Consider the following 71,355-nt stretch of genomic DNA (forward strand, 5'->3'; position numbering starts at 1 on the left):
TACCTGTGGTCTACACTCCCAGACCTATTTTATATTTTATTTGGAAACAGGGTCTCACTACGTTGCTGAGAGCCTCACTCAGTAGCTGAGACCGGCTTCAAACCTGCGCGATCCTCCTGTCTCAGCCTCCGAGTACTAGGATTGCAAACTTGCGCCACCATGCCCAGCTTATCCCTTTCTAACTAAGGTTTCTCCTAGGAAAATAAAGAAGGCAAAACATACGCTCTTTTAGTACATGACAAGAATAAGAAAGGATGGCACAAATCAAAAATGGGGGCTTAATCTTTAAAACATGTCTGGTCCTTTGCAATCGGCATTCCAGAATGTTCAGTTCCCCCAAAGCATGCCGGAGCATTATGGGCTTGGGCATTTTCTGTGCTTTAAGGTCTAGACTTGGTCACAAAGAGTCACAGGGCATTCAGAACTGGCCACGTACCACATTTGTTTCCTGTTTGCATACCACCATGCACGGCCGAGTGCAATCGAGCACTCACAGGCTCTGCCTTACTCCAGACGTTCCCCGGGGGAGGACATGCTGTCGCACAAAACATCCCCAAGGAGTCGGGGACAGGAAGCCTGGACCCCAGGGACCTGGAGCACATTCCTTACCATCTGGAAGCCACCACTTCTTCCTGTTGGAAGTGGACACCACAGGAAGGTGTGAAGAACTTGCGTAGGCGTGGGAACTCAAGTGGGCGGTCAGCGTCAGATGCATTTAGAAGCGCTATAAGCCACCGCAGGAAAGCGCCTACGTTCCTGATCAAAAGCCGGAGGGTGGGAAGAGACGGGAGCGCGGGAGGTAGCCAAGAAGAAGTTCCCCTCAGTGGTCTGAGCTAGCTCCAATCCTCACAGCGCAGCACGAAACTTCTACCTCTGCTGGGTTGTGATGACCTGCTCTCCGCTCCCTCCTGCTCCCAGACAGGAAGCCACCCCCAGCCTCCATGTCTATTTGTAGAGCCCGCCCAGGGAAAGGTCCCACCAGCCTCTTCAGGCTCCTGTTCCCTGGCACCACAGCTCTCCTTTTCAGAAAGTGTTGTAAAAACTAAAGTTACCCTCCATATTTATGCAAAGAGTTAGGTTGCCCATAGAAATAAGGTTCTGATGATGTTGACAAGTGGCGGGGCAGCGGGATACCTGAACGTGCCCACACCCAGCCTTGCCGGTGGCTCCTTGTTCTAATCAGGTTGTTTTCAAAACAGAAAACCAACTCAAACGACTGTAAGAAAAAAGCAACAGAAGCGTGTTGGCTTATGTAATGGGAAGTCCAGAAGTCAGGGTATGTTCAAGCACAACAGGGACAGGCACTCAAAACGATCCTAGAACCCTCACCTCAGAAGGGCAGAGCCACTCCACATGAACAGGTCCTCCTCACTCACTCCCTCGCCACACAATCCCCAGCGAAGACAGACACACACAGCAAACAATAGTGACATTGAAAGCAAAATACCAGTGTCCTCTTTTCTTTCGATAAAAGGAGCTAAGGTCCGGCTGTTCCGTGGTTAGCGCCTGCCTAGCACGCCTGAGGCCTGGGGTTGCCTCCCCAGCATGACAAAAATACAAAAATAAATAAAGACACCACTGGGTAAAGCCCTCTGGTCAGACCTCAGTGTGAGGCCACAGCATAGTCCTTGATCTTTAGCATAGTTTTCTGCTTTTTTCTCCAGTGTTGGATGGTGGGTTCAGAAGAATTAACCCTGACTGTCGACCCAGAAGAGAGACAAGAGAAACTTGGGCATCGTCTGTCTAAGGAGGCAGTGTGTGGCTGCTGTGAAGCTGCCACTCATAAATATGGCCCCGGATGGAGCACAGTAGCAGTGTGAGGAGGGAGAGAAACAAAGCCCCCAGAGACCGTTGTATACCTCCTCCAGGGCTCAGGATTGTTTTGACAGAGAAATAAGATACCTGTCGCTTGGGGCAGCACAGGGAAGGAGACCCGGAGGGGTCCCCTCCTGCCGGACAGAGTTGTAACCTTCTTCAGAGGCTCCCTCCAGGAGAAGCCCGTCGGTCCCTGGTCCACGACCTTGTCTTCTCCAGCCCCACTTCCCCGCTCATTAAAACCAGCTTCAAAAGAGGTAATTTGCCCCTTGGAGCCAGCGCTCTGTGGTCGCTGCCCGAGGCCCGACCCACGCCCGGTCTTTTGACTCCCTTCCTTAGCTGCAGGAATGGCTTCTCTGTGTCAGCAGGCAGATCCGCATTTCACAGTGAATCCAGAATGAGATCGTTTCAAGTCTGTCTCTGAAGTGAGCATTTCTGGCATGCTTCTGGCTGATTAGCCCCTCTTTTAAAAAAACTAAAATAAATTTTAAAAACCTTTTAAGCTCTCATTTCTGTGACTGGCAGTGCCTACTTGACCCGCATCACACTCGGGCCTCTCCCGCTTCCTGCCGTTCCGTGACCATCGCCAGAGATGCCGGCCAAGGCTGTGGTCTGAAGCTCACTGCTTCCCCTTGAGCCCAAGTCCCACTCACTCTGCTCTCCACTCAATGAGCGCCCTCTCAGCCTCTCACCCCGTCTCAGGCGGTTCTGTTCTCCCCGTGTCCCCGGCCCTTCCTGCCTGGGAAGAACCCTCTGTGGAAGGCTAGAGCTCTCAGCCTTCCTGGCTCCTCCTCCCCATTTTCTATCTCTCTTCTGCAACTGACCACAGATTTCCCTTCGGCCTGGAAATATGCTCAAATCTCTCCCTCCAAAAACAAACAATTCAGTCTGTACAGAGCAAACTCTTTCCTTAGATACTAGTATTTCTCCATGTGACCATTTTCTCTCTTGGCCATAACTGCCAGGCCACTTGGTGTCCCTGTGATCTCACCCCAGGACCCGGTCCTCCTTTGACCAGCCTCTGTGACAGCTCAACCCTTTTATTTCAGAGAAGCCTCAGTCTCAATAGTTTCAGTTTAACAATTCTTTTCTTGGCTTCTTCTCCTCATCCATGTTCTCTAACTACAGAATCTCATGCTCAAGATTTTGAGTCTCACATGTATCGAGACGTCTGTCACAGGCAGCCTCTCTTCCTAATTTCCAGCGCTGGAGTCCTATGGTGAGCATCTCACCGAACCCCGCAGTGATGCTTGCCTCTCCTGACCGCATCACCTGCGCCCAGGCCTCCTGGTCCCCTCCCGCCTTTGCTTTGCTCCTGGACCACCATCCCCTAGGATGTGACAGATGGGATGCCTTTCTCCCTGTCTGTCACACGGCATGAACCTGGTGCTGGGATAGGCTCGTTGGGATCCAGAATAGAGTAACGCAGAATGCACTTCTCTAGCATATCCCAAGCACAGGAGTAACTCTGAAGAGCTGTTCTTTTGTAAAAGAAATTTACAAATCTAAAGGAAATGGACATTAGTAAAATATCTATAAGGGTGGCAGACTGCCCCAAGATAGCAGCCTGCGCTCACCACCGCTGGCCCTTCTCTGAGCCTCATACGCTGTGAGATGCCCGAGCAGAACGTGATTTTCCTCTTGTTATTCTCGGTGCCATCCTTTTATTCCATAGACCCCATTATCTAGCCCTGCAGGACAGCAAGGAAGTTTTTCTCTCCACTACAGGTACCAGAGACAGCACAGTACTTGCCTGTCTTCGAAGGTAATCACAGCCTCTTCAGGCAGACTGGACGCCGACGCCCACTGCGAGGCAAGATGAGGATGGACGCTCGGGGCCCCAGCATGATGGGAACCCAGGGGAAGCCATCGTTAGCACAGTGGGGGCCAAGATAGGGAAGCGGCCCTGAGTGGGACAGTTGCAGGGGCCCCAGGAACCTAACTCTGGTCCAAGTCTCCAAGGAGGGGTACAGTTGGCAGCCAGATGGGGGTGTGCAGAAGGGAGCATGCATGAGGAGGACTCTCGGCAGAATAGGGGAGACTTGTAGGAACTCTGCCCAGAGGCTGGAACCCAGAAGGACCCCTCCCAGCCCGCAGCGCCCCGCCTGCTGTGCTCTGTTGGAAACTATTTGTTCTCACATTGTGGCGTAAGAATGGCATTTACCCTCAGTTTACAGTTGAGGAGACCGAGTCCCAGAGAGGCTCAGCGACTCATCTGGGACACAGCGGGCACACAGCGGGGCTGAGGAACGAGCTTGTGCCCTCTAGTCTAGGGTCCATGAGCCCAGGCACCCTTTAGTGTCCTGGCTGCCTTTTTGACTTAAGATATTTGACCTTCATTTCTATCCTTGTAGGATTCGTGTAATTTAATGTCTGTTCATTAGAGGACACAAATATGTAAAAAGAGCTGGAAGATGGCCTTTGTACCAAGATATAAATAAAAACTCCAGGGCCCTAATTGGAAATTTTAGGAGTTCACAAAAGTTCTGTATATAACATATGCTGATTACCTAAATAAAGATGATCTTCATTAAAAAATAATAAATAAAATGTATGTGAAACTGGCAGGCTTGCTCCTCCTGTCTTTCCTGATAATGATCTGATATTTGTCATGGATTGTGGGTTGTTATGGTTATAAAATGAGATTGAATTTTGAAGGCTCTGCAAAGTGGCAGAATGTAGAAAGAGCTCTTTTAAAAAACATTAAATGTGTATCCAAACGAGCCTCTTCAATGGCACCACCAAATGTCTTTACATTTTTCAGAAACTCTTAAAAATCTCTATACAAAGCAATTTCTCTTCATAACCGAAAGAATGCAAGTGGCCAGAGATAATATAAAGGAATCATTTTGCAGGAGCTATTTAGAAACTAGATGGAGCGTCAAGCACAAAATCCGTGGCCTGGGACATGAAGAGGGAAGTTTTACCCTTAAGCACAGGAGGCAGCTCAGGTTCGAACTTAAAAAGCAAACGCCTGCTCGTGGCTCCTCCATGACCAGGGTAGTTAGTGACAGAGCAGGGTGACAGTCAGTCTTCTCCATCACGTCCCTGTTGTGTTATGATCAGTCCTATTTCAGAATACAGAATCTAAGATCCAGAAGTAATTGGGGGGGGGGGGTACTGGTGATTGAACTCTGAGCAGTACCCTCAGCCCTTTGTTTATTTTTTAATTTGAAACAGTGTCTAAGTTGCTGAGACTGTTTTTGGGGTTTTTTGTTTTTTTGTTTTGTTTTTTTTTTTTGGTATACTGGGGTTCCTGGAAGCCCTTCTACCTCCGGGCTACACTCCCAGACCGATTTTTACATTTTTATTTGGAAACAGGGTCTCCTAAGCCAGCGCAAGGGGCTGGCTTCGAACCTGCGCGATCCTCCTGTCTCTGCCTCCCAAGCGCGGGGATTACAAGCGTGCGCCACCACGCCCGGCCTGAGACTGCTTTTGAACCTGCAATCCTCCTTTCTCAGCCTCCAAAATACTGAGATTATAGGCATGTGCCACCATGCCCAGGCAAAAGTGATTTTAGAAATATTAAGTCCAACCCTTTTTACTCCATCATTAAAAGCAAATAAAGCAGCCGGGCATGGTGGCACATGCTTGTAATCCCAGCATTTGGGAGGCTGAGACAGAAGGATCGTGGTTCATGGACAGCCTCAGCTACTTAATGAGGCCCTTTGCAACTCAGTGAGACTCTGTTTCAAAATAAAGAATAAAATAGGGCTGGGAGTGTCGCTCAGAGGTATCATGGCCCTGGGTTCCATCCCCAGACCTGCAAAAATAAATAATAAATAAATAAAGCAAAACCTAGAAGTCAGTATGGCACTAACGGTGAAATGACTCACCCTGACCTCATTATTGACAGGTGACAATCTGATTCCTCCAGCCTCTGGTTCCCACGTGAACCTTTCTTTCTGCGGTGGATTAAGTGCTTCCCGCAGGTGTTGGTTTGGTAAAACACTGCTGTATGGAAAGTTATGGTTGTTGCCATCTTCTTCGTGTTCTCAGAAACTTATGTTATTTCTTCAAACACTAAAAAGGTCCTAGTGCTATTCAGTGGCAGGGTGGGAAGGAGTAGGCCAGAGAGACCAGCCCCGGGCACCACGCCACATCGGGGACTGTCAGCTTTCACACTAGTAAAAGCCCAACCATATTTTGGTCTGTTTTATTGTTTTTCAGCTCCAGGTTAACACCCTCCCTTCTCACCTGCATGCCGTGACAGTTCAAAACAGCAGCCCTGAAGATTCTGTCCTGGCTGAGTGCTGGAGAGCTCAAATACAATCAGAGAGGCTGAAGTAGCTGGTGTCTCATGGGAAACGACGGATGAGAAGGTGCCCCAGTTAACCGCGCTGTGCTACTCGGCTTATGTAATCTTTCAGGGCGCCAGGCGAAATAAACAACCCCACAAGTATGGGATGTGTTCGCATGATAGAGATGCGTTTAAAATCACATCTCATTAAAATTATGTAAAACAAAAATTAGCCTGGCAATTTCGAAACTTTGCTTTTACAGCTGCCTTCAGTTGGTGAAACGCGGCGCCCAGCCCCTCGTTCGCAGTCTGCGCTGCTGTCTCCATCCTCAGCAGAGCTATTTTCAAGCCGGCGGACAGTTTCCAAAGCTTTCGTTTCTTCTAAATGACCTGAGATACTGCATTTCTTTGCTTTTACATAGGTTGCTCTCCCCAGAAATTTTGTACAAAACAAAATTGGTCATTCATTCCTTTAAACTTTTGTGTAGTGGCTTTGCTTTGCTTTTTTTCTTCTTTTAATTTATACTGTAGCTGAGTATTTTCAGTGGAAAATTCACTGTGTTGCTTTTTCTTTAAGTGATAATTGAAAGCTTTAAGATCATATCCAACCTTGAAATTGTAATATTGTGCCCTCAGGAGTAATTGTCAGGTCATAAATGCCGTCACTCCCTTATTAAACCAATCCATAGGCGATGACACCTCACACCGTCCGGGCACAGGCGCCGGCTCATCTCCCACTGAGCGTGGGCAGAAGGCTCACACCAGGGCTACATGGCGCCGAGGCTCAGGTGAGCAGCCGTCAGCTCCTGCGTGAGCCCTGAGTCTAAGCTCCGTTGATGAGCAACCAATGAACAGAAGGAAACTCCACCTGCCGTGGGAGGAGATGGCTTTGCAAGAGCGATGGGCCCATACGAGCAAAGCCACCAGCCGGCACAGTCACCGCCCACAACACGTGGGCTCCTACCATCCATCCACTCGCCGGGGCCTTGAGATTATGCCCCAGGTGGAGGGACAGCTGGGGCCGTAGACCTGCACTGGCATGCCTGCAGGAGTGGTCAGATTCCTGCCCGGACTTAGCCCCCTGGACATGCTGTGCCCAGGCCAAGAAAAAGAAGCCTCACACCTGCTGGGCAAGTGGTCTGCCACTGGGCTCCACCCCAGTTTGGTTTTGTTTTTAAATGGACACAAGTCTTGAAAGGGCATTTTTAAGAACAGAACGTCTAAATAGTCAGCAAGCATAGAAAAACATGGTCAGCTCCTTTGGCCACAAGCAGTATGGACTGAAAATAAAATGTGATAACATTACAACCCACCAGGATGATTGCTTTTTATTTTTATTTATTTATTTATTTATTTATTTATTTATTGCTGTGCTAGGGATTAAACCCAGAGGCATTTTACCTCCAAGCTACACCTCCAGCCCTATTTTTTATTCTGTATTTTGAAGCAGGGTCTCACTGAGTTGCGGAGGGCCTCACTAAGTAGCTGAGGCTGTACGCAAACCGTGATCCTCCTGCCTCAGCCTCCCGATGCTGGGATTACAGTGTGCTCCCCATGCCTGGCTCTGTCTTATTTTTATTACTAAGTGTTGGCAAAGGTGTGGAGTAATTGGAATGAGAATGTGCGATGTGCCGCTCTTTTGTATAAAACTGCTTGGCAGTATCTGCTGAAGCTGAGCAGGAGCCACACTCCGAGAAAGTGCCTCCGTGCACCGCGCAACACACGCAGGCTTCTCGAGAGGCCAGACCTGGGGAGAACTCAGCGTCCATCCAAAGTGCGATGCTCACATTATATGTTACACAAATGAATGTGTACAGTAACGGAAAAGGTCGCGTTATTCTACACGTTACAACATGGATGAACCTGAGAAATGTTAACAGCACGCAAAAGGAGACCAGAACAAGAGTACGCACTGTGTAATCTTATTTAAATGAGATACAAAAACCAGGCGTGGTGGCGCACGCTTGTCATCCCAGCATTCGGGAGGCTGACACAGGAGGATCACGGTTCGCGGACAGCCTCAGCTACTTAGTGAGGCCCTCTGCAACTCAGTGAGACCCGGTTTCAAAATAAAGAGTAAAAAATAGGGCAGAGGGTGTAGCTCGGAGGTCAAATGCCCCTGGGTTCCATCCCCAAACCCACAAAAATAAATATAAAGATACGAAAGTAAGCAAAACTAATCTTGGTTGAAAGATTAGGAGAGAAATACTGACTACGAGGCTGAAGATGTTCTCGACTGTGATCTGGAGTTTTATGGGTGTGTTTATAAAAGGCATCAAACTTTGTAATAATATGCACATCCAGTAAAATATATTTATTCATAAACATTTACTAAGCATTACTGTGTTACCTATGTCAGTTTAAAATTTTACTTCCATTATTTTATGATGGAAGATATGCCTGAAGTCCAATCATTCTTATAGATATTACTTCTTGGGTTTTGTTCAAGCAAGTAATGTATTTTTTATTTTTAAATCACCTATGTGGGAGGATCCAATTTCTTGAAATCGTACATATGCAGCTATTGTTTTGGCAATATATATATATAAATGTATAAAGAGACATACATGTAGTGCTCAGAAAATATTCCCCAAATGTTAATAAGTTTCTTCCAGAGTATGAAATCAACATTACAGCTCACTTTTATTATGAATTTTCTTATTGTTTGAATTCTTTAGAGTGGCATAAATCATTTTTATAAAAGAGTATATATAGCCAAAGGAAAAAATAAATGACGCTGTATGGATGTCGTGCCTGACCTCTGACCCACAAAGGGCAATTGGGGGGGTGTGATTCCAGGTCGGCAGAAGCCAGAGCCGCCCTGACATCCCTGCATCCTCTTTGCCCCTTTGGCTGGTGTTTGTCGGCGGCACTGCTGTTGGTGATTCCTGGCCCGGGGACACCTGCAGCACTGGCTGCTTCCCCACAACACCTGCCTCTGCCCCTGCTCCCAGTCTCCTTCCAACAGCTGTGATTGCACCTGACCCATCCGGGCCCATGGCCACTCACAATGGCCCTGGCCAGGATGCCTCTCCCCAGGAGGCAGGCCATGGCATAGATGTCCTTCCTCCCCCCAGGCCAAGAGGAGCCCAGGAAAACCACAGGCAGCCTAAAATGACATTTTTCTTCCAGTGAATGACTGTTGATCTAAGTGGTGGCTATTTGCCAAGGCCAATGCAATCACTTTAATTACATGGTATCAAATCATCCTTCCTACCTGGTGGAAGGAATCCCTCTTTGCAGATCTTGGTAGGAAACAGGGCCTCTTATAAAAGCCAAAATGGTCCATAACCATTGGCAGCACCTATGACCTTAAGACTGCTTGTAGGAGCGCCCACACACGACATGGCAGGCTGGGAGGAGGTGTGAGGTGCGGGGGCGTCGCAGAGCTGAGTGTCCATGAACATGGGCACCAGTGACTCCCAGTGGCTCCAGAGGTGGCGCCAGAGACCTCCTTCCAGACGTTCCCGAGCTATAAGTGCGGCCATGTTCTCAGCCACTCAGACTTCCTCAGCTCTTGACTATTTCCCAAACCTGGTTCTTCTATAAGCACCCAACAATTCTCCAACAAACATCTTTGCTTCCCAAACTCCCCAAGTTTGGTTTCTGTTGTTTATAACTAGAAACCCTGATTACCCACCCACACCACTTTAATTTTGTCTCTTCCAGGTGAATCCTGAAGAAAACTAATACTTTTCTTTGAACCTACTAAACTCCAGCCATCTCCATCTGGCCACATGCTTCTCGGCGTCACCGACTTCCATCGTCCCAGAGAGATCTGCTCAGCTCACCCTCCCCTCAGTCCCCCTGCTCCCTTTACAAACTCCAGTTAGAAGTCAGTCTACTTTTCCCAGACTGCTCTGTAAAAGGTGAAGAAGCATACCAACAGTATCTGGAAATAGCTTTCTTAAGATCATTCTCTCACACCCCACTGTTTTGCCAACTATTTTAGATCTTGACTATTTCGTAGCTGGCACATCCATTCTCAACGTGCACGTTCATGAGCGTGAAGGCAAAGTCAGTGGATGTCACAACACCGAGGCTGCCGCCGCCGTGGGTGGCCTTATTAATAACTCACTGCGGAGTTGCTTTAAAAATGGTTTAGATCTGAGACCAAATGGGACGGACTGGAGAGGCAGAGGAAATTGTGTTCCCTTTGTTATCGATTGCGTCCTTCATCTGAGAATAGAGTATAGTGAATGTTTGTCATGCTCTGAGGTTGTATTGACAACCATGAACACCCATGGGAACTTTCTGCCATTAAAGCCCCCCCGGTCCCCAAGAAGGGAGGCCAGGCCTGCCCAGCAGACACTCAGGACAAGACCAACAGGAAGAGGGCGGAGCTGGGTAAAATCTCGCATCAAGGAGAATATGATGTGAGGTGTTCAGGTTATTTGGAGAGATCCCCTGGGCGCTGACTCGGGCATGGGGAGCTGCCGTTCCCTTGCCACCAGCAGTAGAGTGGGCAGTCTGCTCCTCAGGTGAGCCCAACCTTCACATCCGCCAGACGTTTGCATGCAGCATAGCTCCTGCTAATACATTTATATTCTGTTTAAACTAGCTAAAGCAGTTCCTTTTCAACACTAATAACCCTGAAAAAGAGATGGCAGGAAAACCATGTACATAATCAGTTGCTTTTATTTTCTTTCTATAAACCAAAATAAAAAACTACCATGATATGAAATAAATGCCATTTCATATCCTTGTGTATGAAGTATGCCCATTATAAATAGTTCTTCCTAGATAAAATATCTCCCCAAAAAGTATTACTCATCACGATGATAAATAACCACCTCTCAGACACTAAGGAGTTTTAAAAACCTCAATCTCATTAAATGCTTTCCACATTCATCAAATAGGGTGCCAGTACCATTGTTCAGCCTGAACTGAATCATGCAAACATTATTAAGTGTTCAGTGTGACGTCACGTGCCAGCAACTGAAGTGCAGGAACTCTTATCCAATGACTCTGGCTGCCATGAGTCTTATAGGAGATGAGGTGTTTTGTTTTGTTTTGTTGGTACTGGAATTCCTGGAAGCTCTTCTACCTCCAGGCTACACTCCCAGACCTATTTTATACTTTTATTTGGAAACAGGGTCTTTTAAGCCAGCACAGCTGGCTTGAACCTGCGTGATCCTCCTGTCTCTACCTCCCAAGCGCGGGGATTACAAGCGTGCGACACCACGCCCGGCAGAGATGAGTTTTTACGAGGCCTACCATAACATGTTTGTCTACTGGTATAAACGACTTAGCACTAAAGCTTTTATACTGTTAACAATCTGTGAATCTTTTTGTATACTACCAAAGGGCTAAGAGACATTTTAGTTTTTCTTTTGAGTTTGTTGACATCTTTGACCTACACGTTTTCAATATTTGTGTAGTATCTGAAACTCATTATGTTTGCGCAGAAGGAGTAAAATCTAAATAGATCTGTCTTTGCCACATAGTCCATATTTCTATCGTGTATTTTTTTAAATCTGACTTAGTCTAAAAAGGATTCATCCCAGTATTGTTCCTATATATGTAATTCTGCATAAATGATGGGAAATAATCCCATATTGAGGTTGGTGCCATTATCTACCCATCAAATGTGGTCACTGCTCCCTTAATTGACATTCTCGCCAGTTGGTCAAGGTTCCTGGCTGTGGACAACGGTCTTCACCTGATTGACACAGGGAGGAATCGCTAAGTGACCAAGTAACCTGACTAGCTTGCAGAACTTGTGGAGCTGAGGACACAGGATGCTCTCAGGGAGCCTCGGCCTCCTCCCCACAGGCTCACGGCTGCAGCATGAGGCTGGACTTTGCTGTCCCCAGGACCTTGGTTCTAGCTCCAGCTACAACACCCTGCTGCTGGTGGGAAAGAAGCAGAAACTGCCCTGCACGGCCCCTACCTCTCTCAGACGTGTCTGATTACTCACAGTAAGATCTCTTGATACTGTCTGCTTTGTGCTTTCTATACATTGAAGGAGTCGCTAAGGGGTTACGCGAATAAACATCTCCTCTGCAGACGACGTAAGCAGGTCATCGCCGCAGTACCATGCCGCCAAGGCTAAGGATCTCGTCTCCCTGCCTTGCCTTGTATGAGATCAGCCTGGAAATAATCTTATATTGTATTGTCTCTTTGATCTTTTCTACCATTTTTGCAGATCAATAAAACAGGAGGCCGATGAGTCACAATTCTCTTGCCAGAGTTTGTATCAGGGGAGCTGTCGAGCATGACTCCCTGTCTAGTCAGCCAGCCTCCACCTCTGTGCTGCGCCTGCGGTTCATGCTTGTCCATTTAATCATCCACTCAGCGGGAAAGAGCTGCGCGCTGGCCATGTGTGACGCCCTAGGCTGGGGCACGTCCCTGTCCCTCTTCCTACAACGTGAGAGACAGGCCTCGCCTGGTGCTTGTTAAGCGCACCTTAGAAGAAAACAGTGCCACCGTAGTTCTCTGTTCTTGTGGCCTAAACTAAAATTAATAAGTGAATTCTGTGATTCTGTGACACCATCCCCTTTCCCAATTCTATTTTTTAAGAAAGCCTCTCTACTGATGTTTCTTCTATCACAAAGAAAAATAAAAGTTGTTTTACCAGGATCTTTTGTTGTATAAGTGCTTATGTGCCACCCAGGAGTTTTTTACCTGCCCCAGTAGCCATAGCTAAAGTCTCATTTTGAACTAAGCTGAACTAGAGAAACGTTAGATAGTAGCTCATCCAAACAAATGAACAAGGAGCAGTGTACCTGTGTGACCATACAGACCTCCTGGGTTCCATCCCCAGTATCACACAAAAAAAGAAAAGAGTAAAGGTGAATTCAAATACTAGCTGTCAGATCCAGTTACAGCAATCAGCCTGCATCTTTCCCAGACTCTGGTGGGACACTGGTCAGGACAAAAAAAAAAAAAAAAAAAAAAAAAAAGCAGTGAGCACAGCAGCGCACATCCGTCATCCCAGGACCTGGAAGACTGAGACAGGAGGATCACAGGTCCCAGGCCAGCCTCAGCAACTTAGCAAGATCCTGTTACAAAACTTAAGGGAGAAAAAAGAGCTGGGTGTTGCTCAGTGGTAGAATGCCCCTGGATTCAACTCCCCACCACCAAAAGAAGAAAAACCAGTGGTGGGTTGTTAACTATATTACAAGAATAGATATTATAGATACCGAAGATGTGAAATCATGCAAATGGCAAACCCGCTGCCTCTTTCTACCCCGATCTCATTCCCAAATACTCAGTGGGCATGAGTAATAGAATAACACAAATTGCTTCTCCTTTTCTTTCCCCAGATACCTCTGGGAGAAAGATGAAATATGATAAAAGACCAAAAGGGAGACAACAATAAAAAAAAATAGATGAAATAAGGGTGAAAAATACGGTCCTGAAAGATCGGCTAACTATACCTGCCTTCCCAGCAGCCCTTGCTGTTCTTCACAAACTCACCCTGCCACAATTCAACAGTCAGAGCCGAGGGAAATATGGATTTCATATACATCTGCATATATATGTACAGATACTATTTGTGTGTGTGTGTGTGCGTGCGTGTGTGCGTGCGTGTGCGTGTGTGTGTGTGTGTGTGTGTGTGTGTGTGTGTGTGTAACTTTGGGTTTGCAGATGAATCGCTCGGCTAGTAGCACATACACGGGTGTCTGGTGCCACGCGACGCTGGGCTCATTCCTACATCAAGCCACTCTGACAGCACCTGTCAGAAGACAGGGAAGACAGCTCTTAGAAGTCCCTGGTAAACAGGTTCCTTCAGGCCAGGACGGTTCCGCTCAGTAAAAGCCGAGTGGTCCTGGCCTGTGGGCCCCATCCATCCTCGGAGCCGCCGCTGAGACTTATTCCAGGCCTCGCATCGCTCGCTTCTGTGAAGATGGAGTCACGAGGGTGCGGGAGCCCGGCCAAGCAGGGGCCTGGGCTCCGTCCTAGACTCCAGAGTCAACCCTCAAGCTCCGCCTGAGCAGCCGCATCTGTGGCCTCGCAGTGAGACCTCACCCACCAGAAGGACCCGTTCATTCTCAGCCTCCCGTAGGACGTGTCGCGGGAAGCGGCGAGCCGTAGCATATTTTCTACGCGGCCCAGGCCTGGTGTGAATCTGAGTGTCTACACATCGCTGCTGGTCCAAGCCCACCTCTTGACGTGCAGCCGCACTCTTGCAAGGAAGAGAAACGAGCGGGATTGTTGCTGCAGCTGCTTCCCGCTCCGTCCCTCTGCCCGGGGCCCACTGTGAGCAGCATCTCCACAGCATCACAGACCAGACAGAGGGCATTCGGCCCCGCCTGTCAGTCCCAGGAGTTGGTGTGTGAAGCCAAGGGTGGACCCCACGGTCTGCCTTGCTTCTAGACACATGCGAGCAGCCTGGCTCCTGCAACCATCGCCCGCCCTGGCCTGAGCCAGCAGCCTCTCCCACACAGCTCGCCAGCCTGCACATCTCTCCTCATCTCCTTCTACGCGATTCCAGGGTCCCTTCTCTGAAGTCACGCTGGCTTGATCATCTGAAAACCCCCAGCCATGCTCGTGCAGGGATGAGCACTCTTGGGGAGCCCTGCCGGCGGGGAGCTCGGCGCGAGGTAGACCCGGGGGCGGTCACTGCTCTGGGCTCCGGCCGCCTACACTGCTTCCTGGCAGAATGAGGGGACACCCACTCACTTGCTCTGTGGACCCTGTATCTGCACTGTGCCAACCAGTTCTGTGCCAAGGCCCCACCATTCCAACTCTAGCCTTTGCAAGTGCCCACACTGAATGCACTTGGGCAGCCAGCACCCACCAACTGATGCCGGCAGAAGGCCTGGCTTCCACTCAGCCCACCGAGGGGTTCAGTATCTATTACTGTACACCAGGCCTTGCCCCAGGCAGAGGGTGGGCCCACAGACAAAACAGACAGGTCTTCCTTTTGACTGCTGGTTCCAGAATCTTCCCTGCATCTGAACTCTTGTTCCCAGCTATAATCTCCCCTGAAGACTCCCTATGAGAAGGAGAGATTCATTTTAAATTTTTGTGTGTGTGTGTGGTACTGGGGATGGAACGCAGGGGCCTTCTACTTCTGGGCTACACTCTCAGACCTATTTTATATTTTATTTGGAAACAGGGTCTCTTAAACCAGCTTAGGCTGGCTTCGAACCTGCGTTATCCTCCTGTCTCAGCTTCCCAACACAGGGATTACAAGTGTGCCCCACCACGCCCAGCTAATTCTTTTTTTTTTTTTTAAGGAAATTGGAGATTTGTAATCTGTGCTGAAAATAATGTCACTCACTAGGCCAACTCCTGTGCCCCAGCACTTTGGAATCTCAGGATCTCATGCCTCTACTCCCCCAGCTCCCACCCAACTCAGAAAGTTCTACTTAGCATGGTGAGCAAGTACCCGGGGCCCCCTCGCCATTCTGAGGAGCTCTCGTCCTGCCCGGGTTCCCGTAGATGACCAAGTATCACACAGCATTAGACCGTCAGTCCCCTCTCTGACCCACACGGTAGAAGGAACGCCTACAATGTGGCCGTCTCTGTCTGTTTGTGTGGCTTCAGTTGGAAATGCTTGAATTAGGATATAAACTTGGCTCAGAGGAAGGGAGGTGTTGGCCCCAAGGACTCCAGGTGCCGGAAAGACACCGCTCCTCTGGGTTGGTCATGGGGACACAGACCTGAGGATGCTCCCAACCACAGCAGAGAGCACAGCCGGAGGTGGGCTCAGAGCTGTGAAAATCACAGGACCACGGCTTACTCTGTGTGTGTGTGTGTGTGTGTGTGTGTGTGTGTGTGTGTGTGTTACTGCCGATCGAACCCAGGGACATTCTACCTCCAAGCCTCACCCGCAGCCCTATTTGTATTCTTTATTTTGAAACAGGGTCTCACTGAGTTGGAGGGCCTCACTAAGTAGCTGAGGCTGTCCAAGAACCATGATCGTCCTGTCTCCGCCTTCCAAATGCTGGGATTACAAGCTTGTGCCTTTTTTTCCCCCCCAGAACTGGGGATGGAACCCACAGGCATTCTGCCTCTGAGCCACACCCCCAGCCCTGTGTTTATTGTTTATTTTGAAACAGGGTCTCACTAAGTTACAGAGGGCCTAAATAGCTGAGGCTGTACACAAACCATGATCCTCCTGTCTCGGCCTCCCAAGCACTGGGATCACAAGCATGTACCACCATGCCCAGCTTGCTTGGTGCCATTTTTAATGGATACAAAACAGGAGAAACCTAACTATATGTCCAGCCACAGCAGAATGTGGAAACCAAGTGTGGATTTATATGCTGAGAAACTATGCCGCCCTGATCATGAGTGGACCACGCTGTAATGACATGAGGTGAGCAGATCCCACCCATAAATAGGAGCAAGAGACACCACACTCCCCAGTGCGACGAGCCCGCCATAAGAAGCTGAGGTCGAGAGGGGCGGAGAGCGCAGCACCAGAAGTCAGCTAGTGAGCCTGGGAGGGCGGTCCCTGGAGGACGCAGTGGGTGCTGGGGTGGTCCAGATCTACGGGCTGGTTCTACAGATGAGATGCAATCAACTGTGGACATCAAGTTTGGGGACGTTTCTGCATGCATTCCGTACTTCAATAAAATGTACGCCCAAGAAAGTGAAAGCCACCTTTAGATAAGGTAGATAATTTTAAGACCTGAGAGAATAATCACACAGAGATGATAAACAATAAACACTATTTTTAAAGATTCCTCATGCAGCTCCCCAGAGATAAATTCGAACATCTGCCCCCATGAATTTAAAACTTGGCTGATGACTAAAAATTAGTCATTGTAAAATTGCTCATCCACCAAAAAGCCTTTATAATAAAGTCTAGGAAAAAAAAGAAAAATTGGATGATATGAAAATTAGTGTAAAAGAAGAAGCAATTTTCAGTGCATACCACATTTGACAATTAATTCTAATTTTCATAATTTAACATTTTAGGTGCTGTACGTGTTATAATGGCACTGAGAGTTTGAGACGCGTATTTTCTAGCCTGCGTTACCCATCAACCGTAACATCAGGACGGAATTGGAAGAGTGGCATTTTGGGTACGCAATTACACGGGAGTATCTTTGGAGTATATGCAATATTATAAAAGTTCAAGAACTTGCCCAGCTAAGATTTTTAAAAGGCTTTCATAATCGTGTTAAGAACCAGAAGGACTATAGAAACAGAACGTCCCCCGGGCCCTGGCAATGCCTGTTTTGCTACTTCACCGGCAACGCTTGCAACACCCAGCACCATTTGCACTTAACGGAACGCAATGCTACAAACACCTGTAAGCAAACAGGTTGATGTATGCACACTTAGCCTCAATCAAACAACCTTTATTGAAGTGTACACGTTTTTAAAACACATATCCCCGTGCATTCACCAAGATAGCAAGACAGCAGACGCGCCCGCCACTCCTGCAAGGACCCCGGGACGTCTCCTTGCCTTCGTGTTTTCCACTTCAGCGGTTACTGCTCTGATCTTTACTGTCTCTCATGGTTCTTTAGATTTCATTCACTCCTCTTACAATTTTTTAGCTCAGGAGCTGAGCTCTGGGCTCTGAGATGTTCTTTTTCTCTAAGATGGGCATTTACAGTATCCCTTTTCTTCTAGGTACTGTATAAGATACAACCTAAATCTTACACACTGTGTTTTCACTATGAAAAGGCCCTTGTCTAGAACACCCTCAGGTTTTCTGGGAAAAAAAGATATCTTTCTGCATTTGGCCACTAACTTAATTCCACTGTGATTAGAGAACGTTGTTTTGCATGACTTTATAAGTTCACTAAGATTTGTATTATAGCGTGGTTTTTACCGCCTTCTGAAGCCCGTCAATATCATTTAGATCAAGTTGTCGAGGGTGCAGGGAGGCCCCCCATTTACTCTCTGCGTATTTATTGGTTCTATCCCTTATCAAGAGTGTTGGAATCCGCTTCTCTGATCTCTACCTTGTCCACACATTCTGTGCATATGTGGGCTTACTGTATTTTGCAGCTCTGTTATTAGATGCCTATACATTTAGGATTATTATATCTTCTCAATTATTCAACACCTTTACTCATAAAAGAGGCCCTCGTCCTTGGCTGAAGCTCTGAAATCTACTCCATCCGATATTTAGATGGAAAGTAAAACTTTTTTGTATTACTCTTGCCATGACTTCTGTTTCAGCCTTTGAAATCTAACCTATTTGAGTCTGTTTGTTTAAAGTGAGTTTCAGAAAACATAGAGCCAGGTCCTGCTAAATCCCCCCTCCCGCCAGGCATGGTGGCGCACGCTTGTAATCCCAGCCTCTGGGAGGCTGAGCAGGAGGATCATGGGAGTGCGGCTCATTATAAAAGCAGGACCACGGCACGCCGCGTTCCATCGGGGACACGTTAAAGGCGCCGCAGCTCCTCCAGCTTCACCAGCATCCCTGCGTCACCGCCGATCCTGACGGCCTTCATTAAAGGCTAAGCATTCGTTTCTTAATGGCTAATGGTGGTGAACACACTTCCTCTTGTGCATCTGACATCTGTAGATCGCCTCCGGTGAAATTACTGTTTGTCTCTTCATCCACTTTCTGATTGGTTTGTCTGCTTTTGTAATGTTGGGTTATAGGAACTGCATACATTCTAGATAGAAGTCCTTGTCAGCTCTCTGGCTTGGAAACGTCTCCTCCCTGTCCGGAATGCGCCTTTTTATCCTTTAACAGGGCTGTTCACAGAGCACAGCTCTTGATGTTGAGAAGTACAGTTTATCAATTCTCCCCTGAGCATCATGCTTTTAGGGAGAAGTGTAAAGTCTCTTTGCCTGTGCTGTAGTTTGGATGTCAACTGTCTCCCGAGGCCTGTGTGTTAAAGGCTTGCTCCCCAAGGTGCTGCTTCTGGGCCATGATGGGCCCTTTAGGACATGGGCCCAGGGGAGGCCACAGGCCACCAGGGCTCTGGCCTTGGGGGGACAGCTGGACCCTGGCCCTTCTCTTCTCCCCACCTCCTGGCCGTGAGGTGGGGGATCATGCTCTGCCCTGAGCCCAGAAGAGTCTCCATCAGGTGCTCGAACTCCTGAGCTGCAGGCCGAGGGAAACAAGGATTCTTTGCTCTCCCTGTTTCTTTCTTTCTGTGTTGTTGTTGGTGGTGGTGTTGTTGTTGTTGTTGGTGGTGGTGGTGGTGTGTGTGTGTGTGTTTGTGTGTGTGTGTGTGTGTGTGTGTGTGTGTTACTGGGGAATGAAACTTAGAAGAATTCTACCTCTAAGCTATAGATTTTTTTTTTTTTCAGTACTGAGGATGGAACCCAGGGGTATTCTACCTCCAAGCTACACCCCCCCCAGCCCAAATTTTTATTTTTATTTTGAAACAGGTTCTCACTGAGTGGCAAAGGGCTTAAGTAGTAACCGAGGCCATTCATGAACCACTATCCTCCTGTCTCAGCCTCCCGAATGCTGGGATGACAAGTGTAAACTCATACTTGTAATCCACCCACACCCGACTATGGAGTTTTGTTTGGAATTTTTATTTTGAAATAGTCTTGGTAAGCTGCCCAGGCTGGTTTTGAACTTGCAACCTTCCCGCCTCGGTTTCCCAGTCCCTGGGACGCTGGTGAGTACCACCATGCCCACTATCCTTATTTCTATGTAAGTTGATTGTCTCAGGTGTGTCGTTATAGTGATAGAAGGCTGACTAACATAGTCTTGTCCTAGGTCCTAAAGATGTTCTCCTACATTCTTTTCTTAAAAATTTGTAGATTGTTTACACCTTAAGTCTATGATATATTTTGATTAATTTTGTATAAGGTATGAGGTTTAAGTCAAAGGTGTTTTGTTTTGTTTTGTTTTGTTCTCCCAATAGAGATTTGACTGTCTTCTGGTTTTTTAAGTTGACCTTATATCTAACAAACTTGTGAAACTCTGGTACTATTATTGTTGATTCTGGTACATTTTCTACATAGCATTTATTATCCATAAATAATATTGTTATCTCTTCCAATGTTTATATATATCTCAGTTCTTTTTATTTGTTTCTTCTTGCATTAGCCAGGATCTGCCACTCTATGTTAACTATAACAAGGTGTCAGGCAACTTTGTCTGGTCCCACAGATAAGATGCTTAAAGGAAATGCATGTGCGTGTCTCTAGCAAGTATGAGATTTTCTGTAGGGTCGTATCCACTATACATGATGGAGATTCCCATATCACAGTAAGGGAGGCCCCCTCAATTCCTAACTTCCTATAAAGTTTTACTTTAAATAACTATTATACGTCATGAAGTTTGTTTTCTGTCTCAGCTGAGATAAGAAGGAGACATATGATACAAGAGCCAGGTGTGGTGGTGCATACTTACAATCCCAGCTACTCAGGAGGCTGGGGCAGGAGGGTCACACGTCCAAGGCCAGCCTGAGCAGCTTAGCAAGATGCTGTACTAAAATAAAAAATGAAAAGGGCTGGGATGTAGCTCGCTTGCTTAGCATGTGTGAGGCCCTGGATCCGATCTCCAGGATGGCAAAAAAAAAAAAAAAAAAAATATATATATATATATATATATATATATATATATGTATGTATGTATACATATATATGCATATACATACACGTGTATACACGTGCACATATATGTATATATGACCCTTCTATCATACATCTTCATGCATACATATATGTGCAATAGAAGGCTCAGTAGAGAAGGGTATAGAGTCCTTGTAAATTTTTTCTTCTTCTTTTGGCCTCCGTAAGAGTTTCCTCAAATTGAGAAAGAAAAATGATTTGGAATAAATAATGTTATTCATATATTCAAAGGTTTAAATAATGTTTATTCTCAGCCAGTAACATATACTATAAAATATCCAACCTTGCTGATAATCACTCAAACATTTCATTAAGTATTTAGTGCTGGCAGGCATGGGGTGTGATGCTAGGAATTCAGAGAGAGGTCGCCGTCCCTACCACCAAGAAACTTACAAGCCATTTAGGGAGAGAGATTAAGGGCTAGACCTAATGGCAGACCACGGTGGCCATGCCTTGACTTCTTTTGAGTTGCTCTAGCACCTGTGAGAGTGAAGAAAAGCTCAATGTCATTATTTCTTTCTACTAAAGAAGATCAGGGTGGCGGAGTGTCTGTGGGATTACTTGCAAGTTTACTTGCCCATAGAGAACACTGATCTGGCGGCTGTGACAGGACTCTCTCTGTAGCAGGGGTTAAAGTGGCCGCTGCTCCCAGGATCGGGGTGCTGGAGTTGAGATCCCAGTGTGTATTAGAGGTGCAGGCACACTGGGAAACCGCCTATCTGTTTTGTACGAACTTAAATACATTCTACCGATGGCCTCCTAATAGCCAAGAGGTACTAGAAAGGGAAGTGGAAACCCAAGGGAAATGAAGGCATATTTCTACAAACAAAAAAGTAGATGAGACACCCATTGTAGCTCTATTCAATTTCCCAAAGCTGGAAAAAATGTCATTATGTGGTGAATAAATAAACAAATCGTGACTCCAACCTAGAGATGGATCAGAGAAAGAATATCTTGATATGAATGTGCAAAATTTAAAACACACAGCAACACCAGGTGCACATAATTCATATAAGGGTCAGAGTCCAGGGTTATTTAGTTGCAGAGGAGTTTGGGAGAAACCCACTATCTCAGAGGGTAAGAAGTGAGTTCAATTATTGCAAAGACCAAAGTTCAGATCTGACTAAAAAAAAAAAAAAGAAATAGTAACTCAGAGTATAAGACAAAGAAATAACTGCCCAAGAACTTTTTCAAGGCGTCTGGTAAACAGAGCATTAGTTCAAGATCCAAGGCAGAGCCACAGAGCACTGTGAAGAGGGGCTCGACCCTGAGGTCAAGACCTACCGAGTGGGGTCCTCGTGTACTTCTTGCCTGGGACCAGAATTTTTCTCTTGTAGGTGAAATCGTCTAATTAAGGCAAACAAGAAGTCACAGTAAACCAGAGGAAGCAGGACATGGAAATCAAGAGCTTTTAAAAGCCAGCATCCAGATTTCTGCAAAAACATGAAAGGATTAAAAAAAAAGAAAGTTATGCTTCTGGAACCTTAATGGATATTTCACAAACAAGAGGTACTTCTGCCCTCGAAATCCATTTCTTTGTGCACTAAGATATTCTTATCAACCTAACTTTGGTTATGCTTTGCTGGTACTAATGGCATGCCATCAACCTGAATTAGGATCGCGATGGTTCAGGAACAGTCAGAGAAAGAAAAGGCAGCTGCCTTTGTAGCCACATATCATTTCAGTTTTAAAAAAGAGAAGAAAATTGATTTAAAAGCAATGTACACGCGTGGGTGATAGTACAAACTGTAGAAATCTACTGTAGACAAATGGATGGTAAGAAGAGACAAAGCGGGGCGAGGTGTCGCACATTTGTCATCCCAGCATTCGGGAGGCCGAGACAGGAGGATCGTGGTTCGAGGGCAGCCTCAGCTACTTAGTGAGGCCCTCCACAACTCAGTGAGATCTTGTTTCAAAATAAAGAATAAAAAATGGGGCTGAGGGTATGGCTCAGAGATAGAATGCCCCTGGGTTCCATCCCCAGTACTGCAAAGAGGAGGAGGAGGAGGAGGAAGAAGAGGAGGAAGAGGAGGAGGAGGGGGAGGAGGAGGATGAGGAAGAGGAGGAGGGGGAGGAGGAGGAGGAGGAGGAGAAGGATGAGGAAGAGGAGGAAAAGGAGAAGGGGGAGGAGGAGGAGGAGGAGGAGAGAGAAGGGAGGTACAGTCTTTGCAATGTAGCTGGAGAAAACTTAATCAAACACCCGGAAGTCTTGGGATGACATTACTTTCTATTCAAAAGGAAGTCAAAAGATTTCTATCTGCCCAATCACTGCCTTTCTTTTCCTGCAGCAGAGCACCCTGGATGCTGGGGTTGGGCAGTAGAAAACAGTACACTCTTATTTTCAGATGGAAATGCTATTTATTTGTTTATTTATTTATTTTGGTGGTACTGAGGTTCCTGGAAACCCTTCTACCTCTGGGCTACACTCCCAGACGTATTTTTATACTTTTTTATTTGGAAAAGGGTCTCTTTTTGTATTTCGAACCTGCACGATCCTCCTGTCTCAGCCTCCCAAGCGCGGGGGATTACAAGCGTGCGCCACCACGCCCGGCAGGAAATGCTACTTAAATCTTGTCAATAATGCTTGGAAGAAATGACTTTCTTTAATGAGAAAATTCCAAAACACTGTTGAATGCATCCCCCTTCATTTAAAAAAGAAAAAGAACTGAATGGGACGGTCCACTTCAAAGCAGCCATTCGGAAAGCCCAGGTTTTTCACATGCACCTGAACATTTCCCCGCCAGCAGCAGTGAGCCCGGCTGTACTCAGGAATGAAGGGCTGCATTCCTGCAGAACAGTAACAGAAGTCCGCAGGGGCTGGCGGAGGGCTCTGGACAGGGTGACTCAACTAGACCCTTAGCACTGCCCTACCCACCCGCCCCAGTGTCCTCCTCAAACAAGACCTGAGAGCCAGCACCCTCCGCCATTACAGGAGGACCGTGAGGAGAAGGCTCTTGTTGGGAAGGGGGTCTCCCGACAGCCTGGGGGCAAAGAGAGAGACAGAGACAGAGATGAGGGACAGCCCTGTCCCCAAGGGCACACCCCCAGTGAGCTGCCTCCTCCAGCCAAGACCCGCCTGCCTACAGTCACCACCCTGGAAGTCCGTCCAACTGACTAACTCATCACAGGATTTATCCACTGATAAGGCTAGGATTCTCACGATTCAGTTATTTCATCTCCGAACATTTTTGCATTGCCAATACATAAGTTTTTCTGGGGACATTCTACGTTCAAACATAACAGAGATTTAGCATAAGCCAACCTGTCTTCAAAATCCACCTATAGATATCAGAAGTGCAGGCAACAAAAGAAAAACTAGAGCCTTAGCCAGTTCGTGCGTTATAACAAAATGCCTGAGCCCGGGAGCTTTATAAAGAAAAGAAATTCTAAAGCTTATGTTTCTGGAGGCTGAAAGTCCAAGATGGGGCAGCCCCATCGATTCTGGCTCTGGCACATCATGGCAAGATCACCGTGGGACAGGAGGCCAGGGGCAGCTCCAGGTCAGGCTCCCTCCTGTGGACCATCGGCTCACTCTCACAGGAGCAAACGGATCTATGAGAATGCTGCTAACCTACCAGAGGCAGTGCTGCTGATGATCCAGCTACCTGGCCCTAAGGTGTGGCAGCACCCCAACACCACCCCGCTGAGGACAAGCTCCCCGCATCTGGATCCCGGGCTGCACTAAAACCATCTCCAGACCAGAGCCACCAGAGACACTGATCTCATCAAAATGAAAAACCTTTGTGCATCAAAGGACACTACCAAGAGAGTGAAAAGACCCGGGCGTGGTGCGCAGGCTTGTAATCCCCGCACTTGGGAGGCTGAGGCAGGAGGATCGCAAGTTCAAGGCCAGCCTCAGCTACTGAGTGAGGCTCTCAGAAAATTATGCTGGAGGTAGAAGGTCCTGGGTTCCATCCCCAGTACCACACAAAAAAAATAAAAAAGTAAAAAGAGAGAGCGTGAAAAGCAGCCCTTTTCTCTTCCTCATTAGTCATTAGGGAATCAAGACCATGGAGAGCGGCCACTTCACAGCAATTAGGATGGCTGTCAGCCAAAGAAGAAAAACCCCAGAGGCCTAAGAGGACACGCGGGGGCTGAAAGGCTCGGGCGTCGCTGGGAGCATGGAGAATGGTGCGTCTTGGTGCAGAAGGTATAGGAGGGTCTCGGGGAGTCCACCAGCCTACGTAGCCGCAGCTCTTCCCGCAGGGCCTGGCCATCCTAATGTGAGCTACTGGCTGACCCTGGCGGGCGCCAGTCCCCCCACCTACACCCCGACACGTGCAGTCTCGGAAGCTACCTACTGTCTCCTGGATTTCAGGCAGGAAGAGTCTAGTGCCACCACCCAAACCCCCGGGGCCGGAAGGCTTGTCATGGTCCAACCCTCCTTCACGAGGCCGGGTCTGTGGGCCTGCTCTGGAGCCTGCTTTAATTCTCTCACTGAGCAACGTGCTGGAGGCAGAGCAAACTGAAGAAAGCTTATTGGCTGCAGAGCACGGTGCAACAGGCCTGAAATCCCAGTGTTGGGAAGCTGAGCCAGGAGGATCGCAGGTTCAAGGCCAGCCTCATCGATTTAGTGGAACCCTGTTTCCCAACCAAAAGATTAAAAAAAAAAAAAAAAAAAAAAAAGCCAGGCGTGGTGGCCCACGCTTGTCATCCCAGCATTCTGGAGGCTGAGACAGGAAGATCACGGTTCACAGACAGCCTCAGCTACTTAGCAAAGCCCTTTGCAGCTCAGTGAGACTCTGTTTCAAAATAAAGAATAGAAAATAGGGCTGGGGTGCAGCTCGGAGGTAGAATGCCCCTGGGTTCCAGCCCCAGTACCGCGCAAAAAAAAAAAAAGAAAGAAAAAAAGCCATGAATATAGCTCAGAGGTAGTATAGAAAAGAGAAAGAAATTAAAAAAAAAAATCTAGAAGGTACTTGTTCCTGAGTTTCAAGCAACAGTGTTCATTCAGCTTAACTTCTCAGAAGCAGATTTACATAATGTCTTATTCCATTTGTCCCAAAAGTTTTAAAAAATGAAAGCAAAGTCCAGAAACACATCAGATCTAATGTGTTCCCTGCTGGTCCTAAGTAGCTGTATGCCCACCGCCAACTCAGTTCACTTTTTTTTTTTCTTTGTTTTGGTACTGGGGTTCCTGGAAACCTTCCACCTCCAGGCTACACTCCCAGACCCATTTTATATTTTTATTTAGAAACAGGGTCTCTTAAGCCAGCATAGCTGGCTTCGAACCTGCGCGATCCTCCTGTCTCCGCCTCTCAAGTGGGGGGATTACAAGCGTGCGCCATCACGCCCAGCTCAGTTCACTTTTAATGATTCCATGAAAAAAAAAATCTGAAGGGCTGCAGAAAAAGACCTCCAGTCAACTGTGTCAATTAAAACGCCTTGTTGCTGCAAAACCAGGTGGAAAGGAGGGAGACAGCTCGGCAGGGCAGGCCGGGAAGACGGACTGCCAAGGGTCATGGACGGCTCGTGGGTAGTGGGAGTTCACAGAGACCTGGCATTAAGGCTCATGAATGCGTTAAGTCTCTTAAGGAGCAGTGACTGTGGTACTACAGACACATACAGTGTGTAAAGCCTGAGACACGAAATTCCTCTGAGTTGTTTTAGCAGGAAGAGCTTACTACAAAGAATTAAACTATGTAAAAAAAAATTTTTTTTTTTGCAGTGGGGATGGAACAGGGGCATTCTACCTCCAAACTACACCTGAGGCCCTATTTTTTATTCCTTTTTTTTTTTTTTTTTTGGTGGTGGTGGTACTGGGGTTCCTGGAAGCCCTTCTACCTCCGGGCTACACTCCCAGACCTATTTTTACATTTTTATTTGGAAACAGGGTCTCCTAAGCCAGTGCATGCAGCTGGCTTTGAACCAGCGTGATCCTCCTGTCTATGCCTCCCAAGCACGAGGATTACAAGCGTGCGCCACCACGCCCGGCCTTTTATTCCTTATTTTGAAACAGGGTCTCACTGAGTTGCAAAGGGCCTCACTAAGTAGTAGCTGAGGCTGTCCTTGAACTGCGATCCTCCCTCCCTTCTCAGCCTCCCAAGTACTGGGATTACAAGTGTGCGCCACCACGCCCGGCTTTGTAAAAAGAAATTTTAACTGGAAAACTAAAATGAATAAAAAGATGTGCCACCACGGGGGCGCACGTGTCCCCCATGAGGGAGGAACCCCGTGGCAGACGTGTGGTGCTATCGGCATCTTTGCAGGCACCAGGAGAACGGCTCTCCCCTGCCGTGCCCTGGAGCCCAGGGAGTTCTGCGTCGGAGCCCACCGGCCGTGGACTGAGCCTCTGAAACCCTGCATCCAAATAAACGCTTCCGTCTCTCGACGTTCTTAACAGGTATGTTGGTCATGGGAACTAAGACGCTCACTAATACAAATGTGCATCCTTCCTGCGTACACGGCGCTCCCTCGTCAAGAGAGCACCGCACTGGTACTCTTGAGCCAAATGAGGGCCACCTCAGCCGTCCCGCCTCACTCAGCAGGAAGGCGCAGAACGCTTCAATGTGACCCTTGCTGCCTCCAAAATCCAAGGCAAGTCCCCGTAGCACCTGGCCTCCAGCGACATGGATTTCCCCCTTCAGGTGGAATCGCAGAAGTTCACCCAGCCATGTCCCCTGGCAGGTTCCCAGACACCATCATGGGTCTGAAGCCCGGCCACTGCCCGCCACCCAGGCCCATCAGCAGAGCATCGTCAGCGTGGTGAAGAAATGTGGAGCCAGGACGTCCACGGCTTCCAAAGGGATGAGACTGAGTCGGAAAATGGACACAGCTTGTGGTGGGATTGGAATCCCAGCATCTGGGAGGCTGGGACAGGAGGATCGCGGTTTGCGGACAGCCTCAGCTGCTTAGTGAGGCCCTCTGCAACTCAGTGAGACCCTGTTTCAAAATAAGGAATAAAAATAGGGCTGGGGGTGTAGCTTGGAGGTCAAATGCCCCTGGGCCCCATCCCCAGTACCACCAAAAAAAATGGACACATCCCCCGGGGTGGGCTGCTTCTGTCGTTCCTACACATTAGTATAGAGAAATAAGCATTTCCTGGGTCAGTGCTGCACGCCATGTCCCACCACAGCACCTGCTGACATGCTACACCCCAAGGCCCGCCCGCGCTGCAGAGCCCCAACAGCAGCTCGCACAGGGGCATGGCAGGGGCAGCGGCCTGCCTCTTCCAAGTCTCGAGTGCAGTGACGGCTGCGGCTCCTCCAGAGACTCTGGCTCGTCATCCCGGCAGAGAGGCTGTGCCGAGGACATCCTCTGTCCTTCCCGTGACGGCAGCTTCACTCCCTGCACCGTCCTCGCTTTGACATTTTGGTCCCCCTGGGTTTAGCACCAATCCAGAGTTAGTTTCTAAGTGATGCTTCAAAAGCCTTGGTATTTCCCTTTCCCCAAGGTTAATTTGCTCTAGTAAAAATGCCACAAGTCCCTTGGGGAAGCTGAGAGGGAGCTTTATAGTATATGTCTGAATATTTTTATCACATGACTTTATAGCTCAAAAATATGTTCTTTCTTTCTCTTCCACCCCCTCTCTCTTTCTCTGTCTCGCTCGCTCTCTCCTCTTCTCTCTCCCCTCCTCCCCCCCCCTCTCTCGCTCTCTCTCCTGTACTGGGAATGGAACCCAGGGGCATTCTCCCTCTGAGCTATACCCGCAGCCCTATTTTTAGTCTTTATTTTGAAAAACGGTCTCACTGAGTTTCAAAGGGCCTCACAAAGAAGCCAGGCATGGTGGCGCACGCTTGTAATCCCAGCATTTAGGAGGCTGAGACAGGAGGATGGCAGTTCTCAGACAGCCTCAGCTGCTTAGTGAGACCCTGTTTCAAAATAAGAAATAAAAAATAGGGCTGGGGGTGTAGTTCAGAGGTAGAATGCTCCTGGGTTCCATCCTCACTGCCTCAAAAAAAAAAAAAAAAAAATACTTGCTGTGTGCCTTCTGTGTACCAACCAGATCTTTTTACAGGGAAATGGCGGGGTGTCGACTGCAATCCTGTGGAAAGCTGTACTGCCTCTGTGTGTATGAGAGATTCCTGGACTGGCAGACCTGGCGAAGGGGTGTGTGCAGTCCAGGTGTGCATTCCAGGTGTGCAATTTGCCTGTTTCTGTGATGATCCGTTCACCAGGTGCAGCTTCTGCTAAAGTCTTTCGTAGAGGCAGACGTGAAACTTTCCTCTGCTCACATCTTTCCCTAGCTGCTCTTCAGAAGCGCACATCCTAGCCCCTCCTACTGTGCGTTCTAATGGCAGGAGAAGCCTCTGGAAGGCTTGAAATAGCAAAGTGACATGATATAATTTTGTGGCTTGCAAGATCACTTCGAGAGCTAATAATAATAATGTGTTGCATACTTGAAATTGCTAAAGAAACAGATTTTAAATGTTCTCACCACAAAAAGTAGGTGATTTGATGATTATGTTAGCTTGATTTAATAATTTCAAAATACATCCATCCATCAAGCCATCATTTTGTGTACACAGTAAGCATACACAAGTTTTTCAGTTATAACTTAAAAATCGGAGGTGGGGGTGTGAGCCAGGCGCGGTGGCGCACACCTGTAACCCCAGCATTCAGGAGGCTGAGACCAGAGGATCACGATTCACAGACAGCCTCAGCTACTTAGCAAGGCCCTCTATAACTTAGTGATACCCTGTTTCGAAATAAAGAAACAAAAATAGGGCAGGGGGTGTATCTCAGAGGTCGAATGCCCATGGGTTTCAACCCCAGACCCACAAAAAAAATAATTGGGGGGGTGGTGTTCCAAGCCATTACGAAAGGACAGTTCATAAAAGAATGTGACTCATCGTGGAAGAAAGAGAAAGCCTGTTTCCTGCAATCATTCTGTGGGTGAGTCCAAAAGAGAGGATCAATGGCCCCACAGGAGAGTCCCAGACATAAGAAACGAATCTGACGTTTACATCCAAAATCAAATTCAAGCCTTCAACAATAAAAGAATGTTTGTTGAATGAATAAATGGCCACATTAGTAAAGAAAGACCAATCCTAAATTACAGGAAAAATGAGAGCCCCCTTTGGTAGGTGCGTGGAGAAGGCGCGCAGGGGGCAGGAATGCCCTGGGCTGAGAGGGAGGCCTGAACAGCTGAACCTGGAGCAGGCTTGGACTGAGGGGCCCGTGACAGAAGGCTCAGAGCTGGAGGCAGGTTCTAGCTCGTAAGTGATCAGGGGGCGTGCGTGGGACCTCTGAACGTGGTAGATATCACGCACATATTCCCGTCGAGACCGCTCGCTGTCCACAGTCTGGGCCCCTTTCCTCCCTTCTGTGAATCATATGCCCAAATCCAGACGCTGCCCTAAAGACTGCCAGCCCTACATGACATCGCCCAAACTGACAACTAAAGCGTATCCAGACTCAAAGTGAAGGCCAGGGACCGCACTGGCGGACTCCCCATCACTGAGTGAGCGGGAACACCACGGTCGTCAAGGAAGCAGCCCCCACCCCCGCAAATGTAGCCCCTTGTTTGGAAAGGAGATTAACACAGAGACAGGTATATGGAAAAACTATTTTCCCCATTTTTAACTAAATATTATGAACAGCTTCAACATTCTGCAAGGTTAAGTTATAATACAGACATATTAAAAAAATAGCATGTAGTTGCTCAAAGAGGTGTAGTTGAAATACATTTATTGGCATGCAAGGGAATATAATAGTGAACAAGGAAAGTTTTAAAATAGTTTGTAAAGTATGGTCCCATTTGGTAAAATAAAATACCTGTGCACGCATATGAAAAATTCAGAAAGGACAGACTCTGGGGTGTAAAACCAAAATGTTAATAGCAGTTATCTCTGGGATGACTTTTATGACTTTTTCTCTGTCGTTCTCCTATTTTCTAATTTTTCTACTATGAACATTATTAATTATATAGTAGTATTTTTAACTATTTACAAAATTTATCAAATGATAGCAGTCACATGTCCTGTATGGGCAATACATTCTTAGTTATAATTTATTGCATTCCCTTTGAAATTAAAGGCTGACATATTTAGAAAAACAAGAGCCTGAATATAGAATATATTTTGAACAACCACGCACACTGAAAAATATGGTGAATGGTTATTTTTAAAGAAAAGTGCCATACGCTAAAACGCCAATAGCGTGTTTTGGGTTGATATAATTTTGAGTACATTTTGTTGTTTATTTTGCTCTGCATCCCTATACTTTCTTATTTTTCAAAAATGCTAGCCTTAAAATGTCCTCTAAAGGAGACAATGAATGGAGGGATGTTGACTCCACCCTGCCCTCAGGCCGTGGGGACTGTGCTGGGGACCAGAGCATCCCGGACACAGCGGGCTGCACCGGTGATGCCCAGGGCCACAGCGGGCTGCACCAGTGATGCCCAGGACCACAGCGGGCTGCACCGGTGATGCCCAGGACCACAGCGGGCTGCACCGGTGATGCCCAGGACACAGCGGGCTGCACAGTGGCTTCCGTGCTGGGTCCTCGTTGAGATGCTACAGGTGCTCAGCATGGCAGCCTTTGTTGTAGATGCACCAAGACTACAAAACGCTCAGCTGCAAGGCCCATGACTTGGGTAACTGGTGCCCAGCAGGAGCTTAGCAGAGAGTTAAAATGCAGAGCTAAAGACAGAAGTTCCTGGGGGCTGGCCATCACCTCCACCCAACCTGACCAGAAATCACTATACAGCTGTCTGGATCCCCTTGCCTTCGCCCCTCCTCAGTTAAATAGGAAATATAGCTGGCTTATTGCAACCTGCCCAACTCCTGCCCTGCGTCCAGTCTACCAGTATCCCCTGACATCCAGAGTCCTTCATCCACTCAAGGCTGGGCTCAGAGGGGGCTCAGCCCCGGTCCCTGGTGTATGATCAGGGCGTCCCGCACTCAGGGAGACCCCATATGCTCCCCACAGGACAGCCTCCCCTAGAGTTCCAGAGCTTGGCCACAACCCCGCCTAGATATGAAGTCACATAAGCACTATTGATGTCCTGCCCGCCCCTCCGACCACCCTTACTTTTGGAACTAGGATCTAATGAAACATGTATATCCCAAACACCAATATTATGGCCTTCTAATAATAATAACACCTTCTGTGGATGTTTTTTCAAGATGTTTTAGTAGAAAAGATTAGTTCCAGCAAGAAATCATTTTTAAAGAGTCATAATTTGTTTCTGCTCAATTTCTCCTTGAGAGGACTTCCCTATGTCATTAGGAATAAGATTTAGAAGTCTTCTGAAGATAACCATAAGAAACAAAGACATGTGATGGCCCTTTTTTATTATTTTTTCCATACTGGGGGTTGAACCTATGGGCATTTTACCTCCGAGCTACACCCTCAGTCCTATTTTTTATTCTTTATTTGTAAACAGGGTCTCACTGAGTTGCAAAGGGCCTCACTAAGTAGCTGAAGCTGGCCATGAACCTCGATCCTCCTGTCTCAGCCTCCCAAAGGCTGGGATGACAAGTGTGCGCCCCCACGCCCGGCGTGATGGCCCTTTCTGGCGTCTTGAGCAATAAAGACATGTGTCCTGCATGATGGAGCGACAGAGGCGTAAAGAAACACCATTCTGAAATAAAATGGCAAGAAAAAAGAAGACTGTAATGAATGCAAAAACTCAACAACATTTCAAATTCATATCGGAAGAGGAAAGGGCAGAATTAACACTTCAAATACTCGACCATGGAGGAGCAGGAGATGTTGAGAGCCGTTCCCAAAGCACAGAGAAAAATAATAAATAATGAGACCAACGAGGCGGGGGGGAGAGATTCAACTTGAGAGCGCTGTCTTTCCCTCAGGAAAAGACCAAAATAACTGGAAATATTCAAACATAAAATGAAAGAATTATCTAAATTTTTTTAAAAAATCTTGGAGTCACACATGAAGACAGTTCACTCTGGAGAAAAACAGCCAAAAGAAATCCATAATTAGACACTCTTAAAAATTATAATAATAAAGGAAAAATTATAAAAGTCCAGGCTGATGGGAGAAGGGAGAAGACGGGGCATTTTACATATTACCCTTATTTTCTTCCTCAGTGGTGCTGAATCAGAAAGGATCATTTATAGCTTCTGAACAAAAACAAATCTTATTACCAACTAAGTTGGGGTTTTTTGTAGAGTGGAGCAGCAGAGGAGGGGAGGAGATAATAAGAAGATTCACAGAGATTTCCAGACTTGGAAAACATTTCACAAATATCCTTGTTTAAAAACTTCATTTTATGCCAGGCATGGTGGCTCACGCTTGTCATCCCAGCATTCGGGAGGCTGAGACTGGAGGATCACGGTTCACGGCCAGCCTCAGCTACTTAGTGAGGCCTTTGCAACTCAGTGAGACCCCGTTTCAAAATAAAGAATAAAAAATTGGGCTGGGGTGTAGCTCAGAGGTAGAATGCCCCTGGTTTCCATCTCTAGCACAGAAAAAAAAAAAAAAACTTCAAGTGTACTGTCTAAGAATAAGATAAATCAATTTGGACATGGCATGGTGGCACACACCATGTACTGGGGAGGTTGAGACAGGAGGATTACAGGTTCAAGGCCAGCCTCAGCAACTTAGCAAGACCCTTGTTTCAAAATAAAAAGGGCTAGGGGGCATAGCTTGGAGGTAGAATGTTCCTGGGTTCAATTCCCATTACCCCCCCCCTAAAAAAAAGGTGACTCACACATTAACATTAGAAAATCACATCTAAAAAGACGGCAGGTCCTTATGAGAATTAAACTCCAAATTCAGTAATGGGTTGGATACTGGGAGCTCAGGAGGACTGTGCCCCCCAGGGCGGAGTCTCTGTCCCGAGTCTTTCCTCGTTCATTCATTAAACCACTGATTTGCAAGTACTTCCTTTGTGCCAAACGCAGGATTGGCCCCCAAGGACACAGTGGTCGTAAGATGGCTCTAACCTCCTCCCTCCCACAGTGTGCAGCCTACGCTTTTTATTTCCATTTCTTTTCCAGGGGAGAAGATCATTCTTGGGTCACAGTCTCAGCCTCCAATTTAGTGAGACACTCTTCTGGTCGTACATGATGTCCACTTAACGTGATAATGGGTTATTATTATGCCCCAGGGCTATAAGAATAATAGTTAAATTATCTCCTAGCGGAGACTCTGCCAGAAGAATTATTACACAGAAAGGCCTTTTGTTCTCACTGCACAAAAGCTGGACTGCACGGAGTGAAATAATAGCCATTTTCATTGCCCAGAAACTCAAACAGTGATTTTCTCCCACTTTAAAGATCCCATTTCATGAATAAAGTCGTCTGGAATTTGTAATGGGAAGAAAAAGCTGACATTATTTGTTGTCAGCTTCATTTTCACCTTGCTTGACATCTGAGACCCAAGCTGCTTCTGTGTTGGCTACCCCTACACGTCGGCAAGCACGCAGGACTGTTCCGGGGCTCACCGCCTCTACGGCTTTCTGTCCTTTCCCCATTAAACTAGAACTTGAGCCCAAGGCCTGGGATGTTTCCATTCAATCTTCTTTCCTTATCCTACGTTTAAATTGCAGGGAGTTTTCAGATATAAATTCATGAGACAGAAATACAAGGACAGCAGACAAACGACAGAGTATTCCAGCACATCAAATTAATACTGCAGAAATAGAAGGGCGATTTTCAAAGTTTTAACCCAACTTCACAAATTCTTTTTCTTATTAATCAGACTGACTGCCCAAATATTTCTTGTGATGTAATTCAGGTAAGTAGGCGATGTCGAATCCAGCCAGTGTGAAATGGTCTGCCGCCACTAAAGGCGATAAGTCTACTGAACCTGCGGCACCACGGACTCTCAGAAGTCTGGTTTAAGTTAGCTGGGGGGGAATCGTCAAAGTCGGGTGCGATTTGAGGAGCAGATCCAGGATGAATATTCATAAAATGTATTTACCACGGTGACTTCCCCTGTGCAACTGTTGGAGCTGGATAACAATCTATGTGCCTGGTGCCTGGAGTCCACAGGGCACCCGATGGGAAAAGATGCCAGACCAGCGGTCAACCGGATTTGACACCCATCTACACACCTTAAAACCACCTTCTACAAAGCCAGAAAGTACCATCAGCAGAGGAATGAAATGATAGGTACAAGGCAGCAGAGAAAAAAGACCGATCAGAGAGCGGAAAGGAAACCCGCTCGCCTTGCCGCCATGGGCGCCACCGCAGTGCCATCCTGCCTCACTGCACCCGACTCCGGAGACAAACGGGAAAACAGCGAGAACATGAAGTGGTCAGCTGCAGATCATCAGAGGTGTAAGCCATCGGTTCAGTTCCTCCTGCGCAAATACTGGCTACAACTTCCAGCAGTGGCGGCCGAGCTCACCACAGAGCTCACCACACTCTACGGGGCTCCAGAGCGGCGCTCAACACCAGAAAAGAAACCTTCCCACCTTGCAGCCATGGGCACCACCGCAGCACCATGCGGCCTCCACTGCTCCCAACTCCAGAGACGAACATGAAAACGGCCAAGGACCTGAAGTGAGCGGCTGGAGATCTTCAGAATTGTAAGCCATCAGTTCCTCCTGCGCAAACACCGGCTACAACTTCCAGCAGTGGCGACTGAGCCCATCACGCCCTCCAGAGATTCAAAGCAGCGCTCGACAACACCAGAAAAGAAACCCACTCACCTTGCAGCCGCGGGCATCACAGTGGCGCCATCTTACCTCACTTCACCCAACTCCAGAGACAAACAGGACACGGCCAAGGACCTGAAGTGGGCAGCTGCAGATCATCGGAACTGTAAGCCATCAGTTCCTCCTGCGCAAACACCAGCTACAACTTGCAGCTGTGGTGGCTGAGCTCAACACGCCTCCAGAGACCCAGACCGGCCTCAGCAGTACCGTAAGTGAAGCCGCTGTCTCCATGGGGAAATGCCCAGCACGTGCCTCCAGGGACTCGCACAGCTGCGATCAACTCCCTCGGCCTGAGACTCCACGGTTCAAATCACAAAGGGGTTGGAGGGTGGAGTCTACAACTCGCAGCCGTGGCAGCTGAGCTTACCATGCCCACCAGAGATCCAGAGTGGCGCTCAACAATACTGTAAGTGAAGCCACCATTCCTGCAGGAGAATGCCCATGTCGTGCCCCCAGGGACTCATGCAGCCACGATCAATTCCCTGGGCCTGAGACTTTGGACATAGCAGAGACTCAGACAGACTCAGCTTCTGCATCTGTGGAAAGTGTGGAGGGAGACGTATGCTCAACACTAGACCCAACTAGTAGGATCTCCAGGATCACCACAGAGGACCCAAGAAACAAAAGACCAAGTGACATTCAGAGGCAAACCAATTAGAATCACTCCAGACTTCCCAAACCAAGTCATGAGAGCCAGAAGGGCCTGGAGTAGCATATTCCAAACTCTGAAAGAAAACAACTTTCAGCCAAAAATTTCCTACCCAGCAAAATCATCTCTCAGATTAGACAGGGAAATAAAAATCTTCCATGACAAACAGAAGCTGAAGGAATTTCTGTCTTCCAAACCAGCACTAAAGAAAATACTCAGAGATTAACTGCAAAGAAGATGATAAAAAAAAAAAGGTGTGTACGTGGTAAAAATTCAGAAAATAGAACAAAAAATAAAAAAGACCAAAAATCAACTATAACTTTGCCATCATCGTAATTGCTTGTATGAGCTGGCTTATTTTTTTCTAGTATTTTTCCAATATTTCATTGTGAAACATAACACCTATAAATTAATATTACATGTGTGTAGAATTTAATAAATACTACCAAACAAACCCCCATGTAACCATCTCCAAGGTCAAGAAGTACAAAACTGCCACCACTCAGAAGCTCCGTAACGTCTCTACCTGTTCGTAACCCTCTCCCTCCCTGTTAAGTGACTACCAGCTTAATTTCCACAATAATTAGTGTCCTTGCTGGCTTTTATTATAATTTTATCAATCAAGTGTGTATTAATAAAAATATATATTTGGTTTTGTCTATTTTCTAAATTTATATAAATTAAATCATATATTGTTTATATCGCAATTCTTTCAGTCAATAATACAAGATTAACTCACATTATTTGATGTACCTGAAGTTCATTAATTTTTATTGCTGTGTGATATTCCACTGTATGACATGTAATAATTCAGTTACTCTAGATGAACCCCTGGGTTATCTCCATTATTTTTCTTGGATATTTTCTCTATGTGATAAAATTACACTGTCTCTAAAATATTATGTTCTACTTCCATTGTTCAACATTTTAGCATAATTTTTGTGTGGTAAAAGTTACTATTTTTAAATACTCTATCTGATTGCTCTATAACATTTTATTGTACATAATTTAAAATTTAACCCATAACTCATTTAACCATTCCCCTAGGGGTTTTCATTTTGATTATTTTCAACTATTTGCTACCATAAAGAACATTATGGTGAACATGCTTATACATAAGAATTCTTTATAAGTAGTTCAAAATATTTCCTTAGGCCATCTCCAAGAGCTAGAATTACCATATCAAATAGCGTAAATATTTTAAATATTTCTGCGCTAGGGTGACACTAAGCTACTCTTTTATTCAGGGACGAATAAGAAAGCCTCTTTCAGGTCATCCTTGCTGGCACTGAATTTTCTCTCCTTTCCTCTCCCTTCCTCATCTTCTTAGGGAATTTGATGCAATCCCCTAGTTGCAACTAGTTGGCTGCATACCCAAAGTAGACTTCTTACATACAAGAAATACCTAGACGAACTACGTACGCCTTCAAAAAGACCCTGTTAGACTTAGTAGTCATTGGTAATAAAGATAGCCGTGGGTGGAAACTGAGCAGGAGGAGACTGTGGGAGCCTGGGTGTGTGCAGGGAGAGCCCTGGGTGTGTGCAGGGAGAGCCCTGGGTGTGTGCAGGGAGAGCCCTGGGTGTGTGCAGGGAGAGCCCTGGGTGTGTGCAGGGAGAGCCCTGGGTGTGTGCAGGGAGAGCCCTGGGTGTGTGCAGGGAGAGCCGTTGGTGCGCAGCGGAGCCCCACGGTGTAGGCCGCGGCCTGGCGGAGACTCCAAGGTCACGAGGAAGAGAGCGCCAGGACCAGGGCAGGCTCGGCGCAGGCCAGGGTGCCCAGCTGCCGCGGAGGGGCTTTGGGAGTTCCAACCAGTGTGTGCGCACTCCGGCTCCATGCCACTGCCGCGGGCGTGTGTGCGCAGCCTTTCTGGGGCTTCCCAGCCCGCAGCAGCTTGTGCCACGCGTCACTTATATTCCATTGTTTAACCCTCGTGGCCGTTCCGTGCTGAAGAGCATTTAAAGCATCTTAGAGGGAAGCCATGGGACCGGGCAAGAGGAGGCAGCTTCTGATAGCACCACCTGCTCCTGCTGGACACAGGCTACGGGACACCCATCAACCACCGGCCATGGCGCAGGCACTCAGTGCCCACCATGGCCCTGGGCTTTGCACAGGCCCAGACATCAGGGACCTTCCAGCGTCTTTACTTTTTTTTTTTTTCAGTACTGGGGATGGAACCCAGGGGCATTCTACCTCTGAGCTACACCCCCAGCTCTATTTTTTTTCTTTATTTTGAAGCAGGGTCTCACTGAGTTGCAAAGGGCCTCACTAAGGAGTAGCTGAGGCTGTCCTCAAATCATGATCCTCCCGTCTCAGCCTCCCAAATGCTGGGATGACAAGCGTGCGCCACCACGCCCAGCTCAGCATCTCTGATTCTCTCAAGGGTACAGAAATTGAAAATGGTTCATCGTTTAGATTTACCTACCTCGATCCTAAATTACAATTTTAAGTATGAGTGGCATGGCGCCTCATGTTTTGAGTGGGGGAAGCTTGGCCGAGCATCTGCTCACGACAGGCAGCTTCTGGGCGGGCAGGAAGGGGCACAGGGGGGAATGCCAGCGTGTCCTGCTGGCCCAGGGCCCGAGGGGCTCCCACAGTGCACAGTGGACAGGATGCCACAGGAGCTGCGGGTGGCCGGGAGAGGACCTCACTCAGCTGAGAGACAGGGAAAGGGTGAGGCAATCGAGTGAATCCATGACACACCGTGCTCGCGGAGTCCCACGGAGCCTCGGAGGCTGGGGAAGTCACAGTCTGCAGATTAACTAGAATGAGGACGGAATTACTTGGAGGAACAAAATCTTTACACAATAAAAGTGTTGAAACTTTTTGACACCCTCTCCCCAATGGGAAGTGAGAGGGAAGAGGGTTTCCTGTTAAGACTGGCGGTCGATGTGACTTTAACCTGTGTGCCTAGTGCTTTGAGAAAAGGGAAGGTCTTTTCCTCTGGGAAAGCCAGGCTTTTGTGTCCAGACAATCAGCGGCCAAGGGTGGGAAAGGGCAGAGGGCAGGCGACCCCAGGGGAGGACGGCCCCACCAGAGCTTTCATTTTACATGGGGACAAAGGAAGACACAGAAAAGACACCCAGAGCCACCACCCAGGACCAGGGACTTGGACAGCGCACGGTTTGGGGAGGCGCGGCGTGTCTAGTTTGATTCACTGCTGGATGAGGAGATGCCAGCGGAGAGAGTGGACTTACACGGCCTTCCCTTCAAACAGGCCAAGCAGGCTGCGGGATCCCAGACCTCGTCTCTTTCCCAGGTGTGGCTGGGCTGCACAGCTGACCGCCGTCAGCTAATAAAGACGGAGAGAGAAGTCCAGGTGTATAAAATTCCTGGACTTCACCCAGGAGAGACGCCCTCTTCACTCCAGGCTGGAGAAGAGACGCCCCAGTGGGAGCGGGGGACCACAAGGGAGAGAGAAAGACTGGGAGGAGAGATGGAGGGACCCCTAGGAAGCCCACCAGCAGGGCTGAGAACGCTCACATCCTACCCCGCAGCACAGGGTGAAAGTTAGCTCTGCGTGGGGCCGGCGAGGAGGGCCCAGGACCCTTTACACCTGTAGTTTGGTGAAAATGGAGTGTGGTCAAAAGTGGTGGCGGGATGTGTCGGTCAACAGCGCCACCTCGTGGCCGAAAAACAGATTGTCCTGGCTTGTGAGGAGAGTCCGGGAGCGGCCACCGGGGGGCGCTCGCAGGCATGTCGGCGCACACAGGCACAGACCACACACACCACATGTGCACACACACCACACGTACACCCATATGCACACACACAAAAAATCCTTACTAGTAAACTTTTAAAGGTGCATTATCTGGAGGCTTCATTTTCCCCTTGGATATAGAAAACTGGAAAGAGATTCACGCCTATCTTAAGAAAAAGATAGCGGTGTGCATGGTACAGAATTGTTGCTTGAAATTATCTGTGGTAGGTTAAAAAAAAAAGCCCAGCGACTCCATTAGTAAGACACACCTTAATTCTTCCTGAAGCCTGTGAAAATGGGGATCTCGTATAAACAAGGGCATTTCTGCAGCTGTGGTCCTGAGATGGGGAGACTGCTCCCAGTTATCCAGGTGGGTCCGTAAAAGGGGAAACTGAGGCAGGAGCCAGAGTCGGAGGAAGCCATAATGACCAGAAGCCCAGGTCGGGACTGAGGATGTGGTGCTGGCCCTCCGGAGCAGAGGGGCTGGGAGCCAAGGGAGGCGGGAAGAAACAGCTGCTCTCAGCAGGCCTGGTGGTGCAGGCTTGTAATTCCGGCACTTGGGAGGCTGAAACAGGAGGATCGCAGGTTCAAGGACAGCCTCAGCAAATAGTGAGACTCTCCGCAACCTAGTGAGACCCTGTTTCAAAATAAAAATAAGCCTGGCGTGGTGGCGCACGCTTGCAATCCCAGCATTCGGGAGGCTGAGGCGGGAAGATCGCGGTTCACGGTCCACCTCAGCTACTTAGTGAGGCCCTCTGCAACTCAGTAAGACCTGGTTCCAAAATAAAGAATAAAAACTAGGGCTGGGGGTGTAACTCAGAGGTAGAATGTCCTGGGTTCCATACCCAGTACTGAAAAAAAAAAGAAAATCAAATGTGCTTGGCGTGACATGTCACGTTTCAGACATCAATTTAATTGCACATGAAGACTTGTGCCTCCAGCACACCTAGCCTCTGGCCACACCTCCTGCAGCTTGAAGGCTGTGTGCCGGCCATCACAAGGCGGTGCTCCTTGCAACTATCAGGACCGCAGGCAGAGCCAGGATCGCCCGCCAGACTGGGATAGATGGTCTGCCTCCACAGAGCCAGCGACTTTTAGTAAGGTCCAAAGTCTATTTGCAGCAGGTCTCTGTGTGGGAAAATGTTCTTATCCAACCCTCTTCACCTCTAATTATTCATACATAAGTTAGGAAACCACAGGCACGGTTCTGTATTTTGTTGTTGGGGATCTTTCCGTAATACACATAAAAAGCCATTCTCACACTGGGGCAGGACTCTGTTATTGTGGTTTATTTAACCAGTCTTCTACTGACGGGCACTAGGTCCTTGCCAATCTTTTGCTCAGTGTCACGATAACAGCTTGTGCAAATGTGATTTCATAAGTGTGCAGGTGATGGGTCTAGACAGCAAACACTCGGGGCGCTACTGCTAGGTCAGAAGTCGATGCACTTGTGGCTTTAATAAGTATTTCTAAACGACGCCCTGAGGGGCTGGACCCCCTGGTTTTGCCAGCCACCTGAGAGTTGCTAGCTTGCCACAGCTTGCCAACAACGCTGTATTCTCCAACTCTTAGAGTTTTGAGCCTCTGGCAGGCGGAGAGAGGAACTGAGATGTCATTTCAGTTGGCTTCCCCGTATGGGGATCAAGTCCAAGCACCGTCCATACGCTCTGGACCCTGCGTGCTTCCTATCCTGAATGCTCTTTCTCTTTTTACTACGAAGCTGGTTTTGTGTTTTTGCTACTTTGCTTTCTAGGGAGTCTCTCTGCACTAGGCACTTTAGCTCTGTTACCTGAGATGAAGATACCTCCCAGGCTTCGTCTCTAAGTTTCCTTAGTTGTTGGTGGCGTTTCCCCTCCAGTCTCCTCCCCTCCTTCTCCTCTACTCTCCTTCTTTGATCCTACAGAAATGTTTTCATCTTATGTGGCCACAGACAGACACCCCCCCATGGCTCAGGGTGGGTGACGGGAGGGCTCCCTACGCGCGGGGTGTAGACAGGTCACCGCGGGGCAGCAGAGCCGGCCCTTCTCCGGCAGACACCTGCCTGATGGTGGCCAGCACAGGGAGGCCACGCTGCCGCCCTGGCCCCTCAGGAGACTGTGCCCCGGGCTCCGCCTCACTGCAGCAGGGGCTGGGACCTGCAGGGTGGCTGAGGACCCCCGGCCAGTCCCCGCGTGTCCAGCCCGCCTGGGTGTCGCTCCCCAAAGGCCCTGAGAGGCGCCGCCATGAGGAAATCGTCTGTGTTTCTTCCTGCTCATGACTGAATTTTCGAGTCTTCGATCCATTCTGAGAGTCACCTGCCACCACACGTTATGGGCTTAAGCTTACGTTCCCTCGGTGGCTGCCCGCATGACATTTATTTCAAAAAGGATCTCCATCGCCACACAGCAAACGCGGGCCTGTCTTTATCATGTACTAAACGTTCAGAGATATCTGTTTCCTTATCTAGACTTGCTCATTTACCCAGCACCTATTTACACCAGCTCTGCACTGCTTAACTACTAAGCCTTTGCGTCTATCGTAATGTGTGCAAGAACTGGGCCCCTCTTTTCTCTCATTTACAGCTTTACTAACAGTTCTTTTTTCACATAAAATTTAAAATCAGCTTGTCTAATTAAAAAAAAATATTACTGGTTTCACAATAAATTCACAGGAAGAGCTAGGCAGAGCATTACAAACTGGGTAAATATAATAAAAAAAATTTGCAGTATTTGGAATAGAACCCAGGGGCATTTTACCTCCTAGCTACACCCCCAGCCTGATTTTTTATTCTTTTTATTTTGAAACAGGGTCTCACTGAGTTGCAAAGGGCCTAAGTAGCTGCGGCTGGCCGCGAACTGTGATCCTCCTGTCTCAGCCTCCCACATGCTGGGACTGCAAACGTGCACCACCACTGGGATTGCAAGGGTGCGCCTCCATGCCCGGCTATAGTCATGTTTAAGTTCATCCATTGGTTTCTTTTGAAGCCCATGGAGCAAATAATCCAAAGCTTATGTTTAAAGCCAGCAAGCCGTTAAAGAAAGAAAGAAAGAAAGAAAGAAAGAAAGAAAGAAAGAAAGAAAGAAAGAAAAGAAAAAAAGAGAGAAAGAAAGAAAGCCAGCTAGCCAGCCGGGCGTGGTGGCGCACGCTTGTAATCCCAGCACGTGGGAGGCTGAGACAGGAGGATCGCATGGGTTCAAAGCCAGCCTCAGCTACTTAGTGAGACCCTGTTTCACAATAGTGTATAAAACAGGTCTGGGAGTGGAGCTGTGAGGTAGAAAGCCCCTGGGCTCCACCCCCAGTACCACACACACACACGCACACACACACACACACACGCACACACACGCAAAAAGCAATTCTACTAAACATACCAGATCTCATGTGAAAAGTGCAGGGAAGGCGTCCTGGGCCTGCATTAGAATCCTAACTTGGAGGGTCCAACGTCACATACACGCAGTTTTCATGGCTTCCTAGCTGCTCTGAGAAGGCTAAAGGTTCTGAAAGAATATTATTGTTATTTAAAACTTTGCAAGTGGAGAGTACCCAATTACCTGTTTTATTAAAACATGTCTTAATAGTGACAATCACTTTGCCCTTTAAAAATTGCCTATCTCGCAGGGCATGATGGTGCGCACCTGTAATCCCAGCGACTTGGAAGGCTGAGACAGGAGGACGGCAAAGCTGAGGCCAGCCTGGCCAGTAACTCACAAGACCCTGTCTCAAAAAAATAAATAAAAATTAAAAGGGCTGGGGGAGTAGCTCCGTGGTGGGACACCCTGGCTCACTCCCCAGTCCCACGAACACAAGCAAAAGGGCTCTATTAAGGTTGTCAGCACAGAGAGAAAGATGACGGCTGAAAAGGCATTTGAAAGCAGAAAATAGAGGTGAAGATTAAAGGAGACAAGAAACCGCTCTTTGCTGGAAAATACTGTGTTTTTATCTCAAAGACAGTGACGGATGGTAAATAGGAAACCGGGTTCTGGCAAGAGCGAGACGGCGGGGCTTGGGGGCTGGGCCGTCACGTGGGCCTCTCCGTGGCGGTGGCACACAGCTCAGCCTCAGCTGATGGAGGCCCCCAGCCCTCCCGGGGCCCAGGGCCACGGCCACCCAGCGCTCGGCTCCTCGCGACGGGCTTGCGAAGGGGAATCGCGGCTGAAGAGCTACCGCAGTGAGCTTTCCAGACACCGACCATCCGTAACTCCAGGGAGGAACCGTTTATTGGTCATTAACTTTTACATACATACAACGACTGCGCTTTTCCAGGTTTCATTTAGTAGTAAACGTGGTTCATAACACCGCCGGGAGTTCACAACCTCCAGGCCGAGGTTCCAGGGAAGGTAGTACAGTTATCGATTTTATATAAATGTAGCTATAAAAAGAGCTAGAAGCAATCTGGCCTCCTAGAGAAAGATACAGGTGCTCAGACAGCGGGACCGGAAGACCGCGCGGAGGGCCCGGGCGGGCGGTCCTGGCAGCGCAGGCAGCGGGCAGGGGCGGCGGGTGGGCCCTGGGTGCCTCAGTCGTCCTCGCCGCCGCAGAGCAGAAGCAGCGCCTTCTTGTAGTCCCCTGATGTGTCTCCCTGGAATGAGACGGCACACGCCAACCCCATGACTCACAAGCCACGGAAATAATAAAGCACGCAGAGGTGCCTGCCGGCGAATTCCACCCGCCGGGCTTCCTCCCGTGGGCGACTTCACGAGTGTGAGGTCACCTGGGGAGTGCTGAGCCCCGAGTTCCCTGCCCAGTGACCTACGCTTCGCTCCCCAGCTTTCCTCCTTAAAGACACAGTTCCAAGACGGCCAGATGTGTTCCTCTCCGCTAGCACAGAGAACACAGAAGTTTTTCCAAGTACACTGAAACTGAGCTTCCTAACTACCCTCCAAGTCTGCATCACATATTAACATCTGGCTAAGGGGCCAGGTTGGGGCTGAGCAGGTGTGGTGCTTTGTCAAAGACAAAAAGAAGCCAGGTGTGGTGGCCCGTGCCTGGCGGCCCAGTACTTGGGAGGCTGAGACAGGAGGATTTCAGGTTCAAGACCACTCTCAGCAACTTAGTGAGACCCTCCACAATGTAGCAAGATCCTATTTAAAAAAAGAAAAAGAGCCGGGCGTGGTGGCGCACACTTGTAATCCCCGTGCTTGGGAGGTAGAGACAGGAGGATCACACAGGTTCGAAGCCAGCCGCGCGCGCTGGCTTAGGAGACCCTGTTTCCAAATAAAAATGTAAAAATAGGTCTGGGAGTGTAGCCTGGAGGTAGAAGGGCTTCCAGGAACCCCAGTACCACCAAAAAAAAAAAAAAAGAAAAGAAAAAGGTTTTTAGCCAGGCATGGTGGTGCACACTTGTAATCCCAGCATTTGGGAAGCTGAGACAGGAGGATCATGCCATCCTCAGCTACTTAGTGAGGCCCTTTGCAACTCGCTGAGACCCTGTTCAAAATAAAGAATAAAAAATAGGGCTAAGGGTGTAGCTTGGAGGTAAAATACCCCGGGTTCCATCCTCAGTACTGGGAAAAACAAAAAAATACCTTAGGGCAGATTTCATGATAGGCCTTGCTTTTAAAATAACAAAAAACAATGGTAGTAAGTAACCTCCTGCCTCATCCCAGAGTGACCTAGCTGGTTCCTTCCTGAACTGTGACCCCGAGCCAAGGCGATAAGAGCTAAGAAAGACAAACCTGATACTCAAGAAGGGCAGAGCTGAGCCAGGAGGGACTCATAAAAGGCAGAAAGGCGGCATTATGCTGTATCCAGAGGCCACGGGCCACCTGTCACCACTGCGGAGTGATGTCCAAGTCCACCAGGGCCTGGCCACCCAAGCCCATCGTTCCCGGATCAGGAAACGCCGGGCTGAGCTCTCAAATCCCCAAATCTCATCGTGCCGCTGGGACTCCAAACTTCAGACAAGAACTGGACTCCCTGACCCACGCCCACACACCCGCCATTGGTCTGCGTTCCATTTCTAAACACAAGACGGGTTCTCCTACCTTAATCATGGAGTGCAGAGAGGTGGCGAAATTCTTCCTGAACTCCTTTCTGATGTTAAACAGATCCACCTCACTCCTGGACACCATGACTCTGATGAGCGTGTGATCATCTGTTCCCGCTCCCTTTAAGAGAGAAGAGGGGGGCGCACTGCTTAAAAATCCCATGTGCGGCACCATGCAGCTGAGTTGAGATAAATCCACAAAGTCAAACAATTAGGTAGAACTGGGACACGTGACTGAGAAGAGAAAATGCCGAGGCCTGGCGTCTTTCACACAGTCAGAGGGAGGAAGACGGGACGTGGAAGGCAACCAGGCAGGCAGAAGGGCCGGGCGGCCCCTTACCTTCATGGCGTAATAGAGGGTCTCGGCCAGATAGGCGGGAATGCTTCGAATGGACTTCACTGGGAAGGGAAGCATCAGTGTGAGAAGCTATTCTGACAGGCAAAGTGAGGGGCACTCAAACTCAGTACAGCCCCAAACGAGGCGTAAACGCAGCGCGGCCGGACAGATGTCATGAGCAGGCCGATCCAGGTCCTATCTCGACAGGACCTGCGGAGGCTCTGGCTGGGTTTGCGGGCACCCCGCATCCCATGGGCAGAGGTACCTAGAGCCGGGCACAGGTTCTCTGTGCCCCTTTGTTCTACGACAGTTTTGGATACGGTTTTCATCAGCCAAAGAATTACACCAACAGCTCTCGGGTTCTTTTTCCAAGACTCTATTCAGGCAAATAGTGTAAGGTTACTAAGGCTAATCTTTGTAAACTCTTAGCCGGTCTCCCTGCACTCTCTGTCTCTCGGTATCTCCGATTCCATGGTTCACGGAGCAGCATGCGGTTTGTTCAGTGGGGCAAGTGCTCGGAGGTCGTCTCCTGGGACCACGGCCCCAGCCCGCAGCGCGCGAGCTCGGGAAACCTATCGCAGCAGAATCTCTTCATAAGCAAGAGCAGCAATCCTTGATGTGTGAGGCTCCTGGTCCTCGCTTACCAGTACTTGAACACCAGTGCCACTGACTAAAAACGTTATAACTTTATGTGCATTCTAATTATGGAGCTGCTTAAGTTTCAAGTAAAACTTCATTCAAATGAAAGCCCGCTTCACCGCAATGAGTGTGGATTGGAATACTTCTGTATTAGGAGAGGCTTCTGTGGATGTGAGCTCAGGAACATCTTTAGCTGTGTCTCAAAATAACCGGAAGACCCTGAGCTCGACCCAAATGCTCAGAACACAGAGGCTCCCGCAGGCCCGCACGCACGGCAGAGCGCTGGGCGCGCGCAGGCTGGCTCTCCCTGGCATGAGAGGCGCAAAGTCCGGTGAGCAACTGCAGATTCAGCTGTCCTGATTATTATGAAAACCCAGCTAAAACGAAACTCCTGCTTATTTAATCTGAAAATCAGTATCCTGCGTCATCTACTAAGTCAGATGCGCTGTTTCCCATCCCGATGACAATTCTCAGCTTGCCCCATGGCTGGGATGGAATTCAAAACCCTAAGAATCCCGCAAGTATCAGAAACAATCATGAGCCTCGGAGATAAAGCCCGGGACATTTCAGGTTCACAATACAACAGTAATATTCCTAACGTAGCTTCGACTCTGATAATGCTCTTAATATTTCCACAGAATTGGGTGGATTAAACAGACAATCATCTATTTCTTTCCCACTTCGTAACAAGGCTCCTGGACTGGAGAGCTAGGAGTCTGCTTCACGCAGTGCCGCGCCATGCTCCCCTCTGATCAGGTCGGGGTCCCTTCCCCTGAGCACGCGCCCTCCCACCACTGCTACCCCTGCAAGGCCACCTACCGACGGCCAGCAGCAGCTGCTCCAGGTTCCCGGACGTCTCCCGGTCGATGGTCTCCTCGATTTGGAAGCCGGATATGGTCATGTATTTGTCGAACACTAGAAAAAACACAAGCCATGTCTCACTCACACAGGCTCACGCTTCTCCGCAGACAGAGGCGCTCGGGCAGAGCAGGGATTTCCTGCCTACCGGCCTCCCCCTCCTCCTGCCCGGCCCTCCATGAGAGCTCCACGTCTGTGCCCCCCTCCTGGTCCTACGCACTGGGGCCCAGAGGCAGGCCTGCTGGAGGGGCAGCCCTCCCTTGGCCCACACAAAGTGACTGGCAGGAAATGAAGGAAGGGGAGAGCATCGCGCTAGGCAGGAAGGGCAGACTCGGGACGCCAGGCTCTGGCACTTTCTTCTTCACAGGTGGAAGTTGGGGAAAAAGGGGAAAGAAAGGAGGCGTGTCGTGAGTGTAAGCAGTCTGCCCCCTTTCTCGAGTGGAACCACTTCCCTTACTCTCCCCCGAGCACAGCCACTTCACCCTTCTTTCCTCTCCCTGCAGAAATGGTGAGTTTGGAGCCACAGCAGCTGTCTTGTGATGCTGAGGCACTGGGCACTGGAGGGCAGTTGGGCCCATGAGAAGCCCAGCAGTAGCAGGAGCCCAGCCCTGCGCAGCCCTGTGCAATCCCACCACGCGAGACGGCCGCTTCCGAGCCACCGCGGGACCTGCTGTCCCCTGCCATTACTGCGACCACGGGACTAAGGAGCATCTAGAGAGGCGGGAGGGCGCGGCACACACAGGGAGCACTTGCAGGGAGCTCCAGGAGGAGCAGCAGCCCAGCGCCCGGCCCCCTCGCACCCTGCAGTGGGAGGCTGCGGGCCTCCCCAGGGGATGCACAAGGGCGCCTGGGGGGCCAGGCTGCTCCGCCCAGGTGTTCTGCTGCCCGGCTCTGGCATTTCAAAACTGATCCGAGCACGTGTCTCGGAGACGTCCCTCACTTACCCCTCCTCAGGTGAGACACGCTTCGTGTTCCGAAGATGGTGATAAACTTCTCCTCGTCGGTCCCCCACTTGAGCTCTCCAGCCTGAAACAAGGCCTAGAGAATTCCAGGCTCGGTTAGGAAGCGTCCAGCTCGCCCAGGTCCCAGCGCCGGGCTTCACTTCCTGAGCAGTAAATCCACCCGGTCCGGGCTTACCCTTCCCATCCGTGCTCCCTCCTCGGGAGCTACTGACGGGCAAAGTACACAAGACTAGACCTCCCAGCCGAGCGACCGCGTGTGGGAGCGAGGTGAGGACGGGAAGCTGCTGCCTCCCCGCCCAGGCGCCCATTGGCCAGCTGGGAAATGCAGCCCGGAGCTCAGTCCTGGGCTCCACATGGCTTGTTCTAGAGCTGTTCACTTTCCAGGCACAAGGGGAAGCTCCCTGCTGTGTCTTCACGACTGACATTCAGCCCAGGCTGGCTACAGAACGCTTTCCTATTTCCAAAGATCACCATCCTCTTTTTACAGGTTGTGGATTGTATCTTTTTGAATGAGAAGCTGATTTAGTATTTTTAAAGTGTTAAAACTGATTTTTGTCTCCTTCTGGCCATCCTTGTGTTGTGCTTTCTCTGGAGGGAGAGCTGGATGCTCGGGGCAGGGAGAGGGGAGGTGTTCAGTGTTTATTAAGCACCTGCTAGTGACTTTATATAAATTATATAAGAGTGGTGGTCTCAGCTGGTCTCAGCGGCTTGGCATAAATTAGGCACTTAGTAAATATTTGTGGGCTCACTGGCGTGCCCATATTTACTATCTGACATTAAAAAAAACCAGGTAAATGCTTTGCAGTGGTCATGTAACTGCTTAAAAAAGAAACTTGTAAACAAACATTATCATTAAACGAGTTCACTTTTATTGTTTTTGGTTTTATTTTTGGTGGTACTGGGGTTCCCAGAAACCCTTCTACCTCCAGGCTACACTCCCAGATCCATTTTTATATTTTTATTTGGAAACGGTCTCCTAAGCCAGCACAGCTGGCTTCGAACCTGCACGATCCTCCGGTCTCCGCCTCCCAAGCACGGGGATCACAAGCGTGCGCTCTAAACCTTTTCCAATCAGACCAGTGTGGTGGCGCACGCTTGTCATCCCAGCATTCAGGAAGCTAAGACAGGAGGATCGCAGCTCGCAGACAGCCTCAGCTACTCAGTGAGGGCATTTGCAACTCAGTGAAACCCTGTTTCAAAATAAGGAATTAAAAATAGGGCTGGGGTGCAGCTTGAAGTCAAATGTCCCTGAGTCCCATCCCCAGTACTGCAAAAAAAAAAAAAAAAAAAAAGGTAGCCTGGCGTGGTGGTGCATGCTTGTAATCCCCGCGCTTGGGAAGCAAAGACAGGAGGATCGCGCAGGTTCGAAGCCAGCCGCGCACGCTGGCTTAGGAGACCCTGTTTCCAAATAAAAATGTAAAAATAGGTCTGGGAGTGTAGCCCAGAGGTAGAAGGGCTTCCAGAAACCCCAGTACCACCAAAAAAAAAAAAAAGGTAAAATCAGCTGACACATTAAAAATGTTAAAAAAAAAAAAAGTCAACTGTGATATCCATGGAGCGCTCAGCTCAAAGTGAGTGACTCACTGACTCTCGGATTCCTGGAGCACCAGGAGGCCCTTAGGCCAGGGCCAGAGCTCCAAGCCCAGGGACAGCCAGCCATCACAGCCGCCCGCAGGAGGCAATGCTGGGCTCCCGTGGCAACAGTGGCCTGGCTGCCCTGTGGATGCGTTCCTTTTAAACACTGAAAGAAGAGCTGCTTCCTACAGGTTTGTTCATAAAAATAGATCTTAAGGAATCAAAATTTTTAGGCAGTGTAGTTTTCTGTCTGCTCCCTGTCCACAGTAAGAAGGTCCCGGGTTCTGATGAAGGATACTTTAAGATAGTCCTGGAAGGCAGTTTTCACACAGAGTTCCTTTCTTTTTTTTCTTTCTTTCTTTTCTTTCTTTATTATTATTTTTTTTGTTGTTGTTGTTGTTGTTATTGTTGTGGTGTGTTACTGGGGATGGAATAATCCAAGGGCATTCTACCTGAGAGCTACGCCCCCAGCCCATTTTTATTTTTTGTTTGATACAGGGTCTCTCTATGTTACTAAGAGTCTTGCCACGCTGTTGAGGCTGTTCTCAAACCCGCGATCCTCCTGTCTCAGCCTCCCAAGTACTAGGATTACAAGTGTGCACCACCATGCCTGGCTTGATTCCCAAGTGGTCCCATCTGTTGCCTGGGCACTCAGGGTGAGGTCCTAAAACACAGCATGAGATTCCCAAAAGCCTGTTAGACACACAGGCTCCCAGGCCCTGCCCCACCTGGGAATCAGACTGCAGCTTGACCAGATGCCTGGTGCCGCCCACTCCCAGAGCTCTAAACCTCTTACGATCAGACCAGTGTGGGATGCACGCTTTGTAATCCCAGCATTCGGGAGGCTGAGACCGGAGGATTGCGGTTCACGGCCATCCTTAGCTACTTAGTGAGGCCTTCCACAACTTAGTGAGACCTTTTTTCAAAAACAAAGAATAAAAAATAGGGTGGGGGGGGTGTAGCTCAAAGGTCGAATACCCCTGGGTTCCATCCCCAGACCCACAAAAACTTACAATAAAAAATAAACCTCTTATGATGTATAATTATAATCACCAATAAATGTGTATTTTAAGTCTGGTATAATGGCATGCCTTTAATCTCTGTACTTGGGTGGCTGAGACAGGAGGATTACAAGTTCAAGGACAAACTCAATAACATAGTCAGATTCTCAGAAACTTAGCAAGACCCCTGTTTCCAAAAACAAAAAATAAATAAATAAGGCTGGGGGTATAGCTTGGACACAGAATGCCCCTGGGTTCAATCCCTAGAACTGCAAAAAATAATAATAATTTTTAAATGACATTAAAAAGGAGAGAGAAAGAAAAATCAATGAACCGGGGCTGCTCTCCCCTCTGCGCAGGAGGCGCACAGCCAGATGTGCGTGTGCGGTTCCCACCGCATCTAATAACCCCTGATGCCACAGAGGACGCGGACTGGAGCTGAGCCTGCTGCTCCATGAAGGAAGGGCTTTGGGGTGAGGCAGGCCTGCTGGGGACCCCGCCACACTCCCTCCTTCTCTGGCAGGACACCGCCCTCCACCTCGGCCTTCAGGACTAGCACAACCTGCTAGGAGTGGGCGGCTTTAGTGTGAGGAAACCGGGGTGCTGGGCTTCTCCCTGCAAGGCCACCGGACTCCGGGTCACATCTGGGGCTCAGATGGGGCTGCCTGGACAGAATCCAAGCAGAGGACTGGCCTCCGTAGCCATCAGGAAAGGGACAGGGGAGCGAGCACTGCCGAGGGAGTCAGGGTGTGAGTCCGCGGGTCACACAGGCCCACGGGCGGGGTCTCAGACAGGAAGCCCGCATGGTAGGCTTGTGTTTAATAGGTCAGACACTGCTCTGAGAGCCCCGAAACACAGGTCCCTTCTCTCCCCTCTAGCTGAGCAGCAACCACAGCCTCTGAAGCCATTACAAAATCAACCCATGGGAAGAACACGATGCCCCCCCCCTTTCCATTAGCACAGTCAGACCACACAGCGGCGTCAGCTGCACAGAGAGCAGGGCGCTGGAAGAGACACGTGGCTCCTCCACGGGTCACTGGTTGGACAAAAGACCAAGATGGATGCTCTTAATGGAAGCACGGGAGCAGAGACAGGGCTGTGCCGCTCACTCCAGGGACGCAGCGGTCCCCGCATCGCCCACTCTTCTGCCCCAGATTGCTTTATAAGCCACACTGAGACTAAACCAGGGTTTAAAAGTCCCTGAAGGGCAGATATTCATTAGGGAGTCACTGAAAACAACAGGCCAAAGAACAACACAGTGGTGCTCGTGTGCGATCCCGGCGACCCGGGAGGCTGAGGCCAGAGGGTCACAAACCCGAGGCCAACCCGGGCAACTCGGCCAGATTCTGTCTAAAAAGGAGGTAAGGAGGACTGGGGATGTCGCTCCTTGGTGGAGAGCTGGCCTAGCATGCCAGAAGCCCCGGGTCCAACCCTAATGCTATGCACAAAAGGAAACGATACTGTTTGGAATCCTGTCAAAGGAAATGCAGAGAATTTTCTCTTTTTTTTTTTTTTTTTTTTGGTGGTACTGGGGTTCCTGGAAGCCCTTCTACCTCTGGGCTACACTCCCAGACCTATTTTATATTTTTATTTGGAAACAGGGTCTCCTAAGCCAGCAAGGCTGGCTCCAAACCAGCGCGATCTTCCTGTCTCTGCCTCCTAAGTGCAGGGATTACAAGCGTGCGCCACCACGCCCAGCGAGAAATTTTCTTATGCTAGACTGAGTTGCCACCCCTTGTGTGATCAGACGGTACTAAGCACACAGCACTTCAGCCTGTCTCTCTGTCCCCTCCTGTGGAGAAGCCTACTGCGTCATCGGTGGAAGAATCAATGAGACCTGGGGTTTTAGTTAAAATTCTCTACCTATGAGTGTCCCATAATCACACACACACACACACACACACACACACACACACACGTCCAGGTGGACTCACTATGTAATTTACTTCAGGCTGGGGATAAAATCAGCTCTCTTATTGGCCAGATCAGAGTAAGAGAAACCCTCCTTTCGTGTGTGTCCCGTGGAATGCGAAGGACCCTCATGACACTCTCTCTAGAAACTCATAGACACCGCGTCTTTCCCACTTCTCAGGGGTGCTGCAGTGGTCACCTGCAGGCCCGGCTCACCTGAGCGTCTTGTTCAACTTGGGCTTCATCAATCCCGGCATCGGGGTCTCTGTTCGCCTTGAGAGAGAAAACATCCCTTTACTGAATCGTACAGCACTTCCACTCAAAGGCAAAATGGTCCGCCGATGAATGCTTCTCTTATGAATAAACGCCTTTATTCACATCATAGCAGCCCTACCATCTTCCACACTATCACACAGCACTCTCCAAAACCAACAGGACCCCGCTGACCTCAAACTACGAGGGAGGAGCATACACATCCTGCCGTCTAGACGAACGGTGAGTTAGTTACTAAAAGCTGAGGTCATGGGCTCCAAGGTCAAGCTAGGTCAACACACAGACATGGTGGCAGGAGTGAGCCATACCAGCAGTGCTAAAAGAACTGCGAGTGGTGCTACTTGATAGAGTCGGGCCAGTCCAACCTCAGATTTTTCCGTCTAACTCTGACTTATCCCCAGATGGGAGTACCTGAAGGAGAACCACCAGCATCCGCTGGTAGTACCCAGAGGTGTCGCCCACCACGTCGTCTTCCAGGCTCGAGCCGTATTCTGCAACACAATTAGCCCACACTTACTACAGCCCCTTTCAACTGGGAAGACATCCTGCCCCGCTAATCGACGAGGCATACAGGAAAGAGCACGACACTTGACTAAGACATTCTCTGAGTGCCCCAAAGACCGGAGGCAACTGCTCTAACCAAGTGGTGCTCAAAACTGAATCGAGTTAAAGTCTACCCCAAGCCCTCGATTCGAGCCCAAGCTCCGACGCGGCGTCAGAGATGCTCCAGCTGGAGACACAGGAGGCGCTGCAGGGCCTCCCGAGCCCACGCAATCACGAGCTTGGATTTTGTTCAGCTCTTTCAGATGCCTTACACGCCGAGTTTCCAAAAGCCTCCCCATCCTGGGGTTTGTTCCTTTGTGTGGCCACGTGTCGCCCAATGAGATTTTTTTTTTCTCTGCAGTAAATGGAGTGACTTGGAGGCAGCGATGACATTTTAAGGGCGCCCGTCCTGTCTGGGCATCGCTCTTCAGTATAAAGCATAGGTCATGGTCTGAGAGGGGAGGCCCGGGACTTATGGAGTCTACAGGCCCCTGTCACTAACTCTCAGACAGCTGCTCTGAAAAGGAAAGCGGCGCTGCGCTAAACATTGAAATATTTACTGACGACCTGAAAGCAGACACGCTTTCAATAAAAGCTGGAAAACTTCTATCTCAAAAGGTCCCAAAAAGTAGTGTTTATTTCAACCAGCCACCTAAATACAAAATCTAGCGGGACTCTTTCTGATTCCTTCCTTTGTTCCAACACCCATAAATCGCTAAGCATCCAGTCCTACCGCGTATTTTCTCCTCTCTGATTTATCCTCCCCGTACTTCCCAGCAACCTGGAAGGGCCCGTGATTACCAAATGCCTCTCTGACGTCCCACACTCAAGCAGCTGTAGGTAAAAAGGCAGGTGCTTTTCATGGAAGAAGGGAAGTAGCTTAAGTCACGGTCCACCCACTCATTCACCCTGGCGCTCACTCACAACCCGGCGTCCCTCGTCTCCTGTATCTCTGCAGGGCCGCGTTTGAGGGACATGGGCGTGACTGCCAGAAAGAGTTCCAAATATTTACCTTCTTCATAGACTTCCTTGATGGCCCTCAGCTCTTCAGGAGTTCTTGAAGCAATAATCTCTGTCAGTACTTTTTCATTGGTCCCAGCTCCCTGTTTAATCATTTATTTTTAATAAATAAAACATGTCAATAAAGTTAGAAAGTATTTTCCTAGAATAGCGCTATTATACAAATTGCATAACTATATAAATATTATCCAACATAACATGGGTTTCTCTGAATACAAATTCTATTCACTACAGAGGCAAAAATTTTAAAATTAGTTTTTTCTCTCAAGACCATTTTATTCTTTTTTGTTATTCTTTAAAGGCAATGCAATGGTTTGGATCTTAAATGCACCCCAAAGGCATACGCATTAAAATCTCAGTCCCACCAGGCGTGGTGGTGCACCCTTGGAATCCCAGCATTTGGGAGGCTGAGACAGGATGATCAGGGTTCACAGCCAGCCTCAGCTACTTAGTGAGACCCTTTGCAACTCAGTGAAACCCTGTTTTAAAATAAAGAATAAGCCGGGTGTGTAATCCCCGTCCTTGGGAGGCAGAGACAGGAGGATCGTGCAGGTTCGAAGCCAGCCACTCTGGCTTAAGAGACCCTGTTTCCAAATAAAAATATAAAATAGGTCTGGGAGTGTAACCCGGAGGTAGAAGGGTTTCCAGGAACCCCAGTATCACCACCAAAAAAAAAAAAAAAAAAAGAATAAAAATTAGAGCTGGGGGTGTAGCTCAGCAGTAGAATGCCCCTGGGTTCTATCCCAAGTACTGCCAAAAAAAAAAGAAAAGAAAAGAAAAAAGAAAGAAAGAAAGAAAGAAACTCAGTCCCTAGAGGAGAGGTATTGGGAGGTGGTGGGACCTTTATGAGGTGGGGCCTCACAGGAGGTCACCAGGTCACTGGGGGTGTGGCCTTGAAGGGGATTGTGGGAACCCAGCCCCTTATCTGGCTTCCCACGCTGATAACTCATTCCACCAGGAGCTCCTGCCCTGATGCACTGCCTAGCCACAGGCCCAAAGCCACAGGGCCGCCGGTCATAACCAGAACCTCCGAAGCGGCCAGCAAAAGCAAGCCTTTCCAGGTACCGGTGACAGTCAGGGGAGCCAGCACCAGGGCTGCAAAGATGCCACTGCCCCGCCTCCAGGAATATATCAGCACAGAGAGACTAGAACTTGTCTCTGTCCTTTTGAAAAAATAATACCAGGGCTTGTTCCTATTCCTGTATATAAACATCACATCTAAGCCAGTAAGTTTAGAAGGCAGAGTAACAATCTAGCTAAACTTAATTTTTTAAAAGGATAGAATATTTATGCCTTATTTCCTTTTTATTTCTGTTTCTGTATCAAAAAGTGGGCAGTAAAAAACCCCAGATTCATCATCTGGTAGAATTCCACCTGGTACTGACATTCTTTATAAAAAGCCGTTTTCTCAATAGCATGTGATTTTGTTTATGCCAAAAAAAAGTATAGGAAAATGAAGAGAACCAGCATAAACATGCTGTTAACTAGATGCCCCTCTCCGTCCAAAACTAAGGCTGCGAGCTATGTTACCTCCTGTGCTTCCTCTCCAGTCGGCCCACTCAAACCCAAACTGCTCACTGAACTATTTCTGTCCCCACAATCTAAACACGGTTTCCAGCCACCGGATGTATACAGTGTTCCACATGCCCCATCCAGGGAATGTTAAGTTGTTCCTACAACCAAAAGTGTACCAAGTCCATCAACTACCACTTCCTATCTAAGGAGTTTAAATAGTTCCCCTCAACAAAACAAAATATAAACAGTTGCCAGGTGTGGTGGCAGACTCCTGGAATCCCAGTATTTGGGAGGCTGAGACAGGTACACTGTCTCGGGTTCGAGGCCAGCCTGAGTAACTCAGCAAGCGCTTCCGAAACTTAACAAGACCCTGTTTCAAATTAAAAAAAAAATCAGGCTGGGGATGTAGTTCAGAGGTAGAATGCCTCTGGGTTCAATCCCCATTGCCAGAAATAAATAAATAGGTGTAGGAAATTAAAAGTTTGAAAAGCCAGAACTATTGCGTTTATGTGCACAAAAGACTTAAACGGCAGGGTTCCTGGCAGCCTCACTGAAGGAAATAAAAATAATAATGAACTGAAACAGAACCAATCAGGTGAGAAACTACCAAAGCCAACGCATGCGGGCTGACAGAGGCCCCACCTTGAGCGCCTGCCTCAGCTCGTAGGCGTCGTAGAGCTGCGAGGGCTTCATCAGAGCCACGATCAGCTTCTCAAACTTGCCGGTCAGCTCCGACTTCAGGTCATCCAGGAGGTCCTAAGCCACAGAAAGCACAGACTGGTCAGCCAGACGGAATTTCAAGGAGCGTCTTCTCAGTGTGCGGCAGCCTCTTGCCCTAGTGAACGCTAAAGGCACACGAGCTAACCCTTTCCCCGCAGCTCCGAATAAAGTGCTTTTAAATCTGAACTGTGAATTGAAATAAAGCCACTTAGACATCACATATGTGTTTGAAAGGCGTTTTCTTAACTTTGAGAGTTTTTGAAAAACACCTTTGAACATCTTTAAAAAGCAGGGTTAAAAGTACTTTATTTTGAAAATCCTCTTCTGATACACATGCATCTTTACAAAAATTCCACCCCAAAATCCTAAGTGCATTTTTTAAAGGACACAATTTAGCCTATCTTCCCGAAACAACTTCTTTTTCCTTTCTGTCAGTATCTAAGAACATTCTAATACATAATAAATGGTGGGTTTCATAATGCTTCTGACTGCTGAAAGACAGCTGTCAGTGCGGGTAAAGAATGTCTATCATTAGGAAAAGAAAAGCAGCCTTTCCTTTCCGCTTAGTCTCAACACGCCAGGCAGCGAGACATGGTATTAACGTCTCTTCAGACGGGTGCAGCTCGGGGGAACGGCGCTTGTCCAGCGTGTGCCAGGCTGGGCTCCCATCCCCAGCACCAAAAAAAAAAAAAAAATCACTTCCTTTCTTGCCCTGCATTTGTTTGTCAAAGAAATGACAAATGTAAAATTTCAGACTCATTACCTTAGCATTTCATATCTGCACAAATTCATTTAATAACAATCTTTTTACTTTGAGATGCTAATCAAATAAGAGAGAACTTGGCTCTACTAATTAAAATTCATTTATTAAAATCACCAAAAGCTGGGAGTGGTGGCGCACGCTTGTCATCCCAGTACTTTGGAGGCTGAGACAGGAGGATCACGGGTTTGTGGCCAGCCTCAACTACTTAGTGAGACCCTGTTTTAAAATAAAGAATAAAAAACAGGGCTGGTGGTGTAGCTAGGAGGTAGACCACTGGGTTCCATCCCCAGCACCAAAAAGAAATAAAAATCGCTGTAAAAGGAACCCCGAGTACGGCAGACACAGCCAGAAGTCCAACACTGCGTGCCGGTGGACACAGCTCCACCTAGAAATGGTTGACGGGAAGCTGGGCGGGCACAGAAGAGACGGGGGGGGGGCAGTTGCTGCCGTGGGGTCTTCTGAGAATTCTAGGCATCAAATAACTGAAGAAAGAATGTGTGTGCCAACGGCCAATAACACAGAAGGGAGCAGGGAAACGGGGCTTCATGGAGACTCACAAAATAAACGAGGTTTACAAAAGAGTGCTGCCCTACAAGTCAGCTCTGCGGATTAGGACCTGTGGTTTTCACACCTGCAGCCTCAGAGAGAAAGTGTTCAGGGGTGGGGGGAAATGCATCTGGACTTAAAATATGCGGACATTTTTCTTTCCTCTTGCGAGTCCCTGAACGGTATAACAACACTTACATGGATGAGGTGGCTAGCTGTGGGTTACGTATTACGCGTCATCCGGAGGTCACTCAAAGCACCTGGAGGGCATGCGCAGGTGCTAGGCAATACCTGCCATGGTGATGAAGGGGCTGAGCACTGGTGGACCCGGAACAACCACCCACAGATGCCAAGGGATGGTTCTACACGACAAACCCTTGTGTTGTTTTATTTTGTATTGGCACTGGGGACTGAACTCAGAGGCATTCTACCTCCCAGCTACACCCCCAGCCCGATTTTATTTCTCTTTTGGAAACAGAGTCTAGGTTGCCGAGAGCCTCGCTAAGTTGCCAAGGCTGGCTCTGAACCTGCGGGCCTCCTGCCTCAGCCTCTCCAGGACAGGGATTACAAGCGTGCACCACCACGGCTGTGACTAACTCTCCCGAAACCCTAATGGCCAGGTGGTCCTGCTCTTCCTCAGGACAAGGGCTGCTCTTACCCTGCCGAAGAGAGTCTTGAAGGCTTCGGCGATCTGCTGGCGCTGTGCGTTGCTTCGCGCAGTCAGCAGGGTCAGGATGCTCTCCTCGTCTGTGCCTGTGATATGTCAACGGTCACGACATGGCTCCCGCCCTCCCTCCCGCCCTCCCTCGGCAACCTCGGAGACCAGCTCCCAAGCTCCCCACCTCCCGTCTCCTCTCCTCTCTGTGAGAATACAACGTACATCTTCTACGGTGTTTCTGTTTTTGTTCTGTGGTACTAGGGATGGAACCCAGGGGCATCTACCTCTGAGCTACATCCCCAGCCCTTTTTTTTATTCTTTATTTTGAAACAGGGTCTCACTGAGTTGCAAAAGTCCTCACAAAGTAGTAGCTGAGGCTGTCTTCGAACCACAATCCTCCTGACTCAGGCTCCCGAATTCTGGGATTACAAGCGTGCACCACCATGCCTGGCATCTTCTAAGTTTTATGGAGTAATTTTTTAGTATAATATTAATGCTCTATAAAATGTTCTGTGTCCAATATATGCTACCACCCATTCCCAATCTTTGTTGAAGTCAATGGGAAAATGCTGGCTTTTTAAAGCCCGAGTGCACCCAGCTTCTCAGGCAACGAGTAGCTACAGGGCAGCGATTCGCGATCCCCGAGGCACGGGGTGCAGTGTGCTGCCGCGACTGGGAGAAGACAGAGACAGACTCTGGCTTCACGCTGCAGACACTGAGGTTGGGAACAGGGAAACCCACGGGGACCAGGAGGCAGGCAGAAGGCCGAGGCCCGGGGAGGGCCAGAGCCAAGGGGGCGGAAAGAGCCCAAGGACGCCTCCGGAGCTGGGCACAGACCCTCCTGAGGATGGGAGGGCTGGAGAGGCCGGGATGCAGGAGGGAGGGTCTCAGAACCAGGAGATGCCGTGTGGGAGGAGACCTTCACGAGTAGCAGCTGGCCAGGCCGAGCCGGACTGGAGAACACATCATGCAGTAAAGGGAGGTGTGTCTGAAATGGGGCTGGGGGCCACGGAGAACCTCGGAAGGCCAGAAAGCACAGGGACACAGGTGCAGAAGGAACCCTGTGCCAGGCGTGGTGGCGCATGCCTGTAATCCCAGTCTTTGGGAGGCTGTGACAGGAGGGGCGCAGGTGTGAGGACAGCCTCAGCAAGTAGTGAGACCCTGTTTCAAAATAAAGATAAAATAGTGGGAGGTGTGGCTTAGGGGTAGAAGGCCCCTGGGTTCAAACCCCAGGGCCAAAATAAGTAAAAAGCAGGCTCAGTGCAAGGGACTGGATGCACAGAGGGACTGTACGTGGCTGGGAAGGAGACTGGAGGAGTTGTGAGTGAACGGCCAGCCTGAGAAGCTACATCGGAGGGGTGGAGGGGGAGCCACACGGCCGCCGCCTCGGAGGGCCACATCCGCCTGCTCCATCCTGGGGACGGGTGGTGGGGACCGTCACGGTATGACTCTGTTAACGTAGCTTGTCTTCTACGTATGTCAGCTCCAATGACTCTACAGTGAAGCCCACTGCAAGCGAGGGCGTTCCGCCAGGGAAAAACAAACGTCCCTCTTTCTAGACTCCAGGGAGGACGAGCTTACCCAGGCCTTTCATGGCTTTGCGCAGGGTCTCGGCATCGGCCCGGTCATCAAAGCCTGGGAAGTCAGTGACGGTGCCTCTGAGAGCCTGAAACAGGAGCACGGGCCGTTCAAGTCAGGGCCAGCGGGTGGAGCACGCGTGGAGGGACAGCGCTGGCTCCCACCCGCGCCGCCTCCCACCCACGCCACCTCTAGCCATCTTAACCCCATGCCCGGGTGTGAACGGGCCATGCAGCGCTTACAAGGTGGTTAGGAGGGCCCATCTGTGCGGAAGCTCCCGGCTGCCCTGGAGCACCCCAAGAAGAAGGCTGTGTGCTCTTCCCATGGGCACTGCCCTGCGGGCCTGACCCCAACGCCGTGGCCTGCAGCCGGCTCCTCCTCCGCCCGGGCCTCTGCCCACGGGGGCCCGGCTCCTGGACGCCGGCTAAGCCGGACGCCCTAACATTCAGCCCTCAGCCAGGCTCATCGTCTCTTTGCCATCCCAAGTCCTGCCCCTGCACACTTCCTGAGCATCTTAAGATAACAAGGCCTGAGAAGACATTTTGGTAACTCATGTGCCAGAAGAATATGCTAGAAGCCGGGCGTGGTGGTGCACGCTTGTCATCCCAGTACTTGGGAGGCTGAGATAGGAGGATCACGGTTTGTGGCCAGCCTCAGCTACTTAGTGAGGCCCTCTGCGACTTAGTGAGACCCTGTTTCCAAATAAAGAATTAAAAAAACAGGGCTGGGGATGTGACTCAGAAGTAGAATGCCACTGGGTTTAATCCTCGGTGTCTATCTATTTCCCTGCCTCCACACACACAGGATACCATCAATATTACTGTGAAAATTAATAAATACCGCAAAGTTCTACAAACGCGAGGACCTAGGACTGGGTCCCCCACTGTCTACCTGTGTATTTAATCACTTAACACCTGTGCACTTAACACCTCACACACGTCGAATATCACACCAACCACTAGGAAAGCGTCTAGAACACGAACACCAGGCAGCAGGTGCCAGGCGTCTAACTAGCGGGTACGGGGGCACGCACGCACCGAGGCTGGACCCGGGCGTGTGTGTACACAGTGTGTGTCGTGAGGCTGGAGAGGGAATACACTGGGGAGGGTTCACGAAATGTCTTGAAAGTTGCCAGCGAATCTGGCAGCCAGGTAAAAAAGGGTAGCCGTGCATGGAGTACTTCTCGGCATTCAAGAGAGCGGGCGAGAATGGACGGAGGAACTTGGGTGGAGGGGTGTCCGGTCAGCTGGGCTAGGAAGCCAAGGAGGGGCAGGTCACCGCGGCTCAGAAGCCTCCTGCACAGGGCTGTGTGCCGGGCGCAGAAGTGGGAGCCATCGAGTGGAGTGTGAGTACAGACAGGGAAGAGACCAGAACCCAGCAAGATGAGGGGAGGGAGGGGGAGAGCAGGACGCGGAGCGGGAGGGGACCCGAGGGGGCTTCTGGCTTGCGATGGGGACACTACGGCTAGTTTTCTGTGCAGATTTTGTTTTTTGTTTGTTTTTACTGGGGATTGAACCCAGGGGCATTCTAAGTCCGTGCTACACCTCCAGCCTTATTTATTTTCTTTTGGAAACAAGGACTCGCTAAAAATTGCCAAGGACCTTGCAAAGTTGCTGAGACTGGCTTTACACCTGTGCTCCTCCCGTCTCAGCCTCTCCAGCACTGGCAACCCGGCCCGCGCCACCACCACGCCTGGCTTGGTTTGGGGTTCTCGCAGCTGCACCTGGAGGAAAGGCAGGCTGGTGGGCGAGGGGCTCACAGGGCGGCTGGGCTGAGGGGAAGGCCTCACCAGGGCCACCGCGTGGCAGGAAGAACGCGGGCAGGGAGAGGAAGAGGCGGCTGCTGCACCCGCCAGAACAGCAGGAGCCAGGTGCGGCCTCAAGCCTCAATGGCTAAGAACTCCACCGTATAAATCACCCCAAGACTGTGGAGCTGCCGGCAGCGCCCCGTAACCATGGTGCTAAAGACTCCCAGGAGGGCAGGGCAGCCAGCCAGCTCCCAGAGTGGAGGACGCCTGCCAGGAGCGAGGATCCCGCAGGCAGAGGCAGGAGCGTCCCCTGGGCTTGGTCAGGGGCTGTGGCGGCAGGAGAGGCCCGGCTGCAGAATGCTCAAGGGTAAACTGAGGCAGAGATTTCAGTGAAACCTCTCTTTATAACAGTGGTGTGCAAAAACATGCCGTTAGGAATGCAAGTTCAAAAGCAAAAGAGGATCAGAACTACCCTGAGATTTCACCTAACTCCAACTAGAATGGCAATCATTCAAAACACAAACAACAACAGATGCTGGCGAGGATGTGGAGAAGTGGGAACTCTAAGACATTGTTGGTGGGATTGCAAATTAGTGCAGCCACTTTGGAAAACAGTATGGAGGATCCTCAGAAGAATAGGAACAAATCTACCATTTGATCCAGCAATACCACTGTTGGGTATCTACCCAAAAGATAGGAAGCCAAACTACCAAACGAATGCGTGTGTATCTATGTTCACAGCTGCACAATTCACCATAGCCAAACTATGGAACCAGCCAAGATGTCCATCAACAGATGAATGGATTACAAAACCGTGGGATATGTACACAATGGAATTTTACTCAGCCATTAAAAAAAAACTCAGTTACATCATTTTCAGGGAAATGGATGGAACTGGAGGATATTATGCTAAGTGAGATTAGTCAGTCACAAAAATAAGAAGTCAGATGCTTTCCCTAATATGTGAGAGCTAGGGAGAAATGGGTCATAGGAGGAACTCTAGATGTAAAAGGAAATCCTATAGAGGAGCAAACAAGGCAACCTAAAGGAGGAGAAAGGAGGGGCGAAGAGGAAAATCTCTAAAACACACAATGTACTTAAACATATTGAAGTCAACCACTAAGCCAAGCAAGGGAAGGAGGGACGGGGAGGGAATGGGGTGGGAATTGGGTAGGGGTTAAATCAGCGATGTGTACATGTCTGTACACACAGGTTTTTAACCCAGTATGATGTATGAATATAATGCACCGATAAAAAATTTTAAAAAAGCAAAAGAGGACACTTGATCTGGTTTGTAGGCTCTGAAGAAACTGTAGTGGAGAGTTTAAAACAGAGGAGAGGGTCAGCCGGGCGTGGTGGCGCACGTAAACACCCCCCCACCCCCCCACCCCCCCACCCCCCCCACCCCCCCACCCCCCACCCCCCCCCCGCTTGGGAGGCGGAGACAGGAGGATCGCGCAGGTTTGAAGCCAGCCACACTGGCTTAAAAGACCCTGTTTCTGAATAAAATATAAAATAGGTCTGGGAGTGTAGCCCGGAGGTAGAAGGGCTTCCAGGAACCCTGGTACCAACAAAACCACCAAAAATAAAAAATAAAAAACAGAGGAGAGGGTTAGAAGAGAAAGGGAGGATTTGCTGCAAAGGAAAAAAAAAAAAAAAACAGTGTCTGGCCCCAGGGACTACAAATGAGGTTAAAGAGAAGAGAAACGCCCTCAGAGATCTCAGCCACCAGCTCAAGTAGCTGCTGGCCAGTTTGTAAGAGCTTTCTAGAAATTGTGAAACACACTTGCCACATTCCACACTATGACCGTCACTGTGGGGGCCTCAGGGGTGACTCACAGGCTGGGGCAGGACCCGCCTGGACCTCCTGCCGGACGCCACGCTCGCTCGTGGCACCGCCAAGGCGCTCTGGAGACTCACTTCCCAGGCTGGCCTGCCTCGTCCCTGAGCTCAGCCGATCCCATCTCCAGGGATCCCGTGCCCCCCCAGACTCGGTTTACCCTCCCTTTATCCCTTGGCCAAAAATGGATGATATCTTCCCAGACAATCCAGGGCCACAAATAATATTTGCTCTTTTAATGCTCATCTACAAACACGTCCGTTCTTTGGCTGTTTTCTTTCAGTGGCTTTCTTTCTCTCTCCTCTGAAAGGTCTCCTACCTCAAGGACCAGTTATGCCAAAATATGAGTAAAGTCAACAAAAAAAAATTAGTAAAGAGTTGATTTTCCAGACATGGGCTTCTAAGACACAGGAAAATAATGCATAAATAACAATTTCAAGTTTAAAAGTGAGAAACTTTTTTTTTTTTTTTTTTTGGTAAGTGGTACTGGGGATGGAACCCAGCAGCTATCTCCGAGCTATACCCTCAGCCCTATTTTTTTAAATTCTTTATTTTGAAACAGGGTCTCAATGAGCTGCAAAGGGCCTCACTAAGTAGCTGAGGCTACCCGCGAACCATGATCCTCCTGTCTCAGCCTCCCAGATGCTGGGATGCAAGCATGCACCCCCAGCCCGACTTGTACAAACTGAATTTGAACGAGTGCTTTCCAAAGCGGCCTGTGTGATCTCCGTGAGGGGCAGATCTGGCCACGGCACACCCCAACCTCCAACTCTGCGAGGTCTCCGGTAACCGAGAAATAATTCATGCTACTTAGGTCTGGCTTGCGTCCAGCTGCCTGGCATCTCTTCCCAAGAGAAGGCTCCATTTACCTTCCTCCCTGAGCCTCCCCATCAACAATGTCCTCTGGGCTGCCTGTTCCTGCCTTCAGACTCCTGCCTCTAAGTTCAAAGTCCCAGATAACAGATGCCTGCTAAGCCACCTCCATGTCTTCCATAAAACAGAGAGAGGAACACTTCTTTTCAAACTGTGATATGGGCACTAAATAATGTATACACAGGACTTGGCAATGCATATTAATAAATCTCAGTCTTATCTCAGTCTTATCTCAGTCTTATCACCCATTTTATCTCTGTAGAGGGGAGCGTATCCAAATTTAACATATAGAAAATGCTACTGCTTCTTTGTCCCAATGGCTGGCTACTCACTGAGCAAAGTTCAGGCTAATATAGCTACAGTTTTAAACTATACAAACTCAATTTGTTTGGGGGGTTTGGGTCTTTGTGTGTGTGGCACTGGGGATGGAACCCAGGGGCAGTCTACCTCTAAGCTGCACCTCCATCCCCATTTTTTATTCTTCATTTTGAAACAGGGTTTCACAAAGTTGCAAAGGACCTCACTAAGTAGCTGAGCGATCCCCCTGTCTCAGCCTCCCAAATGCTGGGATTGCAAGCCTGCACCAAAACGCCCGACTTGTACAAACTGAATTTGAACTAGTGCTTTCCAAAGTATTTTATTTATTTATTTATTTATTTACTTATTTATTTAGTGGTACTAGGGGTGGAACCCAGGGGCTTTCTACTTCCAGGCTATACTCCCAGACCTATTTTAAACTTTATTTGGAAACAGGGTCTCACTAAGTTGCTGAGAGCTTCACTAAGTAGCTGAGGCTGGCTTCGAACCTCTTGATTCTCCTGTCTCAGCCTCTCAAGTACTGGACTGCAAGCATGCGCCACCACGCCCAGTGCTTTTTTCTTTCTTCTTTTTTTTCTTTTTTTTTTTTTGTGTGTATGTGTGTTACTGAAGATTGAACTCAGGGACATGCTACCTACAAGCTATACCTCCAACTCTTTTTTTATATATATATATTTGTTTTCAAAAAGATCTCCGTGCGTTCCTGAGCGTCTCGCTGTGCTGCTGAGGCTGGCCTCGAAGCCGCAATACCCTTGTCTCGGCCTCCCAGGTGCTGGATTACAGGCACGCACCATCACACCCCGTCAGCAAACTCTTTCTAGTTAAAGCCTCAGCAGCTCGCCGGGCCGATGACCAGTACATACGACTGGCTCCTGTATTCTTGCACACTATTAGAGGCAGCGAGGCCCCAACAGAAGCAAGAAGAAGAATTGCTGGTATGGAAGACACACTTCACAAACGCGAAGAGCCACTGTGGTTGGAAACTACACTTTAATGTCTCCACAAGTAAGACATTAATATTTAAACAGTCCATTCTCAATTGCTGAAACAAAGGCCTGTAGATTACAGTCCTGATCCCATTACTCTCCAGACTTAGTGGAGAGGAAGCGTCTGGGTCCCCAACCCCGGCCACGCCAAGGCGCTTCCGGGAAACAGAGCGAGCCCTAACCCTGATGCTCCAGCTGGCCCAGCAGCACCGAGGCCCAGAGCAAGCTGCAGACAGTGAAAGCACAAGCTGGGTGTAATGGTGCATGTGTGTCATCCTAGCACCTGGGAGGCTGAGACAGGAGGACCACAGGTTCAAGGACAGTCTCGGCAATGTGCTGAGACTTCCAACAGCCCCGGGAGACCCTGTTTCAAAATGAAAAATAGAAGCCAGGTGTGGTGGCACATGCTTGTCATCCCAGCATTCGGGAGGCTGAGACAGGAGGATGGAGATTTGCAACCTCAGCTACTTAGTGAGGCCCGCTGCAGCTCAGTGAGACCCGGTTTCAAAATAAAGAATAAAAAATAGGGCAGAGGGTGTAGCTCAGAGGTGCCCCTGGGTTCCATCCCCAGACCGGCAAAAAGAAAGAAAGAAAGAAAGAAAGAAAGAAAGAAAGAAAGAAAGAAAGAAAGAAAGAAAGAAAGAGTGCTAGGGCCGGGCGTGGTGGCCCACGCTTTTAATCTCAGCATTTGGGAGGCTGAGAAAGGAAGGTAATGGTTCAAGGACAGCTTCAGCAACTTGTGAGGTCCTTTGCAACTCAGTGAGACCCTGTTTCAAAATAAAATATGGAGCTGGGGGTGCTGCTCAGAGCTAGAACACCCTGGGTTCCATCCCCAGTACCGCCAAAAAAAAAAAAAAAAAAAAAGTGCAGCTCAGAGGTAAATGCCTCCAGGCTCAACTTCAGTATCAAAAAAATACATAATGTAGGCATTCTAAACAAGGATAACAAAATTTTATCTTAATTTTAAATATTTCAACAAAATGGTTTATGTCCATGGTTTCCGAAGAGAACTACTAACAGAGCTACAGCCGAGCTCAATACTCTGCCTCTTCCTCTCAACAGACGCGTCCCTGTGTGATGACTAATAACTGGTTTTGATAGAAAACAGCCCTGAAGTTACACTGTGAAAGAAAACACTTGTGTGACTTGTCTTGAAAGCCACCATGGCCCCAGGTGCTGTATACCTAGGGGTTTTTAATTATCATTCTCTAAAATCGTCAAAAGTTTAATGTCACTGCTGAAAAATGTGTCCATTGATTCTGTCTTGGAAAAGGAGTCTCTATAATGAAAAGGGACTGGCTGAAAACTGAGGACTTAGAGATCTGAATGGCTGCCAATGTGCAAAGAAGACGGACTTATTCTTCAGCGCTTGGGAAACCGTCTTGCACAGCATCACAGAGCTGTTCCAAGACGGGAAAGACAGTCCTCGGGGAAGAAGAGGGAATTCCACATAACCGTCTCCTTTCTACGGGAAAGAGGCAAAGCCAAGCTTTCCACTTGAAGGAAGACTCGGTTTACGGTAACATTTAAGTGCGAAAGCCAAAGAATGAGAGCATTGTATACATTTAATCAAGTTCCCAATTCATCTTAATCCTCCCATTTTTCCCTTGGAAAGGGCCAAGAAATCTTATTCAATTTCGATAAGTTGATCTGATAAAAAGCTAACTCCAAATGAGAGGGGGCATTGTTTCAGAAGTGTGGACAGCTACTTTTAAAAATTCCCTGGACTCTGACATGCCAGTTAGATTGGCAAGATGAGTCAACGTGGTTTCAGGGTGGGATTTTTAAGAATAGACCATGTCATTCGCAAAAGATGTTACAACATGATCAAGACTACTGTATAAACCAAACTTTCTCTTCCCTATCACCTTTGATAAATATTAGTCAGCAAGGGGAAAGGCTTTATTGAGTAATCCACTTCTGAAACAGTCCCAAGGCAAATTCAACGCCAAACTCGTCCCGCGAGTTCATTACTTAGGAAAAGCAGCTCTTCTGTTTAAAATCACTGCTAAGAACGTACTGTTCCTGTTAGTAAAACTGCGCTGCGCGGCTGGAAAAAGCCAAGGCAGGCCCACCCACAGAATCAAATTACAGGAAACTTTGCAAAAAATTAAGTGTAGGAGAAAAAAAAAAGGCCTCACATGACCACGATGAGCTGTTCCTGCCCGGTTCTAATTTTAGCGACGCCGGGGATGGGGAAGGCCCGGCACTCAGCACCCGAGGGCAGCGCCCAGCGGCCACGTCACCGTGGTCGGGACCGAGGAGCCGGCCTCCCGGGGACGGGGCTGCCCACCCTGAACTCGTGTAGGATTTCGGGTGGATCCGAGAAGTCCCATCGCAGCCGCAAAGTTGCGCGCTCGGGCGCACCGCCCTACCTGGGCCATGGCGCCGCTCGGTCAGGAGAAGGTGATGCAGGACGGCGGGGCTGCAAGAGAGAAAGACCGCGGTCAGGCGCGCCCGCCACCCCGGCAGGGGCCGCCCCCGGCCCGGCCCCCGCTGCCCTCTCCGCGGGCCGGCCGGCCACGCACCGGACACAGACGGGCACCGAGCTCCGACCTCCCGGACAGCGCGCGCACGGCCAGCCGAGGTGCAGGACGCAGGAGGGTCCCCCGGCTCCGAGCAGCGGAAACGCCCGGCCCCGCCCCTCCAGCCAGACCACGCCCCTCGTGATAGGCCACGCCCCTCCGCCGGCTGCGCCCAATTAGGCCCTGCCTCTCAAAACGACCACGCCCCCTCCGCCGGCCTCGCCTCCAAGCCCCCAGTCCCTCTGGCCCGGCCACGCCCTTCCGTTGGCTCCCTCCCACCAATTAGGTCCTGCTCCTCGAGACAGCCACGCCCCTCCGCCGGCCTCGCCCCGCCCAGGCCCCGCCCCCGGCCCTGCCCGGCTCAGCGCGCCTGCGCGGGCGCGGCCGCAGGCCTGCGGGGCAGCCCGGCTTCTCCAGCGCGGCGCCTGGGGTGTGGCCGCGCGGGGCTCCGCGTCCCGGCTGCCTGCGGCGCCTCGGGCGCGGTCCCAGGCCGGGATGGGGGACCCGCGGCCGCGGGGACGCAGCTGCCCTCCTCCGCTCCCGCAGGGCAGATCCTGGGCGGCTCTTTGGAGCGAGGACAAGGTCATTGCGGCCGGCCGAGGGCGGCGCGTCTTTGGCCGCAGCTTTGAGAGCCTTTTCCCAGACTCCCCGCCCCACCCCGAGTTGCTGGGGATTGAACCCAGACGGGCGTTTACCTCTGAGCTGCTCCCCGCGCTGTTGCTGAGGCTGGCCTTGAAGTTTCATCCTTCTATCTCAGCCTCCCCAGTACTGGGATGACAGGTGTGGGGGACTTCATACCCCGCTAAGTTGTTTGTTGTTGTCAAAAGTGTTAAACGCGAAGGTGATGCAGGGCTCCCAGACTGCAATGTTAATGATTACTTCTTAAATGGCTCTCTCTCGCATCTACAACCCTTTAATCTTTTTCTTTTTTTCTTTTCTTTCTTTTTTTCAGTACTGGGTATGGAACCTAGGGGCATTCTATCTCCAAACTCCATCCACATTCCTATTTTTTCATTCTTTATTTCTTTCTTTTTTTTTTTTTTTTTTTTGTGGTACTGGGGTTCCTGGAAGCCCTTCTACCTCCGGGCTACACTCCCAGACCTATTTTTGCATTTTTATTTGGAAACAGGGTCTCCTAAGCCAGCGCGCACGGCTGGCTTCGAACCTGCGCGATCCTCCTGTCTCTGCCTCCCAAGCGCGGGGATTACAAGCGTGCCCACCACGCCCGGCTTCATTCTTTATTTCTTGAAACAGGGTCTCACTGAGTTGCAGAGGGCCTCACTAAGTAGCTGAGGCTAGCTGTGAATCTCCTGTTTCAGCTTCCCAACTACTGGGATTACAAGCATATACCAACACACCCTGGCTCCTTTTAATCTTTTATTCTTTATTTTGAAACAGGGTCTCACTAAGTTGCGGAGGGTCTCACTAAGTTGCGGAGGGCCTCACTTAGTAGCTGAGGCTAGCTGTGAACCTCCTGTCTCAGCCTCCCAAGTACTGGGATTACAAGCATGTACCACCACCACACCCTGGCTCCGTTTAATCTTTTAATAGTACATCCAGGCTATTTCAAAACCCCTGCCCAGAATTGGTTGTTGCTTTCAAAACCCGCCTGTAACTTTAGCAAAACTTAAATCTCAGCCAAGCCCCATAGTGGTTCAACATGTTTGATAGAGTATATGGGAGGGGAAAAGGGCGTGAGGTCCACAAAGTAGGGTACTAGGATGGTACTGGAGGAGCAAAATAGGAAGGCGCAGACTTGCCCATGAGGGTCAGGGAGGCGCCCTCAGAGGCGTCCAGACCAGGCCAAATGGCCAGAGCTGGCAACCGCAGACACTCATCCTAGACAGATGTTCCAGGACCAGAAGAGAGATGTGCTGAGGAGAGTCCAGGTGAAAGAGCAGGGCCTGTCTTTGCAGGTGCAGAGAGACAGCTCTCCTTACTGAAGTCCTTTGCTTCCACCAGACAGCCAAGGGCTCAGTCCACCCTGACGCTTGTTCCCGCCTGGTCAGCTCAGGGCCATGCGCGGCCTCAGGCTGCCCACTCCAGCACTCACGAGTTGGAAGGCGGGCTCCCCTCCCTTCCTCTCCCTGTGCCCACGGGCGCTCCTCAGTCTGGTCCTGAGCACTCTTCACCCCCTTCACCCCCACATTCACTAGAACGCCTTCTTACTCTCCCTCCCTACTGTGCCAGGGATGGAGTTGGACCGCAGAGAGCCTAGCTGAACACTCACCGGGGTGTAGGGGAAGATGCCGGTCAGGTTGATGGCCTCGCTCTGTCCTGCACCTGACTCGCAGCGGACAGATGAGTGATTAGGCCCAGAGTCTCGCTACACCCCATCATCTTGAAATTCAGTAAGTACGTTTGCGTCCAGTTTCCTTGATTCATTCAACTGCACAGGTGCAGATCTAGACCCCGGGGATGACGCAGTCAACAGAGCCAAGTCCCTGCCCTCAGAGGCTGCAAACAGACAATACGTACCCAATATGTCCAGTGTGGTGTGTGCTGTAAGGGAAGGAAAGCAAAGATTGTGACTGGGAATGAGGGGGTGTCGTTTCCAAAGGTGGCCTGAAGACGTTTCTAAAAAGCACTTGAGCAGAAGCCTGAATTAATACAATTTACATGTATTTGGTGACTATTTTCTGAGCATCCAAAGGAGACTTCCTACCTCAATTTTACTGATAATGCATGTATACAAACACGAAAACCATACACAGACTGGAAGTCATGAAAGAAAGACACAAAACCCAAAGTGCATCCGGTTTCTGGGG

The 71,355-nt window shown here is 49.2% G+C and overlaps 1 protein-coding gene across 1 annotated transcript; it reads right to left on the reverse strand.

Annotated features, from left to right (window-relative positions):
• Window positions 1-43,929: 43,929 nt before the first annotated feature.
• ANXA5 (annexin A5) lies at window positions 43,930-60,529 on the reverse strand (the record flags this gene model as incomplete). Its single annotated transcript, XM_080697821.1, has 12 exons — window positions 43,930-43,992; window positions 45,398-45,520; window positions 45,740-45,798; window positions 47,195-47,290; window positions 48,178-48,271; window positions 52,899-52,955; window positions 53,367-53,446; window positions 54,511-54,601; window positions 56,676-56,789; window positions 58,721-58,815; window positions 60,302-60,386; window positions 60,479-60,529. The coding sequence occupies 12 exons, from the start codon at window positions 60,527-60,529 to the stop codon at window positions 43,930-43,932; spliced, it is 1,008 nt and encodes a 335-aa protein (XP_080553947.1).
• Between the last annotated feature and the right edge of the window lie 10,826 nt (window positions 60,530-71,355).

Source organism: Muscardinus avellanarius (assembly GCF_963383645.1).
Source record: "Muscardinus avellanarius genome assembly, chromosome: 6".
NCBI classification, from domain to species: Eukaryota; Metazoa; Chordata; class Mammalia; order Rodentia; family Gliridae; genus Muscardinus; species Muscardinus avellanarius.